General features: G+C 32.3%; 3 protein-coding genes across 3 annotated transcripts; all 3 read right to left on the bottom strand.

Annotated features, from left to right (window-relative positions):
- Positions 1-9,508: 9,508 nt before the first annotated feature.
- On the bottom strand, positions 9,509-21,717 carry LOC143238733 (RNA polymerase II subunit A C-terminal domain phosphatase-like). Its single transcript, XM_076479238.1, has 6 exons — positions 21,474-21,717; positions 20,352-20,435; positions 19,937-20,024; positions 17,631-17,756; positions 16,823-17,067; positions 9,509-13,083 (listed from the first exon to the last, which is right to left on the bottom strand). Exons 1-6 carry the CDS (start codon positions 21,698-21,700, stop codon positions 10,443-10,445), a joined length of 3,411 nt encoding a protein of 1,136 aa, XP_076335353.1. The 5' UTR covers positions 21,701-21,717; the 3' UTR covers positions 9,509-10,442.
- An 8,420-nt stretch (positions 21,718-30,137) lies between these two features.
- LOC143238731 (rap guanine nucleotide exchange factor 1-like) lies at positions 30,138-37,994 on the bottom strand. Its single transcript, XM_076479235.1, has one exon. It carries the CDS (start codon positions 37,271-37,273, stop codon positions 33,920-33,922), a length of 3,354 nt encoding a protein of 1,117 aa, XP_076335350.1. The 5' UTR covers positions 37,274-37,994; the 3' UTR covers positions 30,138-33,919.
- Positions 37,995-44,879: 6,885 nt separating this feature from the next.
- Positions 44,880-67,138, bottom strand: Afg3l2 (AFG3 like matrix AAA peptidase subunit 2). The gene is made up of 17 exons (XM_076479237.1): positions 66,938-67,138; positions 64,738-64,930; positions 62,195-62,306; positions 60,416-60,572; positions 59,955-60,029; positions 57,702-57,826; positions 56,539-56,715; positions 55,480-55,582; positions 55,068-55,205; positions 53,572-53,725; positions 52,868-52,997; positions 50,991-51,088; positions 49,522-49,632; positions 46,845-47,041; positions 46,438-46,557; positions 45,937-46,131; positions 44,880-45,271 (listed from the first exon to the last, which is right to left on the bottom strand). The coding sequence occupies exons 1-17, from the start codon at positions 67,037-67,039 to the stop codon at positions 45,050-45,052; spliced, it is 2,409 nt and encodes an 802-aa protein (XP_076335352.1). The 5' UTR covers positions 67,040-67,138; the 3' UTR covers positions 44,880-45,049.
- Positions 67,139-72,089: the final 4,951 nt, after the last annotated feature.

Raw genomic sequence — 72,089 nt, 5'->3', positions numbered from 1 at the left:
TAATGCTTGAACACAAATGAATAAATTTCGTTACATGTTTACCGATTAACGCTTCGTTTCAGTATGGTCTTAAACTTTTGACCAGCTGGTATTTAGGCTAGTTTCAGAGTGTTCACATTTTCCCTTGACAAATTTTAATTATAAGCTGATCCCACATTAAGGTTAACATAACATTCTTAAACATTATGCATCTGTATTAAACAAAAAGATATAAAGTTTATACCGTCTGGGTAGAAGGAAACTCATATTTTTCAGTATATTAGCAGCCATAACTCAAAACAGAAAATGGACGGAGAAGTATTGTTATTACTAAGTAAATTCAGTGATGTTTGTTTGTTTGTTTTGAATTTCGCACAAAGCTACACGAGGGCCATCTGCGCCAGCTGTTCCTGATTTAGCAGTGTAAGACTAGAGGGAAGGCAGCTAGTCATCATCACCCACTACCAATTATTTTACCAACGAATAGTGAAATTGATCGTAATATTATAACGCCCCCACAGCTAGTTTATTTACCACTCAACAATGTGCGTAAAGTGCTTATAAATTTTTGTTTGCAATGTGTTTGAGATTTTAATTTCTATTGCACATCTAGTCCATTCCTACTGTAAGTACTAACGTACTATAGGATGTGTTATAATACTTCAATTAAACTAAACCTGTCATGTCAAGAAAGAACGAGGCCTTTTGTTAACACCAGGGCTCATCAAACAGGCTGGTATATTACACACATAGTAATGGATGAATTGTTACTTATGTTACTAATTTGTATGGAAACGTAAAACAATTGTTGGAATTAAAATATCGGATTATTTTAATACGTTGTAGTAGATATTCGAAATATGCTGCGACGTCACGAGTCTCAACAATGGTGTATGTTCATGCGCATGCGTCTAAACGAATATTACAAATTGTATAATTGGAAACGTACAGAGAAAAACTTATGGGTTTATTCGTATTTTTTGTCTCCTGCCCATGGAAGCGATGAGATGACGAATCACATCCTGTGGAATGGCTGTCCACTCAGCCTGCAAAGCTACTGCAAGCTGAGGTAGAGTCTGCAGTTGAGGTTGTCGCCGTCGCAGACGTCGGTCCAACTCGTCCCAAAGATGTTTGATGGGGTTTAAATCTGGTGATCTGGAGGGCCAGGGAAGAACGTTGATGTTGTGGTGTCTCAAGAAGACAGTGGTGAGTCGGGCTGTGTGAATACGGGCGTTGTCATGTTGAAAAACGTCGTTGACGTTCACCATGATGGGTTGCACATGAGGCCTAAGAATCTCGTCGACGTATCGTTGAGCCGTAAGATTCCCTCGAATGTGCAAAAGGTCTGTTCTGGCATTGTAGGCGATGGCAGCCCACATCATGACGCTGCCACCACCAAATCTGTCAACTTCCTGCACACAGTTTGCTGCAAAACGTTCACCTCGGCGACGGTAAACACGGATCCTTCCATCCTGCCTACGAAGCATAAAACGTGATTCATCGCTGAACTAAACATGCCACCATCGTCGATGAGGCCATACTCGATGTGCCCGAGTCCACTGCAGCTGTGCTTGACGATGTTGCTGGGTGAGGATGACGCCTCTGACTGGACGTCGAGGTCGGATTCCTGCATCTCGTAGACGGTTGCATAAGGTCTGATCGGAAATCCTACGCAGCCCTGGTATGATTGAGGCAGTAGACGTCGCAGTGGTGGTCCTATCCTGAAGGTGACGTAACCGGATGTAGCGATCTTGTGCGGACGTGGTCACACGAGGTCTGCCAGATCGTGGACGGTCACGAGTTGATCCATGTTGTTGGTGACGATTCCATAGCCTTGTGATGGTGCTTGGGTGGACATTCACAGCTCTAGCAACATCTGATCGAGATTCGCCTGCTTCCAAGCGACCAATGGCGTTGTTGCGTTGTGATTCAGTCAGTCTTGGCGTAACTGTATTGCGTGTCGGTGGCTTAACACTGAGCTATGGAAACCGAGAACCCGTCACTTTTATAGGGATTTTGCACATGTTGCACTTGCAGAACATGCAGATCTCTCAAACAAATTTATTGAACACGAATGCGTTTTGGCGAAAAATCCGATGTTTTCCTCCGTTTTCAAAGTGCACAACTTTTATTGTCATTTTGGTCTGACAATCAGTGCCTTAACACGTGTAACATCACATACTCTGAGCTTGTAACGTTATTACATATATTTCTCTTTAAAATAAAATAAATATCCCTTTTGCGTTTCTTGTTCTGAAGAGTATATATTTGTTCAGTTCACGCATTAGACCTGAAAGTTCCAGCGAGGACTTCCCTCTGTCATGTTAAAGCCAAACGATATACTAAATGGATTGTTTAAAATACACCTTTTCATGATTTAATGTTCGTCTGTCAAATCACACTTCTCGTTCAATGCTAATAAATTTGTATCAGTTTCTCCAAATGATTGATTGTCGCTTATTTCTTTTCTCCATCCTAATTATTTTGCTTATCTCTTACCAGTGTCTTCTAAACGTTTTGTAAAGGTCAGTTAGAGATGTAACTCAACTGAAGGCCAGATAAGTTAGAAATCTAATTACAACGAATGTCAGTATGAATCATGGTTTTTACCCGACGAAAGAACTTCGCTCTAAACATTAACACACGATATATAACACACACAGCTACAGGTTAATATTAGTCCACATAAAACTGTTAAAATATGTAAGCCTCGCTCACGGCAGTGATGACGGTGCCTATCTAAACAGGAAAATTTCTGTTTTCGCTTGTCTTTATTCATTTCTACCCGGTTAGCTCTGGTTGAACTCCTCGTCACTTTTGTACACCACCAGAGGTCACTTGCTTTCTTCTCGGAAAAATCGACTTGGCGGAGATCCCCAAGAAACTTGTCCCTAAATAACGCCAGAAAAGTGTAAAGGTATTGATTGGCTGGTGCGATCAGTTTAACTAACCATAAATAATACGTAACCAGTGGAATACGTGTTTGTGCACAATATCAGACTTTCTTTCTCCCCCTCTTCCTTTATTTGCTTTTTTTTTTGTTTGCTGACGCAGAAAAAAAAAGTGGAATATTTGATTAACCATGTAATCTGGAGATGTCTACTGAAATGAAACACAATAGCCTTGTAATGCTGAGATCTAAACGTACGGGTGTTCAAAGTTTACTTGTCATCTTAATTATCATAAACACAATATCCTTTCATCAGTCACCAACTAACACTGAAAAGAACTGTGCATTAACTTATGATTTAAGCTGGAGGTAATAATGTAATGAGAGGTTGGACATTCAGGTCCTGGGCCCAGAGAACTCAGAGACAATTTTGGCTGGTTGGCCTATGTCATATTCACATGCAAGAAAACGTAACCATTCAGAAAAGTGGGGGGGAATAAAAAAAACAACTTTTCCTTGGACTTATGATTCATGTGGCTAAATGAAACAGTTAGTTGTTTGCAAAGTAAGAGTCGTAAGTGGTTCTTTGTAAACAATTAATTCTAACTGTCGAGTTTTAACAAAATTTGTTATTATTCTATCTACAGACTTGACGAGAGATAGCTGTTTAAAACACTGTAATAGTAAGCTATCTCGACAATTTAAACCAAATTATATTATTGTTATTGTTTTATTAGTGCAAAGCTACACATTTGACTAATTTTACTCTCTCCATCGCATGAGTCGAACACCAAGTTTTAGCGTTGTGACAACGTAAATGCACTGTTATCTTAAACTGGTATTATATTGATGAGTTTAGTTACATCGAGATACAACCTTGAATTACTTGAACTTAGGGAAAAAAGGGATATTTTCTACCTCCTCATTCTCAAAGAAAACAAGTTCAAAGTAATTTTCTTTAAATCACCTCAATCATAATTATATTCAACATATATATATTAAAGTTTGATAATTTGTAAACGAAGTGCTCCAGTATCATCAACCATTCACGAGTGAGACAGAATCTCATACATAGAAAATTTAATGTTATTTAACATTTCTTTTCCCTTCTATCACCCCAGGACTGTAATAACAACTAACCACAATAGGATTTACCAAAAATCACCGTAAGGTCTAACTATTGAGAAAATATTGAGCCGTACAACTGTTCTAACTGGTGGAAGCTATGATAACTTCAATTTTAATAATTAATAAAATAGGTATACCAATTATATTTAATAACACAATAATTAATCATCAGTTAAAATGGTAACATTATATTTTTACTACACTTCCATATTTGAAGCCCACCAAACGATTTCCAACAAGATTTTAGTGTCATCTGTTGGCCAGAAACAAAAACATTTAGCAGCTATCAAAATAATTCATTAAAAAAAAATTTCACTACTTCAGCTCTAGATTGAAAAGTGCCTGTAGACAAACTTATTTAAATTAATGTGCTGGTTCATTCCAAAACATCACCAATTTCGTGATTCATCCACATACAAGTGCCTAAATAAAGAATAATTAGTAGTTTGTACCGTATATTTGATATATTCTTTCAAATTTGACGAAAATCTGTACATACTGACGTTAAAACAACAATTTGAGCTACATCTAGTAATGTTAAAATTCAATCAATCCTAGAGTGGAATATATTTTTCCAGTCTTTTTCATTTATTCTAAACTAATTGTTTATTTATTTTTAAATATGCGCCTTGAGCTACACAAGGAATACTCTTGTCTATTTGTTAACCTTAAGATGACCCAAAAAAGGTAGAAGCATTATTCTATACTTCATTAGTAAAATTGTTAATACCCATGCCAGTCCTCTTAAGATACACAGCCGTACCTAGTTTTGAGTTGATAGTCTAGAGTTGAGAAAGGCAACATCATCCACTCCCGTTTGTGTGAAGTGAGATTTGACTCTTGCTTCTTTTTGTTTATTTTTGCTACAGAAGGATGCACGTATCGTCGTATTTAAAGTTTACTCACGTTAAACAGATGGCCCCACCTGACGATTCTTACTTTAATACTATACAAAATAAGATATTCTGGAGAAATTCAAATTACGTAAAAAACCAAGAAAACTACAAATATACCTACTGATATCTTTACACATCTCTAGATTTCAACCTAGGAAAACATTGTTGTTGTAAATGTCAAAACTCGCGCAAAAATAGTAAACAAAGTTATTCCAAGAGACGTAACTTACAATGTCGCTTAACTGTTTCAAAATAATTTTATTGATGTATTCAAAAGTAGCAATGAACATGAACATGCATAGATCACGCTTTATCGTTAGTATATGTTTGTTTGCTTTTAAATGTTATGCTATAAAATAGCCGATTTATAGTATTGATAAGTGTTCACACTTACCATTTAGTTACAGGGGGCGCAAACGCAAACGAACTTGGCAGGGGTTTAGTTCATAGAGAGAGTCTCTAGTCTCTCTGGTGTTTGAGTGTATTTATGTGTATACACGGGAGGGTCAGGTACACTCGACCTCTTCCTCCTTCCATAAGTTTGTTGGAGTGGCCAGATTAATATATATTTCAATTTAAATACAGAATGGCTGGAGTGATATCATAAATTTAGTCTGGTCCTTTTCAGGGCAATGTCCATTTATATTGTTCTTGATTTTTTTTTAATTTTATTATTATTATTTAATAAGTCTAGAACGTAGGTAGCCTGTTTTATTTTATCTATATTCTAATGCTACTACTATTATTATTATTTTAAATGATTTTGTCTTAATGATCTAATGTATAGATTTAACGGGGAAAGGTGTTTAGGTCGCTCTTCATCATAAATGCAATACCTGTCTAGTTCGCATAGCAACTCATTTTTTTCGTCACTTTTTATCAAAATATTTTATTGTACTATGTAGAAGTCTATCTGGTATTTTGTGTATTTATGCATGAACTTTGATGAAGTTGTTTTAGGTACTCTGTATACTGATGTAATTAGTGTGTTCTGTAATGTTTGAAGTTTGGGTTGAATTTGATTTACACTTACATTGATCCATGCAGGAGCTGCATAGTCTATTATTGGTCTAATGTATGTCTTGTATATTTTAATGACGTTTTCTGGTGTTGTTCTACAGTTTTTACCAGTTAGACTCCTAGCATAGTTTATTCTTCGCCAAATATTAGTTTTTACGTCATTTACATGTTTCATCCATGTAAGCTTCGAATTATATGTTAATCCTAAAAATTTTGCAGATGTAGCAGTCTGGAGGCGTTCCCCATTCATATAGATTTGGGGTTGAACTTTTTGATATTTCGTAGATTTTGAAAATATTACTAGTTGCGTCTTCGCTGTATTTATTTTGATTCTATATTTTTCACAATATTCACATAATCTATTTAGTTGTTGTTGTAAGTTAGCGACTGCTATTTCTGGTGTAGGGGCACTTTTCCAAATTGCTACATCGTCAGCGAACTGAGACGCGTATCCATGATTTGGGTCTTTTAGTGGCATATTACTTACATACATGATGAAGAGAATAGGGCTAACCACTCCTCCTTGAGAGACTCCAGCTTCTGGAGTGAAGAACTCCGAGAAAATTCCCTCTACATTTTCTATTTTCTAAAACGTTTGATAACCAGCAAATAATTCCTCGCGGTAGTCCCATTTCATACATACGGTGTGTGTGTTTTTTTCTTATAGCAAAGCCACATCGGGCTATCTGCGGAGCCCACCGAGAGGAATCGAACCCCTGATTTTAGCGTTGTAAATTCGGAGACACACAGCTGTACTAGCGGGGGACATCATACATACGGAACTGAAGACCATCGTGCCATACAGAGTCGAGGAAGCATGCGATAGTGCATTCTTTATTGTTAAAGCTGTTTATTATTGTTACAGTTAATCTCATTAAATGATCTGTTGTTCGCCTATATTTTCTAAATCCGAGAGAGAAGTTTCAAGAATTCCCTCTCCAATTGTGGTTCCTCCTCATCCCCTCACGTGAGAGATTATTTAACTGTACTTGAAACTTTGCCTGTATTTAATTTTTACTTCTTTAAGGTGATGAAGTGCGATGGGGCATTATAAAATTAACGGGTGAGGAGGAGCGAAACAAAGACGGCACCGAACCAGGCCAAATCCCGACAAGCAGATGTCGACGTAAAACGACAGGCGCGATAGTGTACAACTTCTTTATATAGTAATGTAGCTTTGAATAGTGATTTTTACACTATAATCTGATTAGAGTGGTTCTAACACTTTCACGATATACACACGTTTACTTGAAACGTACCAAATTTATTAGTTTCGGAACTTAGGATAGATGTAAAATATAGTGGTATATTTTTTTAAACACCTTAAATTCGTGTTTTCTGTACAGTTTACAAATAAATTCAACCATAAACATATTTCTGTTTACGTTCAACCAAATCATCTCAATAGGAGGCAAGGTTGCTTGATTCTCTTACACCACATAAAAGGAAAACAAACCTTTAAATTATACTTTATTACGTCTTTCATTTTTCAAGTCATAAATCTTCCATCACTAATACCTAACTCAAAGGTATTTACTATTTATAAGTATCTGGCTAGTTGATGGAAAATGGTCTCCGCTTTTCCAAAAACGGTTTTCGTAACAAATTTTAACCTTTATTTTAAAGCATACAACTTACAATGATTTTCTTTGCCATGAAACCTTGATTCTGATAATGACATTAAAAAAATGTTTTTTGTTTGTTCTTTACACAACAAAATACACTGTTGTTTTGGAAGCCATTGAAGATTTGACGACGTGAAATCAATACCCAACGAAAGTGGCATTTCCACTGGTCGACCATACTCAATAGACTTGAATGAACAATGATGCGCACGCACCATCCCACTTTCCTCAAGTCAGTACTTGGACTGACACGTAACGCAAGGTACATTCGCTACCTAGATCAGTGGTTCTTAACCTATGGGTCGTGACCCCTAGGGAGTCGTTTGAGGTCTCTCGGGGGTCACGGAAGGTTTAAGAATTATTGGGGAAATCATGGACCAGTTTGTAGTTTTTGTGGCAAGTGCCTGTAACTGCCCACCAATGAGAAATACGCTGAAGTGCGAAAGTTGAACTGCGTCGAGATGCTTGTTGCGCAACCATCTGCCTAATTTTGAGTAAAAATTTTTCATATATTACGTTTTGAATTGCCTAAATTTTTAAACTATATAATATTAATACATCGAACTTAAAATTTAAATATCAAAGTTTCCATCGTATTTAGTATATTTTCTCATTATATATCAACCCTCACACTGAGTGAATATGCAGGTTTTGTACGATGTTTAGTAGTTCCATGGATTTTGCATTTGTTTAGCACTTATAGCATTTCTCAAGGTCATTTATTTGTAACATTTTTCAATAAATTAGGATCTTTATACAGTTTTGTTTTATTCTACCGTTACGCAAAGTTCACCATTACAAAAATTATTATAGGGGTCACGGTAATACCCTGGAGAGTCTCAGGGGGTAAGACGATGAAAAAGATTACGAACCACTGACCTAGATGCTTATATTCCTTCCGTTGGCATCAACCATATCTGGTTTTAAGTCGCTCTAGTGAGTTGTTATTCATGACCTTAAGCTACTTACTAGACAGAAAGTCAACAGCATCATATAACTGACTATTAGCTTCGTAATGCACCCACAGCTTAAACATGTTTTCTGTAATTCGATCAAATTCGAAGCTGACATGCTGGTTTTAAATACAGAAGGCCAACCCATGCCAAATAGTCTTAACCCTTAAACAACGGAAATGTTCAAGGCAGCATCATCAATTGATGATTGCCGCCGTTTAAGGGTTAACAAGCGATGTTGAATTCTGTATTTGAATTGCAAACTACAGTTATTCTGCATGCTTTTATCTTCACGCTTTCTCCGGTTTTTTTGTCCATACAGTACAACCAATAACGGATTAAAGGTTTTGCTACCCTTAGGTCCATTTGGAAGTATCTCGCTCGCAATCTGTGGACAGGACACATCTCAACCAAAAACATGTTTTAGGGTAGGAATCAAGAACAGCAACATCAGAGAGCCTACAGGGTGGGCCGAAGTCCCTACCCATCCATATGTTATTATGTTATATTCAGTTATGCATGTATTATAAATTTGTTTCGTCTTTTCAAAACATTTGGAACAATAACCCCTACTATGTTGAGGAAAATGTCTCACAGAACATAGCGTCGCATAATATTATGCAGCGAGAATGAGGGACAGCACACAGATACACTGGATACATAAGATATATGGATGGGTAGGGACTTACGGGCCACCCTGTACAGCGATAAAAATAGGAAGGTTGGAATGTTACTTTTATCAGTTTTATATTTGCTACATATGTCCATCACTTGAGAAGCTTAGGCCCATCGGTAAATATTTCACAGGGTTCATCTCAGAATAATTATACTGTTTCAGTTGTTATATGATAGCTGGTTTATATTAAAGGTATTATTTTCAGTTATTTTTAATAACATTTGTAACAAGACTAGCATTTATATGAAATGATCATGAATGTCTTAATTCTAAATTGTTGGTAACAAAAAGAGGGATAATCCTAAAAACAAAACCCAACTAAATAAATACTTGTTACTTCATTTTATACTAATGTGGTCTAATTATGTCTACTTTTATTTGTTATAGTAAAGTACAATGCTATAAAAATGGGATATTTACGTTCAGGTTACTTCAAGTATTGAAACCCAGTTTTTAACAATTACCTCATTTGCAGACAATTCCTTCTAAACATTGATTTAGTCTTTTATACAAATCATAACCTAAATGGCCCCCTCCAAGTCACACACACAACAAATGGTTCAATTACTTCATGAACAATGATACATGAAATGTTAAAAACTTCAACATTAAATAACTTGTATCCTTTTTTTGAGAATATAAAGGTTAAGGTTTGCGAGTAGTTACACTTGACCAGAAGAAAGGAAAAGCCGTGGATAAAAATTAGAAACACTTTATGATACAAAAGAAAACGTGAATGTGGTTCCATAAATTAAAAAGTGCAATGAATAATAGTCACCGAAAGAATCGAAACTGAAATATTTATAATCTACATTAGAGCTGTTCTGTAACTGTTCTGTTCTGAAATATTTATAATATACATTAAAGCTGTTCTGTAACTGTTTTGTTCTGAAATATTTATAATATACATTAAAGCTGTTCTGTAACTGTTCTGTTCTGAAATATTTATAATATACATTAAAGCTGTTCTGTAACTATTTTGTTCTGAAATATTTATAATATACATTAAAGCTGTTCTGTAACCCACATTTCAGAAGATTAATTCATCGTAGTTTATATACAGTAAGTGAAATATGATAGACAGTAAATAATGATAATTTGTGGGGTGGGAGATATGGTACAAAAAAGGGGGAGGGGCTTATGTTATATAAAACGAGAAATTTGACCTCAGTAAATTTTGAATTAACTCATTAAAAGGTGAACATTTTATATATATGTATAAATCAATGTTGTTGATATTACAAGTAGAAACTGTACACGAAGAGAGAAGAATGTTCAAGAGTTCAAAAACTCCCTCTCTACAGCTGCTGCCATCTCTTCATCTACTGATCCAATTGACTCGTTATACTCCTCACTGTCACTCTTGTCACTTTCGTATGATTCCATACGACGAAATTTTATTAACCTCTCATCGTCATCGCTATCAAATTCTTCATCCTCAAGAGCATCCTGGAAGTCCTGCTTCCACTTTCGTTTCTTCCATTTCCTCGGGCACTCTCCACCAGACAAGCTCTCTATACTGCTGGACTCTGAACTATCCTCTTTACACTTCTTTGGAATAACTTCCAAATCAGTGACATCACTTTCTTCTTCATCATCATCTCTTCCTTCTCCAGAATTCTCACTACAGGCATCTTCGACCTCTTGATCCATGTCTTTTAAATCTTGCTTGGAAAATGCCAGCAGAGGGCTATAACTTTCTGAGAATCTGCACGAGGCTGATGATTTCTCTGATGTAGAAAATACAAGTGCTGACTGCTGGGGAGAGAAAGAAAATAAATCATCAGACTGAAATATTCCCTCATCAGGAACATCTGGTCTAGAAGATAAAGGCAAAGAACTGTTTTGCTGTCGTACACGTTTTCCCGTGACAGGATCATAAACAGGGCAGTCTTCTAAGTCTGGATGAACTATTTTGGTTGCTTTGTTGAAGTACTGAGACTGAACGTCTAGAAAACGCATTTCATTCAAGGTGTTCTGAGAAATGGGATTTATTTTATAGTTTGAGTCCTTTGTCAAAGGGAACAACTTCTCATTAACCTTTTCCCACCTTTCATTACAACACCAGAGCCAAGTTGGAGTGACAATCTCAACTCCTTTCATTCTTTTGGCTCTGTTCACTTTGGCTGTCCCCAGCTTTGCTGCAATTACATGAGTAGTAGCCTTCTTTTTATCGACAGAGGCAGGTATTAGATCTTTAAAAACATTAGCCCCTAGAGACTTGGCAACAATCCAAGGTTTACTCTTTTCTGGAATCATGTTTGTTGGGATGACACCACTAAAAACAATGTTTACTCCTTTCAAAACTTTGCGTCTTACGTAGGGTATCACATACTTCAAGTCGGGAATATCTTGATGCCCTTGAGTCTTCATTTGATTGTAGATATCATAATAAGCTTTGTGAATGGTTTGAAGGATTTCTTCCAGGTATAATAAGTAGTCATCTTCATCCAGCACATCCATCACATCTTCATTTCCCTCTTCCTCCTTGCTGCTGCCTGAAGGTTTATTTTCAACTTTGGCAACATAAGCACCTATCTCATCCGAGCTACTGGTCACGCAACCTTCGCCAATGTCAGAATTATTCTGTACTTTGGAATTTTTGGCTGCAAGATTTCTTACCTTCACCTCAGGATACGTAACTGTTGATGAGCAAACCAAAGATTTAGCTTCACCTTTAGAGGGATGGCTAGAACTTTGGTTCTTTGATTGTCCATTACTTGTGGCTTGTTGCTTTTTTTCAAATTCTAACCTATCTTTGATGTCAGCTCCAGAAGATGTCATCAAAGAGACAATATCTTCATTATACTGTTCACTTCTGTTATTTTCTACTTGATTTTTACTGATGTCCACTGCATGTAAATTAGATTTTACTCTCTGGTATTTATGTTCACTCTCTCTCTCCTCTGCACCAAAACCTTCACTTACCAAAGTGTTTGCTTTACAGCCTTTATCTTTTTCTTGTACTTCAACTGAATTACTATTTGTACTACTGAAGTTATTATCATGTGTGACATCATCGTGGATGTTGGCATGTTTTTGAGTGACTACGTCAGAATCTTCAACTCGATCTTCCATTGTGCTACCAATAACTTCAATGTTCTTATATTTCATGGTAGCTTTATCTTCAACCTTGGAATTACAGTTTCCAGAAAATCGAGGATTTTTGGTAGTTTGTGTTCTGATAATTTTTCCAACTTCAGTTTCAGAATTCTCAACTTTACTAGATTCTTTGACAGACTTCTGTGTTTCTGTAGTTTCTAGTTCTTCAGAATTCTCAACTTTACTAGATTCTTTGACAGACTTCTGTGTTTCTGTAGTTTCTAGTTCTTCAGAATTCTCAACTTTACTAGATTCTTTGACAGACTTCTGTGTTTCTAGTTCTTCAGAATTCTCAACTTTACTAGATTCTTTAACAGACTTCTGTGTTTCTGTAGTTTCTAGTTCTTCAGAATTCTCAACTTTACTAGATTCTTTGACAGACTTCTGTGTTTCTGTAGTTTCTAGTTCTTCAGAATTCTCAACTTTACTAGATTCTTTGACAGATTTCTGTGTTTCTGTAGTTTCTAGTTCTTCAGAATTCTCAACATTATTAGATTCTTTGACAGACTTCTGTGTTTCTGTTCTGACAGTTTCTAGTTCTTCAATTTCAGACATTTTTTCTCTGTTGGTCTCTGTATTAGATTTTAATTCATCATTCTTATTGGGAGACAACTCATCACCAGTGAGAGGTTCAAGTGGCCGAGGAAATGTGAAACTTTCTCCCGTTTTCCCGAGGCCAGGAGGAGCATTAATATCTCCAGTGTTCTTGAAAAAATGGTATGGTTTCACCTGCACCATGTTAGGTGCAAAGTTCCACACATCTTCTCGGTCATCAATGATACACACCATAGAGTCTCCACAGGGAAAAAGTGCCCTGAAATTAAACAATAAACATAAGCCTAAAAATACTCTTTGTCACTTAGTACCACACAGAAAAATGGCCTGAAAAGAAATTAGCTTAAACCTTATGTATTAATGACATACGATATTGAGCCCATTACATATTTTAGACCTGCAAGAATGACCCCTGAAAATCAATAAAATACTAACCTGCACATTTTCTAAGCCTAATATTAGAGATAATAATCATGCTAAACTACAGATGTTTTTTTTTAATGCAAAACATTCTAGTACTGAAGGGAAGTCTGCCTGGGTAGCTACAGGTGATAAAAAAATAGTTTTAAAACACTATTTTTATGTGATCTGATGTAAAATCAACTGTAAGGAACAAACCAAGAAGAAAGTTAAAAATATGATAAATCAGTTAAGTGTGTTTTTTATCACTAATATTCTACCTACTGGTTTCACTGCTTCACTGGCTTTTGGAATTTACAATGATACAGTATGTTGACTTTATATAACATTAAGTTAGCAACAGGGAAGAGTGTCTGAGAAAAATTAAACCACTTCTTCTCATCTAATATCGATGAGAGAGAATACTGGTTAATTCACTGAGGTTCAAGTATACCTGGAAACAAAAACATCACAATGTTATATGAAATTCATTTGGTACCAATGGTGGGCTTTCCTATGCATCATAAAGTCAGGAATTCATACCTAAACAGCCATCAACTCTCAAACCATTATGTTAACAAAGACATTTTTGTTCATGAAACCTCTATGTAGGTTACTGGTAGAATTTGTTGAACTTGGTACTTTAACTTTTAGTTTGGATTAAATTCTACAATATCTGAAAGCAAACAATTACCAGGTTTTTATAACTTGTACTTTACTCTACATTAATCATTAAATACATTTCATTACAGTTATACTTTGGAGATTATTTCAAAGTCCAACAAAATGCAACTGAGTAATTTTAATATAGAAACAGATGTTCTTATAACAGATAATCACTGGGTGATTAGTGGAATTAGGTAATCGAATAATCACTGGGTTCATTAATCATTTACAGTTAATAAATTATTCTTGCATGAGAATTGGATAGTCCAATTAATTAAGAACAGTAATAATTGAAAACACTAATTTTGATAAGCTGATTATTGTCCTAAGTCACAACACTAATCCATTAAGCTACACGACCTTGAATTAACAATAAATATAACAATTTATAATCGCAATGTTTCGATCACTTGAATAAACGAAATAATCAAAAACAGAATTAATCAAAAATACTAATATTAGTTGTTGATTATTCATGACATTAATAAATTATATCATAATTTCAATTTATCCTTTATGTTAAATTATAATCGACCAACATAACTAATGCTCACATGTAATCACTAACAGATTTCACAGCCCTACTTCTTATTAGTTTCACATTTTTACTGGATAACATTTTGGTTTAGAATTCTGAAAAACCAACTGTTAGCAGTGGTATATGGTGTGAAACTTCCATCTTGAAATAGTTTACCTGAATTTTTTTGAATATTGGAACTCACTCTTTACTTATAGCATGAATTCTGTGGACACATTCAAGTGAATTCTGATGAAAAATGAGTTGACAGTCCTTATAAGGTGTATTCAAATCTTGATAAAAAAAAAATCAACTTTTTGTGAATGCAATTATCTGACATGAATAAAGAACTGTGACGATAAACAGTCAGGCACTTAGGTACTGCAGTCCAATGCACACATTTACAAGTGTTAATGATGCAAACTGTAAAACAATTGTAAAATTTTTCCTCCTCCTGGTTTTAACTTTGACATTTTCCTGTGACCTGGGAAGAACAGTTTTTCTTTAGGTTCAAATTTCAGTTTTAAATGTGTGATATGAAACCATCTTGTTGTACAATTCACAAAATCTTATAAATTAATTCAGAAACATTAACTTCTTCCTTGTAGTAGTACAACATAATCTGTCACTTTTAGATGACTTTGACTGATTTGTTGGGTTCTTTGATGGATGATGATGACCTATGGTTATCTAGAAAAACTGATGCTGTCAAAATTTTATTGTGAAAGATATGTTGAATTTTTTCACATGATTTTGGACAACATTTACTGTCAAGTAATACAGCCACTGTCTGCAGGGTCATACCAAAGGTTGTATGCCTGTATTTATATTTCACACAGGGTACCACTAATAATCTGTATGATCCTGTTTGTAAATGTTTTCTGTCCATATAACAAAATACATTTTATTACACCTAAATGAGCTTTTGTCTGATGTCTGTTTGTTTTTTAATTTTGCACAAAGCTACACCAGGGCTATCTGTGCTAGCCGTCCCTAATTTAGCAGTGTAAGACTCTTGGGCTTTTCTTTTACCAATGAATAATGGGATTAACTATCACATTATAATGTCCCCACAGCTGAAAGGGCAAGCAATGGGGATACAAATCCATGACCCTCCTCAGATTATGAGTCAAGTGCCTTAACCACCTGGCCATGCCGGGCCCTGGTCTGATGTCAAGAAGTTAATTTTTCAAGCAAGTTTCATCTCATGTTTTAAAGCAAAACAATTTAACATTAGAATGTCATTAACAAAATGGACATTTAATTTCCAAATACCATCAAACCTGGCAAAGAAGCTGTGAATGAGATTGTCTGTACTAACTTAGAGGTCACAGTCAAGTACTCAAAAGTTTTCAAGTTTGTAAACTTATTCCCTTAAACCAGTTTTCAATTTCATCCCTCGTATTAAGGGAATAATTATTGTAATACAGGGCAAAGTTCACTATGGTAAATTTTCGTTTATTTACTTCACTAAAAGCAGGACAGTATTGGTTGTGTTAAAAATGACCCAAGTGATTTGAAATTGGAGAGATTAATGACAGTAATGTCAGTCTGATGTTGGTGAAACTTAACTTTGAAAAGAAATTACTTCATTCCTTATCTATTGGAGGTAACATTTTCCTCACCTAACAAGTGATGAATTTTATAGAATTTAGTATCTTTTTCTTGGTCAATATACAATTAATATTTATAAACAACAAGTTAGACCTCAATTTCGTTTGGGTGTGCAACTGTGAATCTCTAATTCAGACAGTAGTTTCTGCTGCAAATAGCAATAACACATGCAAGCTTCTCCAAGACCTCAACACAAGTACAATGGGCAGTGAAAATACATCTCTCACTTCCTCATACAACCTAAGGTTTGAGAGATTTCTCATACATTTATTAAGAATATGAAACCTGAAATATAAATAACAGAAATATGGTAACAATAACAAATGAGAATTTTCATAGTTTCAAATTATTTCAAACACTATAACATGTCAGTATTATTGCAAAAATGTTACACTAAAAAAATTAATAATATGGTGTCAAAATGCTTTTCAAGTGAGAAAACATCCTACTTTTGATACCAAAATTCATTGAGCAAAATCAATATATACATATCAACTGTCTTAAAACATACTGAATTTTTCTCTATTCTGTGGTTCAACCAGTTAAGGTTACAGTAAACTTACATGATAAAAATATTCACAAGTCAAAGAAACGTTTGTAAGCATTCAACTAAAATAAAACTGATCTTCTGGGTTGTGAACTTGGGGTTCTCTGTTAGTTTGAGATCTTTCAAAGGTTACTTATGTTTGTTTGTGGATAATATATTTACAATAAAAACCTACTTTATTGTGCTTTAACTAACTTTAAGCTGAAAAGAATGAGAAAAAACACTTAAAGTTACAAAAATGATACTATTGCCTACTTCAGGTTTCCTGTTTTGGATGATGGATTGAAGCACTCATCTCGGGACAAAATCCTGTGTGAGAATAGATTTCCTCCTGGATCAATTAGCTGGGCTATCATGTGTGCATATGCACGGGCTCCAAATGTGCAAATGTGGAGTTCATAAATCAATGACATCTTCTTTAGAAAGTTTCTGGTGCCTGGCCTTAAACGGGTATGGTACCATGGAGATCGTGGTCCATAGAGTTGGAAGTGGTACACATCCTTTGGAAGAAATATTGGTATTATTAAATTATTATTTTTTAAGCCACTTGTAATATTCAATAAATCTTTTTTCCCTTCATTATAACATTTGAACTAAGGAGTTTACTTTGTTACTAACTAGTTTTACAACTGTCAGCAGCATCAAACTGTCGTCTAGAACTTCTACAGAAGATGAAATATTGAAAACTAATGTTGTTCACATGTTTAAGAAACTTCATAATAAAACAAAATATACATTTCAATATGTGTAAAAATATCTCATTTAATAAGATGATAAACTTAAAACTCAGAAATTTTTATTACCTTACTTTTCACTTCCAAAACTGGAACAAAACTTTCTAACAGTGATTTGTTTGAAGCAAAATTGACAAAAATCAGTCACTCTTAAAGTGATTTTATTAAACCCTTTTCTTTACTTCAATACCAGATGTCAAGTGTTATGACAAATTGTCTTGTAGAAAATATTAACTATTCACATTATACATCATTACGTAATAATTCTGACACAGAATAAATAAAACCAATTCTAATTCACAGGTTTTAATTTTTCTCACAAATTTTACCTTCATATTGTTTGGTACATTATCATTTGTTGTATGAATTAATGTTTGGTCCAAGTCTACCAAAAGTGCCAGCTTTCTTGACTTAAGATATCTGTCTTCATCTGCTTGACCCAACTTCTGTGCTTGCTACAAATAAAGACAAAACGCTGAATCTGAAAACAGATGTTCAGCCAAAGCTGCTTAAAATTACAAAAATAAAATAAAAAAGCTGTATCACCTTATAATATTCAAATATTCTACAGAAGCTTAAACAACGCACTTGTTAAATATCATACCATGTCTAAAACATTCAAACAATTAATAAAACAATAATCATACATTTAAATATCCAATTCTAAACTTTAAAGGAAAACTTTACAAGTAATCACAAAGCTACATTACATGTTTTCCTATACTTTTGTACATTACTAGTACTTCATAATAATACAATATGGTAATCTCATGTATCAAATTAATACAATATGGTAATCTCACGTATCAAATTAATACAATATGGTAATCTCACGTATCAAATTAATACAATATGGTAATCTCACGTATCAAATTAATACAATATGGTAATCTCACGTATCAAATTAATACAATATGGTAATCTCACGTATCAAATTAATACAATATGGTAATCTCACGTATCAAATTAATACCTATTTACAATCTAACATGACTTCTGTTTTTTGTTACTTTTACTGAAATGTTTGTCATTTAAAGTTTCAAAATTATCTAACCATTTTTCTGATCAAATCACCAAGTTATCTTAATCTTCTACCTGAAAACTTCAGAGATAGATACAGTGAATTAGAAAAAATATTCATATAAACTTCCATGCTTTAAAGTATTTAATATAAACACACTAGAACAACTAAGTTTGAAGAACATGACAGACTCCAGTTAAGACAATCCTATATTTCTAACAGGGTGATTGGCTTGTGGTAATGGTTGTTGTTTGCAGTAGGAAAGGCTAGCACTTTCAAAGTTTAAAATAGAAAATGATAATTTTCTGAAAAATAAAGGGTAAGTGTAATTTGTTTTGGTTTTTTTAAATCAAAAATGGGTGTGCTGAGGCAGCGTAGAAGGACAAGACGATCTGGTGTCAATGTTTTATTTTAAATCAGAGTATAATTAAAAGTACTCAATATTATCAAATTTCACTAAATTCCAGACTAGTTTATAAAATCAGAATGACTTATATTGTCAATGATAAAGTTATAACCAATAAACTGTTATTGGTAGGAGAGAGCATTCTGAGTACCACATTAAATTTAGGAACAAACATGTAGCTTTAAAAAAGAGAATTTCTAGCTCTTCTTTCAGTATATTCTGCTTTATATAATTAGCAATATAAACTTTGATGGGCCATTTATAAATTTCTAATTTCTTTTTCGCTATTCTGAAGTGAAACTGTCAGTAATACATGTGAACGTGGTACATTGTATCTCTGTAAGTTAGCTGTGCTTAATCCAGAACATCATGGGTGGGTATATTGCTAGTGCATTGATAATATTATATAGTAAGTAGTAGTTAGAAGTTCTTGTGATTACCACTTGGTGTGGATTCCTGTACATGGTAAGAGGACCTCCCAGAGAAGGTTCTGTTCTTTCAGTTTACCTCCTCTGGGATCTAAACATCCACCCACTTGTTTGCTGTGCATGGTGACCTGTGAAGGGGAGGAGGGGATCCTGGTGGTTGAGGGGACCAACCCTAACACACCATTTTAGTCTTGAATTCCCGTAGATTGGTAACCTTGGGGTGGTTCCCCCAGGGTCAAATGGCTGGTCCAGTTGGGTTAAAGTTCAACCAAGTACCAGTGTTGAACATTCTTAACGAGTGTTGTGGATATTGTGTCTGATGCTGGTGTTTGGATATAGTACTCATGAAACCCTGGCATTGCTGCAATTTCCTTCTTTGGCATTTGTATGGCATCCCCTCATAGGGCTCCATGGTGAGTGGGGTCAGTGGGCACCAAAATATTTTTTCTTTTTTCATGAATCCTCCAATTAAAAATGAAAATAAAATAACAATGTTTGCAATAAACTTATCACTTATAAATCTAAAGTTTAAAGTACTCTTGAAAGAACTCTTCCCTTTTCTCTCTTCCTTCATATTCATTGTGAGTTTGTGCTGACAAACTGAAAATGAATAAACATGCATGCATGTATATACGTATGGCATAATAAAAACTTCCTAATTCTATACTTCTAATTTTTCAACTCTTATCTTCCACTTATAACGTTTTTAGGCTGTTATGATTGGGTTCAATCACTGCTGTTTTGTATGAAAAAATCCTCAAATTTTTAAATATAACGTACCTCCTGATTTACTCTCAATTCAGGAACAGTATGAACCATGCTCACTGAGGTGGAGGCTACAACCTGTGCTAAACTGTCTCTACTTAGTCTGAAAAAAATGTAATTTTAGTAACACAAATATAACAGAAACCAACCACTTTCATAACTATATAAGAATTGTGTACCAGAATGCCACTAACATAAAAGAAACGTTTAAAACTTGACATAGCTTCTACTTGTTTTGTTATTACACTGTTTAATTTGCAACTGTCTCGAATTTAGGAAACACAATCAGAACACATTATATGTAACATGGTAACAACATAAACAGAACTTTTAATAAAGATTTATTATAACATTCACAAATAGCTATTATGGCACAATATTTATAATACATAAGTGGTCTTGTAGTACAAAATTGTTAAGTAACACTCACTGCCTTAAGTCGGTTCCACATTCTGCACATAGGTCTTTGATGATTGTAGCATGGGAACAGTCCTGGTATCTGAGGACTGTGCATCTAAATATTGTAAAAATAACAGTATGTATAACACAGAAACTGTCAAGTTTCCTAAGTCTAAAGTCAGTGCGACTAAACAGTGCTACACTTAACACAAGAAAAGTACAGGTAACAAAAGTGTAACAACCAAAATAACGTTCAAATTTAAACTGAAACAATTAAAAAATACGGTAGAGCATAAATAATATGTGGAACAGCCAACTTGCTTACTATAATTATCTGATCATATAAATAAATAACACAAACTATTCTACCTTTCTTTATAGTTCCATTATTTATAACACTACTAAATAAATTTAATGAAACAGAGAAATATAACGATGTTTAACTCTGTCAAAATAAAATTCTTAAAGTATAAAAAGCAGCATATGAATTAATAGACTTTTTAACAAAACATAATATACATATTAGTTAAATCTCATTTGAAAAGTGTAGTACAGCCCCCTGCAAAGTCTCTCAGGTTGAACAAAAACATTAATCTGTATTTTTTATAACTTCATTTAAGTCAGTTCAATAAATAACATTTATATCCCTACAAATGTCTTCCAGGTTGAACAAATACAATTATCCTCATGAAGTTTTTATTTTGATTTTCATTTGCATTAGTAAAGTTTTCTGATATATTAATTACTATACACTTCCTTTAAAAACAATGAAATCAATCTTCACCGGTTCCAGTTTATTTTATTTTTAGAGCACTAAAAAGCAGCAGCAAATTATACCACTTGATATTCAAGTAATTTATTTAAGTATAAACACAATTAATCTACATTCAAAATAAAATACCCAGAATTATGTCTGTCGTAAAAATCTAAATATTATCTTATGTGAGAAAACAGTTACATTTTTTCTTAACTATAAATAAAAATACATCTACCAGAACATAGAAATATTTCACAATTACCTCTTCAAACTCTCGTACTAGTTTTCGATAACTTTCTAAAATTAAAACCAAAAATACATAAAACTTAAAAGTGCACAAATTTTCCGGTAAAGTATAACGCATGAGCAGTAAAACAAAACAATTACGTCACTTACCCCGGATATAGCTTGCTACCTTCACCAACAGTTAGGGATACTGCAATCCCTTCAACAGAAGATTTGAATTTTTCTTCTGAAGTGGCTTCTTCTTTTAATTCATTATCAGTCGAAAACAAGAAAAGTACTCTTCCTTGAGTTAGTCGACTTCCTGGTTGAATTTTCCAATGGCGTAAAATTGCTGATTTTTGCCAAGTGAATATTAGCTCCTTTCCCACAGAAGCCATTTTCCTAGAGGGCGCGTCACAATTTTAAAGAGGACGCTAAAGTATGACGAAAATTAAGTTTAGAGAAAATATATTTATTTTATATTAAATTCAGAAACATTAATATAATTATTCAAAATTTTTAAATAATATATTTTTATATGGCTTACATATTTGTTTTACCAATAAAAACGTATTACTTCGGAGGCAATACTTAAAATATATTATTACATTTTTATATGCTTTTCTTCTTTCTAAAGTTAACTTGTACTGGTGCACAGTTCACTCTAAACAAATACATTAAAAATTTTTATCATTGTTCTCGCACAAAGAATAAACTTGACTATAACAAGAAATATCCGTCAAAGAGCAAGTATTTTTAATTCAAAAATATTATCTGATTTAAAGGACAGACATATTCATTGCAGTATAGCCTACGACAACGTACAGACCGTAATAAATCATGAACGTGCGTCTTTTCTTGTAGCAAAGCCACATTGGGCTATCTGCTGAGTCTACAGAGGGAATGAACCATGAAATTCTATGTCACTATTTTATAATTAAAATTAAATAAATCAGGCCTAATATACTTATATTTATTATGTATTTTGCTATTATTCATTTTCGGATTATCTTTACTTACGAACGCTGTATTTAATATTGACGAGAATAGCTGGACACGTGAACAATAGTACGGTACGGTGGATAATATTTTCCATGAAAACACTCATCCTCCAAATTTGTATGTTTAATTTAATTTTAGTTCTTAGTCTGAAATTACAACGCTAAAATTCAGGGTTCGGTTCCTTACAGTAAACAGAGCGTAAATAACTTATTGTACAAGTTTGCGTTAAAACTCCACTAGCCGTCTCAATATTGTTTATTTTTTGTATTGTGCTTTATTTGATCAACTTGATGTTGTGATTTCTTTATTTTTACTAAAGAAAATGTACAGTATGTTTCGGTGGAGTTAATAGATGTATGTGTGCGAGGGAAATCGAAGTTAATAGATAAGTATGGTGTATACGTTTTCCTTGCATTTATAATTGCTTCGAATGGTTTCGTAAAAGTAGAATTTTATACTGAAATATAGAAAACTCGGTTTAGATTTTATAATAAATTCACAATAAGTCAACACAATATAATATAAATAAATAAGTAAAAATGTCGCTGACTTATCTTACTGGGATGCTAATTTGTTCGATTTTAAACCATAGGCGATGAACGCCAACACTAGAAATGGCATTTGTCATAATGTTTACACGATTTAATGAGTGTAACAATAATTCGGTTATATTGAAATTTGGACAATAAAGCCAGCGTTTTACTTATCACATAAAAGAACTGACAATTGTAATTTTGTCATTGAAACTGTTGTCACAAAATTATGTTTTCTCTGGATTTTGTTCCCTTAGACTAATGACGTAATATGCCAACACGTATTTAATATTCCTTGTTTTGTTCTGTTAATTAGGCTAAAAATTTCATACTCGCCTAGAATTTCCAAATTTTCTCATGTTGGCACGTTTCTAGCCACGTGTAACTTTAAAAGCAGAACGCTAGTAAGGAATATGGCTAGATTTCTTCCATTTTGCTCCATTCACCTATTGTTATAGGCCATTCCCCGATGAATTCCCGTACACTTTCTAGTGGAAAAGAATATTGGTGGGACAGGTGTTTGATACCTTGAGGATACATCAGAGTAAGTGCTCTGCTTTCTTAATCTTAATTTCCACTAAAATTATTATATATCAATCATTAAGTGAATTCATTCTCCTTCAATCATTTTTCTTAATAAATATTACTTTTACTTTGGAATTATATTGCTCTATTTCTTCAAACTCTGTCAGAATATTAAAAAATATATATTCTGATTTAAGTCGTTTATCATTTCCTAGACACTTGCTCCCTACCCTAAAGGTAGACCAGTGTATCTGAAAACAGTACATTGACACAAAAACCAGAGACACGGTATGGAATATTTCTGTTTTTGCCATGCTTCATGAAACGAGGCTAAAACATAGCATTTTATTCCTCCCTAGGTTTATCTAAAATAAAGATCTCTTATAAGTCTGTTTATTTATTTGTACATTTATATTGTCAGAAATGTTTTAATCTGTAAGACTCTGAATGTCCAAGAGCACTCTTATTCATTAAGTTAAAAGAGCTGACAAAATTGTAAATACTCGAAGGTTCACGAAAATGTTTTGATTTTAAGCGGCAAGTCAGCAGGCTTGCAAAACTAAAATTCGGGTTTCGATACACGTGGTAAACAACACATGGGTACCTCATTGTGTAGCTTTATGATTAACAACAAATCTATATTTGATGACAAGTCTTGCTTCGACCTAGTTATATTGATGAACGTTGATATAGCTCGAAACTATAGTTTCCAACTTGTCTACTCGTAATGTGAGGTTTGTTATCTAACGTGGTCTAATAAGTTTTATATTAAAACAAGTGGGCCCGACATGGCTTGGTAGTTCGTGCAATCGACTTGCAATCCGAAAGTCAAAAACTTAAATCTCTATCACCGAATATGCTTTTCATATGCAGTTGATGATTGGGAGCAACCACCAAATGTAAAATGTCTTGGCTCACAAAAATACCAGCCGTTCAAACAAGTTGAGATTAAGGTCGTAAAGGAATAATAAATAAAAAGCAATACCTCAAAGTAGATAAGACAAAAGTGTCTATTAGCAATGACACAAAGTTAGAATTTTCAACTTAAATAGAACCTTAAGTGGACGTGAGTTAAGTCAGAGATACCTAAGTTTCTTCTAATTTTAATTACTAATCGGAGGAAAGGCAGCTATTCAGTTACACCCGCCGCTTTAAGGTCTTTGACAAGCTCTTTGAAATGAATTACGAAATTTATTGTCACTTTTACAATATGCCTAGAGTCAGACTACACATGAAGGTGACAAGTGAGTGCGTTTAGTGTCATCGTGCCACAAGCTCTAGACACTTAGATTCAAAAACTGACACACGTTCAGCTGCAACAAAGATAGACTATTGGCGATATAGAAAAACAAATTAGCTTTTATTTTATACTACAAAATGCAGTTGTCAAGGTAACAGAATCATTCAGCCCTTGTGTCTTCTATATAATACAACCGTCTTAGAAATAATCTCGTATCATAAATGAGATACTTAAATTTTGAATTTTTTTACTGTGAAATCATCATTTCAGAAGGTTTTCAATACATTTTAATTGTCCTGTTTTAATTGGTTTGTTTCAATAACTACAAAACTATGTATAGCATTTTGTTATTAAACAATTGTTTGTTTGTTTTGGAATTTCGCACAATTTGTTTGTTTGTTTGGGAATTTCGCACAAAGCTACTCGAGGGCTATCTGTGCTAGCCGTCCCTAATTTAGCAGTGTAAGACTAGAGGGAAGGCAGCTAGTCATCACCACCCACCGCCAACTCTTGGGCTACTCTTTTACCAACGAAAAGTGGGATTGACCGTCACATTATACACCCCCACGGCTGGGAGGGCGAGCATGTTTAGCGCGACGCGGGCGCGAACCCGCGACCCTCGGATTACGAGTCGCACGCCTTACGCGCTAGGCCATGCCGGGCCCTGAATTTCGCACAAAGCTACTCGAGGGCTATCTGTGCTAGCCGTCCCTAATTTAGTAGTGTAAGACTAGAGGGAAGGCAGCTAGTCATCACCACCCACCGCCAACTCTTGGGCTACTTTTTTACCAACGAATAGTGGGATTGACCGTCACATTATACACCCCCACGGTTGGGAGGGCGAGCATGTTTAGCGCGACCCTCGGATTACGAGTCGCACGCCTTACGCGCTTGGCCTGTTATTAAACAATAGAACACATTTACATTATCGACAGAGACATCGCTAGATGCTTAAAAGATTCGACGCCCGAGTCGATAGGTACGAGAAATTTCGGCATTTCAGTATAATATCGATCATGATTTTTATATTATAATTTTCGAGACACCAATTGCAGATTCTGGGCACAATCGAATTGCATCGCAGCACGGGCCCTGTGTGCCAGTGCTTAGCAGCGTTTTTGACTAAAGGCACTGGCAAGTTATAAAGCTCGAATATTAATCTGCGGCTGTAATTCTCAACTACCTAGTAATAAAATCGATTTACTGTATACTATTAAAATAAAAAAAAGCAAAGACAGGGGATTTCAGACGTCTCAACTTGATGTTTTATCTGCTCATAACTTCGCGTGTCAGTTTTGTACGACTATTTCAGATTTACCGATAGCCTGGCTTGATAAAGCAAGGCTTAGCTACTGTGTTTTTTATTATACTTTAGTTATAAGGAAGTTAATTGAATTTTTCCATTTCTGAGCAAAATACATCATTAAAAAGTTTGATACGCAATATACCTAAAAATAAATTAAAAAGCGAATAAAGAAGCGAAATTCGAAGTTTATTGTACAAAACACAATAGTATAATACATAGAAATGTATCTGGGATCAATAAATAAAACATTTATGTATGAACTGTGTAAAATAAGAATTGTTTTTTGTACACACAAAATCATTAACCTCGATTATAAAATAATGTTCAAGTTCGTTGAACAACTTCCAGGTTAATCTAAACTAATCAAATATGTTTGTTTTGAATTTCGCACAAAGCTACACTAAGGCTATCGATGCTACCCGTCCGTAATTTAGCAGCGTAGGACTAGAGAGAAGACAGCTTGTCATCACCACTCGCCGCCAGCTTTTGGAATACTATTTTACCAATGAATAGTGATATTGACCGTCACTTATAACACCCCCAAAGCTGAAAGACCAAGCATATTTGGCGCAGACGGGAATTCGAGTCTGCGCCCCTTGGATTGGGAGTCGAGCGTCCTTATCACCTGGCCATGGGTATATTAGTTATATTAATGAGTAACAGAATGACCTGGATCAGTTAGCAAGTTACACAGATGTTTGGAACATAGCCTTCAATTAAAGAAAACGCAAGGTAATGCACTTGGGTTAATGTAAATGTAAATCCAACGAAAAGCGAATAGAAGTTTAGGGTGTATTTATTTATATACTTATTACAAGTCAAAACAAGGCAAGTACCTTTCGAAAAGTCTATACAATTACCAATTGGGTTCACTTGGAATGTTGTGTACAGTTTTGGCCTCCTTATATCACAAAGAATGTTGAGCTAACGGAAAGGGTTCAAATGTTACTAGGATTAAATCTGAGGTTTGGAGAAAAAACAGAGTCGGCTCTATTTAAAGTTTATTTTTTAAGAGGATAATTAACTCACAGAATGAGCTCCCATTGGAAATATGGAAAACATATCTTTTACAAGATTACGAGAATTGGAGATATCCTAACAATGAAAGTCGAGTTGTTGCTTTTTAATTATCATAAGAGTGCAAGAACAGATTTAGCAATAAATTTTATTTAACATATGACAACTTATTCCGTAAAATTAATAAGAATTTAAACCCTGTCATCTCTTAGATCAGTTCTTTACTAGTTGTAATGACATATATAGTGACTAACGTTTCTTTATTCATCTTACTTCCTGTTAGTTTGTTTCACATTCTCCAGCCACTTCCTGTACAGTAGCTGATTCATTATTTTCTGAGTCAGTTTTATAATTACTGCTATTTGTGCGAAAAGAATAATCAGTAATATTTAATGTCATCATAATTTTTATAAATCGACTTCTTTATAACATGTTCACTATTTTAAAACAAACAAACTCATGACAATATTTAGGTGAATTATTTACAATTACTAGTCCCTTATCACCTAATATTTACATGAATTCTTTCACTTACCTGTCAATAAAAATGTATTTTGATGCATTTCTTATTAACGCTGTTTAACGATAAACACAGTCTGGGTTCCACAGTATCAACTATTTTCGTTGTTTGTTTTTTTTCAATCTGCTGATCTTGTCACAGTAAAAGAAATTAGTTCACTTGAAATATATGATCCGGTATAAAAGTTTGCGTATTTCTTTAATCTTGTTGAGGTACTAAAAATTAAAGTGGGGCCCGGTATGGTCAAGTGTGTTAAGGCGTTCGACTCGTAATCCGAAGGTCGCGGGTTCGAATCCCCGGTCGCACTAAACATGGTCGCCCTCCCAGCCGTGGGGCGTTATAAAGGTACGGTCAATCCCACTATTCGTTGGTAAAAAAGTAGCCCAAGAGTTGGCGGTGATGACTAACTGCCTTCCCTCTAGTCTTACACAGCTAAATTAGGGACGGCTAGCGCAGATAACCCTCGACTAGCTTTGCGCGAAATTCAAAAAACAAAGATTTTTTAAAATAATTTTTCGTGATATTAGAGAAAACCTGTCTTTAATTAATTCACTCTACTAACCTTAAAATCCACTGTATAAAGTACCTTTAATTATATCAGTAACTTGCGCATGCTCGTATACGTATATCTTTATTTAAATAAGGTTGGGCCCCAACCATCGGCTCTCTTACTGTCAGTATTCTGGATGCGGTACATTCGAAGTTAATAGGTGTTGAGGAGAGTAACCGTTAGGTTTCTAGTCGTATCAACAGAACTTCTGAGAACAGAATAATCTTTTTTTTCTTTGTAAAACTGCCGAAAACAAGTCTTAACCGTATTTCAAATTTACTATGGATTCCAATCTAAAAATCTTGGTATGTAGTTATATATATTGACTACCCACACTGTCTGTTAACTACAATTGCGTATCCCTTTGGAACACCCAGTTTCCAACAAAATACAATTAAAACCTGAAACGCTAACTGTCACACAATCATTATTATTATAAGTTATGAATAATATTAAAGAACATTCCACTGGTATAAGTGTGCATTGGACAATTAAAAAAAAATGTTCCGATTATGCAAAAAGGGATTTGTTTCGAATTAAACGCAAAGCGACACAATAGTCCATCCGTGCTCTGCCCACGACGGTATCGAAACCCGGTTTCTAGCGGTGTGAGTCCGCAGACATATTACTAGAGGGCGCATTAATGGAAAGCAGTTTGTCCGCTCTACTGATTATTCAGATGAGCTGCAAAATCTTAAAAATGTCTTCGTTCAAATATTCATTCAGAATCAAAGTCTGCGACAATAATTTACATAAATACGATACCGCCTTAATTCGTATTATATTTGCTATCAATTTTCTAATATTTTATTTAATTTTTGCATCTGACGGAAATATGTATGTATGCATATCATATAAACTTACTTCCATGTACCATCAGCATATTTAACAGTTTATTTTATGAGATGTAACACCAATTATGTAAGGGAAACTTTAACAATGGTGTTAATGTGAAATTGTTTTTTTTTTTTTTTTTTAATTTTGCGAAAAGCTACACGAGGCTTATCTGCACTAGCTGTTCATAACTTAGCAGTGTAAGACTAGACTTTCGTAAAATTAACCACTAAAACTCTTGCTAAATATGTTGAATTGGTTACAATACTATCACGAGACTACCGTTTGACCTCTTATCTGTGAAGTCATCAAACTTTCACTAGCCAATTATATGCCCAATGATTTTTTACCTGTATTAAATCACACAATTGTCGTGAGCCCGTTGCTTGACCACTGATGCATATTTCTTTGAGGTCACAACACTATCAGCAAGCTACCATTACTACTTGACTACTGTTGGGAAGTGGCATGTTCATTAACAACAGCAATTAGTTTGACAACACATTGGTTCAGGGCCTATATTAGCATGCATTTTGTCACATATCTTATCATTCTCATTGGCTGACGTTCTGCCATTATAGATTACCTAAAGCACAGTTCAAAAAAAAAGTGGGGATTTCAAATAAGTTAAAATTCTGGTTTGCCAGGAGAGACTATTTTCAGTGTTTCTATAGTGTGCAGGGCAGCATAGCTAGTCATTCTGGACATGCAATTGGATGATTATAAGTTTGAAGCTGACCAGCATCATGTTGTTGTGTTCCATCTACTCAGACGTATGATAGGTACCAGCTATTATCTGGTGGTTAACCTGCAATGGAGTGGCATCCTGTTCAGGAAGAATGAGTAACCATTTTCATCTACTCATGCCACCCAGAGCCAGAGTTTAAAAGCATTGGTCCTATGTTCCTTACAATGGTAAGGATTTAAGTCAACTAGTTCTACAGTAACCCATCTTGACTGTGTGTGTGCGTGGAGACAACTGATTTAAACACTGTTTCTCACAGTTGTTAGAACCAATCAGAACAGATGATACAGGTCATGGTAGGAACCATGCAGACACATTGGAATGGACCTGCTTTAATTTCTATCGAGTGACTACATGATACATATAAAATAAACATTAGCTGATTGTGCAGTTCTGGATTATCCTTAATGTGTTTCATAGAAGCATAAAGAAGCTCTACCTACACAAGTAAATTTGATGTGTCATAAAAACAAAAGTTAAATGTTTTTCACCACTTGGATGGCACGTAATTCATGCTTGGTAAGTGTTCCAGAAATGACTTATGTATTTCACAACAAACACAGTTACACATATAATCATATGTTTTATTGAAGCAGTATTTGATGCATAAATAGACAAAATAAAAAAAGATCAGATTTCATTTAATCATATAACATGGACGAACTTTGAAACAATACCACAATGTATTAAGTTTATTTAAATGCTAGAGCAACAAGAAGTCATAAGCACCATGAATGCTAGTAATGGGTTCCAGTCCCTCACTCAGTTTAGATACAAAACAGGTACAGTATTATTCAGAATTCTACAAACTTCTTGTCCCCATACAGTCATTTTTTGACCACCACAAGTAATATATTAACCATGTGCTTATTATAAATAGTTGCCTGTACAACACATTAAAAACTGGAACTAATCCAGCTCCCCACACCTGTCAACCAATCTATGATGTCAGTGTTTAAGTGAGACAAACAGTCAGCACATAGCAGCAAAAATCACATCTTATTTCAAAAAGTGCTTCCCACTGCTTTAGCAGACAATCTTTTCACAACACAAATGAAAGTAACAAATAAAAGTATACAGTGAAGTTTTAAGAATATTTCTTCATATAACTTCACTGAACAACACAGTTGTCCAGTACAGTCTAACCTGTATTTAATTCATTCACTAATAACACAATTCTAAAATACATTATAATAAAAAATTATTTAAGCTTAAAAAAACAACAGATAGCTGCTTATGTTAGTTAAATATTTCTGTACATAATATGACTATATTTCTTATAAGAATTTGTTTTTAATATTTCACCATAGCTTTCTACTGTATGGCATAAAATAACATAAAAAATTTAGCTTTGTTGAACTGAAATGTTATTGAGAAAAAAACAAAACTATATACACACATAAAAATTATATACAAATTATGTAGAAACAAAAATGACAACTTTAAGTTACTTTAATCACAGAAGTGGCCATGGGTGAGCATGTAGGCACAACTGTACTAATGAACTCATCTCTTATCATAAGATGAGGCAAAAAAACTGTTTAAAGGAATAATAATAAGAAATTATCAGTATTATTTTGGCTTCTTTTGTATACATTAAGAGCAATGTTGCTGCTAGATTAACAGTGTTCAACCAATATATTTCCAACATGAAAGAAGGAGGGAAAACACTTAAATAAAGCTTTCAGAAACTGAGTTAAGACAATGGTATAAACCCTGCAATAACTTTTCATTATACTTAGATAAACTCACCCTAAGTGATAAAAAGAGTGATAAAAAAAAAGATTTTAACCACAAGTATATCTGAAGGAATATCATAGTAGTGTATATCCTTAGGAAATAAAAGTATATGCGGGTATTAAAAAGTGTACCAATGGAATATATCAATATATTCCAAGAAATATCACAGGAATGTATGTATGTTACCTAAGGAATATAAAGGAAATACATCAGTATACACCAAGGAATATAAAAGGAATACATCCATTAGAGGTATAAGTTTGCTCCTGAAACTGAAGGTGTGTGTGTGTTGGGGGACAAGAGGGTCTGTCAAACTTAAGAATTACCAACTAGAGAGGACACCTACAACTTAATTTGTTTGAACAAAAGGGAGGTTGTAATATCATGTTAAGTAAATGACAGCATTTAGTCATTACCATAACAACAATTATAAATATAAGGGCTTATTCACTTTTTAAGCAAGTAGGGGAGCATAATTTCTAGTTATACCACTGACATTTGTATATCCCAAGGAACATAATAGAAGTACATCCAAAAATGCCCATGGAATATAAAGAGATATGTCTATACATCCCAAATAAGAGTACATCTAGATATCAAAGAAATGTAAAAAAGAGCACATTTATATATCTCACATATATAATAGTACCCCATATAATTCTGTGGAATATACAAGATGTACATATACACATCCTAGTAATATAAAAGATGTACATTCATATATCCTATGGAATGTAAAAGACATAAATCTATATATTCCACAAATACAAAAGACGTACATCTGTATACCCCAAGGAATAGAAAAGTACATCCACATATTCTAAGGAACATGAAAGGTATACACCTGTGAGATATTTGTATTTATTATCAGCATTTGTGAAATATTCAATCTTTTTGTTGTCAACAATTTTGTGTCCATAGGGTACACTGTGAACAGTTTTGAGTCTACAGAGAACACTGTGAACAGTTTTAGGTGTATGGAGTATGCAGTGAGCAGTTTTAGGTTTTGAAGTTCACACTGGTAATTTGAGGCAAAAATCTTTAAGGTTAAAATTATTTTATACTATATTTGTTCACTTATCAGCTACAAGTTTCTTTTAGCTGATAATAAATAATAATCAATAATCAGTGAAAATTATATTATATATATACAGTAGAAAATTACATTCAGTTTTACATACATGGTAACACTACTTTTAAAAGAAACATTCTATATTTATCACTATCTGTTTATTACATGTTAAATTTGTGCATTATCAGATAGACATTTGCAGCAGTCCTACCATTCATCCTTGTATTAGTTTACTTTAGTACACTTACTGCATTAAGTATAAAAAAACACTACAATTGTATCCAGTGAGCATCAGTGGGCCAGTGTTACATAATGTATAATACATGTATCAATATAATTTCAAGCAGGTATTACTTTTGTACCCAGGCAGAATGTACAAAAAATTAACTCAGGTCAACATCTATTTTCAGTCCTGAAAAAAAAGTCTGACAGATGTACGACCAGAAAAACTACAGGCACTGAATCAATGTCCTCTCTCCTCCATCACGTGACATCTACAAAATTATCAATGATTCCAAAATGATGTCTGATGTCATAAAGGAAATCTAAAGAATTTTTTTCCCATAATCCCCCTATTGATATTTTTGCCAGCCTCACTTACATCCTTTTAAAACAGCCCTATAAGGGTAACCAAAAATATTAATTAGCTTTGAACTGGAAGTACCAAACATACAAAACTCTAACTTTCTGTTTTGGTGTACTAAGAACATTTGGAAGTGTCATCTAATTTGAAGTATCAACAACTTTTGGCAGAATTACAATGTGTTGAGAGGATCTTAATGAAGTAAAAGTTGCAGTATGCCAACTATTTAAGAGCTTTCGAAAATCTCTTATAGCTAAAAGTTGCAGTAAATAATAATTCCTTAAAAAAAACCAAAAAAACTTTGCAACTAAGTAAACACTACATAAAACTAAATTTCAATTATTGATAAATTTGACACTTTGAACAAAAATTACATTTTTTTTCCAAGTAAAATAATAAAAAAAAATGAATAAAATGCACTGTTTGACCAACACATTTTAAGGAAACTGGCAAGTTGTTAAACCTAGATCAGTTGTGAATATTTATAACCAAACTTTATTTTCTCTAGCAAAGAAAAATCAGTCACAAAGACATGTACCTTATCACATAATCACTGAGAATAAAAATTTGCTACCACACAAAAAAATTCTGAAACATTCAGGTATATCAAGATATAGTGAAAAATAAATTATGCACACACATTTAGCTGTTTATTATACACTAAATGTATTATAATTCATTAACTCAAGTATGAAAAATGATGTGTGTGTATATATATACACACATACACACACACAGTCATATTAACACACAAAATAACAGATGCTTTGCCTAAGCATATAGTACACAAATTCACTGGAATTTCAGCAACTGTACACCAGTGATCATGGTTTACACTTCAATACTTCTTAACAAAAGCTACATAATGAGGTACTGATGCCTGAGAATATAGAGTAAAATATAAGTTAGGGTTAAAACTTTGAATATACTTTTTACTTGTTTTAATTCATTCAACACTTTTTACCACCACGTGGTTTGATCGTTTCTGAGATTTGCCACATTGACTCTTCACACAAATAGTCATCAAACCTGTTGAAAAAGGCAATGACTTGTTCGTTCCTCTTGAAAGGGTAGTGTGCTTTCCTAAATCGTCTCATGTTCTCCAGGATGTTGAATTGCTGCCAGCGCTTTGAGAAGTTGACATTACCATCGGGAAGAAAATCATTGTTTCCTATGTGGACAAAGGTTAAGTCCTGTAAAATCAGGCCAATGTAAGGTATGCAGGGAGGCTCTGTCTCTGCTAGAGCTTGGCGATAAGCTCGGAAGGAAGAAGAGCTGTCAATCAAAGCACAGTACTCTTTCAGGCCCTCTGTGATATTTTTCTGCCATTCTAAACGGCGTATTGGCGCAGAGTCAAGCGCAGAAAGTACTGCAAGATAAGAATTAAAGTTGTTCAGTTTACGAAGATGTTTGAGTATTTTAATGAAACGAGTGACGTATTTTTCTCTGTCTCGAGCATCATTCTGTTCCAGGATGCGGGACCTCACCCAATAGGACATTTTGTTAAAATGTTCAGTGAAGGAAGTTAAATTTGGACTTAAGTCTTCTTTCTGTTCCTTGACCCATAATAGCACTTCAGGAATTTCAATCTTTTGAAAAAGTTCAGCATCCAGCAATGTCATCTGTTCTGCTAAGACTTCTGACTTGAAGTCAAGTAATGATGCCTGACAAGTATTCACATTTAAGGAAGTCAGAAGGATCTGTAAACTCTGTTGAGAGAAACGATGAGCCTCACATTTCTCGACTACCGTTTTTCGAAGAACTCTGGCAAATGTTAATTCTCCACTACTCACCAACTGATAAATAAATTCTAAAAGATGCTGAAAAACACCACAATCGATGTCACTCACACATAAGTCATCAGCAACACGCACCAACAGAGAAAACACATTTCTAGCAGCTCGCTGCTTGGAATCATTCAGGCGAATAAATTTATTAAATCTGTATAGAAGCTTACTGATGAGCTCCATGGGGGAAAGAATTGTGCGGTATGTTGTAAGGAAAGCTTCCTGATAAAGGAAGTCCTTTTTACCTGCTTTTGTAGCCTGAACAATGATAGCATCCACTGGACCACCCCGGACCTCTGGACCTTCTTCGTTAGGCTTCTTCCATATTAAATACTGGGTAACCTCCTGTTCATCTAGTGGGCTGTTTTCTATTTCTTTCACACTTGTTGTTGGTGATTTTATCTGTTCACTCTCTTTTTCTGTTGAGGTTGCAATTTCATCTTCATCTTTATTTGAGGCATTTTCAGTGTCCAGTATGGAAAGCTGTGTCTGGGAATTTTCTTTCTGTATTGGTACTTGTGTTTTGCCCCGCTTAGGAGGCAAAGCTGGTGGCGTAGTAGCAGGAGAAGTTGGCCGTTCTTCATCTCCAAAGCTTCTTTCCAAACTACTCAGACTGCTCTGACCATCTGAGATCACAGAGTCCTCAGAACTGGACACCCTAACAGTTATTGAAGACTGTGGTTGGGTCAGAATAAAGTTTTGTTGTTGTAATCTGGTCTCCATTGCATGAAAGGTAAACTGAGAGTGACATAAAATATCTCCTTCATCTGGTTGGTAGGATAGTGTTTGCATATATGCCATTATATTTTTCTTTTTAATAGGTAATGGAGGTGGATCTCCAACTTCTGGGGTATATCTGGTACTATGAATAGGACATGTCAGATCATGACTACCATCCATCCAATTCTGATGTTCTAAAACTGGTTGAGGACTGTGACCTCGAGAACATGCTGATGTACTTATCATTCCAAAGCCATTTGTTTCAGCCAATAAAAAAGTACAGGTTGGAACATTATCATATTGAGAAGGTCTCCGAGTTCTTGGTGCCATTCTCTGTTTGATTGGGAGGGCAGGAGGATGTTCAGGACTCATGTTTTCTGATCCAGTTTCTGAGGTAATTATCAGATTTGTCTGTTTACTTTCCTTTGAGAAGTGGCTAATGCATGATTCTACCATCTTTCCCAAATCAGTTGATACTGGGGACCTAACACTTGTTGAAAGATTTCTGTAGCTTTCAGTATGAGAAAATCCTAACTGATGAACACTCACTTCTTGGTTTTTCTGGTTGAAGAGAAAACCTTTTGGTGTGCTCAATGTTTGTAAATCATCAGTTGAATAGTCCAAATTTGAATCAATGCTGCTACCAAGAGATTTACTAACAGGTGTTGAGGAAAAGAAATCATAAGGGCTATTCCAATGAGGAAAGCTTACTGATGTGGCATCAGTCCTAACTACTGAAGAAGCTATATAGTTTGAAAAGTTACCAGAGGTATAACTCCAGATATTCTGCACATCATGAGGACTTCTGGAAGAGTCTCCACTATCTACCTGTGAACATGTCACTGGACCATTTACATTACGTTTCTTCGGAGGAATTGGAGGTGCTGGTTCTGAAAATCCCACTTTGAACAAATAATGTAAATTCAACTCTTTCTTTGAAGGAAGAGGTGGTTTAGGAGGTGGGATGTCTTCTTTTACTTTAGGACTATCAGAATTAAGTATACTATCAGAAGATGTTGAATGAAGGAGTCGTTTACATTCTAGAGACTGACTATTTTGATGCAATTCTGCAAACTTAGTTTTCTCTAAAATCTCTCGCTCACGAGGCGTCAATGGAATATCTGGTAAAGAATTTCTCTGAGGGCTATCTGGTTTTACTGTAACTGGCTCTTGCACAGAACTTGTCAAGCCAGGGTTGAACTTGTCTTTATTTTTTACTCTGTTTATAAAAAGTTGTACCAGAGCTTCTACCGATTCTTGCAGTTGCTGAACAATTTCATTAACATTACTCACAATAGTTGTAGTAGAATTATTAGTAAAGTGCAGAGCATTATCAGACCACTTGATTAAATTGGCAAGGGTTTGATAAACCTGACTGAATGAAGATAACAGTGATGAACTATGATCATTACTTAGCACCCTTTTTAATGAAGATTGAATATTAAAAACAGTTTCTAAAACCAAATTGGCACAACCTGGCAAAACTTCTACAGTTTTTTCTTTTTCAACAACTTCCTGAATGAATCGTAAAGCAGTTCGTAAGTCCTGAACATCAGAGTGCAAGTCTTCAATTTCATTTCCTGTTCTACTTTTATCAACTTCTTCACTTTCTGAATCTCCTTCAATATATTTACCCTTTAATCTGGAAGTTTTCCCTGGTGACAGGGGACCTCGCTTTTGAGCAATTTTACCAATTATATCCTCCTTAAATGACCGAGCTCGTTTGGCTAGCTTTCCACCTCGAGGACGAGAAAAATCTGTCTTCTCTCCTTTGGCTGACATTATTTTGTTATACATCCAAATAAGCTATTTTGTATTATAACAAATCATGACAGATGGGAAATAAAAATAACATATTCTTCTACTTTTATTTAAAATGTTCACTGGGAATATCACTTCCAAAAAGATTTTATCACTAGATCATATGTGTGTCATGTGTGAATGTTTTTTGCTAAAACTTAGTTTTCAGCTTCATATGTGTCATTGCCGAGTTGTAACTGAAGGTTGTTTACTCAATATTACTATAAGCATTTCTTAAATTAAAAAAAAAAAAAACAATCAAAAATATTTATCTTTGCAATGAAAATTTGGTTTTTTCGTCTTACCTAAACCGATTCATTCACGGGAGTCTTAATTTCAACCTTGTTAATATTATTATGCAAAGCTCGGTATAACCATATAAGTAGCTCTTGGAGCAGTAATGCAAATACACGTTCACACACAAGAGCAGTCAATACAGATGAAGCAATAGGATTAGGACTCTAAATAATAGGAATCGAGTAACTCAGCGAGACAGCTGCACGTTCACAGAGTTAATGAAATAATACTACCACGAGTAGTTGTTTTTGCACGAAGTTTTCATGGCACTATGAGCATTATAGAATTCAAATTTAACCCCAATTATAAGATTATTCAACTTTAAATCAGTTAATCACTATCTTCACGTACTTAATTGCTAAACCAAAGCCTTACCCTAAACTTAAGCTAAACTCAACTTTTCTCAGCCAAGACTACCCGCACGCCCTCTATGGCAATATAGTATACTATATTATTAGCCATATTTCCCGTGGTACACTTCCGCGTTCGTCTGCCTAATTTTACGTGTGTATGATGATTATAACTATGCTTAAGTCTAAATAAACTTTTTTGCATAGGTTTCCTGTTAGTAAAAGTATGTTCAAGATCATTAATATATCCCAATAAAAACATATAATAAAAGTTATTTCATTAAGTACCGTATTTTGCTTATTCTTGCTAAAATAAAAAAATATGTCAAACCAAGTTTTGAAGATGTTGAAAGAGGAAAAAGACCTTTTCTTAATGATGGACTCGGATGATGGCACTTTGTAATTCAAAAGACTGCAGGTGGGAATAGAAAGAAGCGAGAGACAGAAGTTCTCTGACAAATCTGAATTGATATTAAAAACGATATTTGTTAAACAAGCTTACGTAGTTCATTGTACTTTTAAAGATAAATATTAATTGTATTAATTTATAATGTATATTGTATGCATTTTAGGTTTTACTCAAATAAGTGATATTCAAAGTGATGTCAGAATCTAACAGACATCAATGTTTAAAAGTTGAAATCTGTAAGGCAGAGCACCAGAAGAGTCCAGAGAGAGAAGATGAACATTCTTTGATGATAAGCATTTTGAGACAAAAAAGAATGGCTTTCCTTGAAACTAAAGATAATGTTGTTTATTTAGTCAGAACTTTTGAAATATTTTAAAAGATGAAATGCAGGTAAAGAATTTTTATACATTTCCAGAATTATGTTAACATATACTAATTTACTTATTGAACTGTGCAAACTGTGAATCAAAGAACAGTAAAACTTACAGCATTCATTAATATTTATTCTGCCACACATAAGATGTCTGGATAATCAAGACTATATTTGACCCTTTTAAAAATAATATATCCTGAAAACAACTATGTGCCAAAGTAGTTCATTTTCTGTGATCTTAGATCACTATTTAGTGAAGCTGACATAAAATGTATGAAAATTACATACAGTGTTGTATAATACACATATATATATTTTCTATAAATATTTATATATTAAAGGGATACATGATAAAAACTCAATACATGAAATATGCAAATTCAAAAATTTTGAGAGCTGTATCAAGGAGCAAAGTTACTAACATTTGGTTATGATATTCTGAAGTATAGTACAGACCTACCAAATCTGATAGAAGTTTTGTCACAGATATTAAAATTCCCACTCACAAGGTCCACTTTCCAAACTGTAACTTGGAAACCATAATTTTAGTTATGAATTCGGTAAAATGTCCATTGTTGATAAATACTGTGATAGATATCCTGTAATTAAAATATGAAGAAATCAAAATATATTTTAAAAATTTTTCTCAAAAGATTTTAAGAAGTGTAATTTTGGTAAAAGTAATTTAAATGGTGAAAGAAAATAGATTTAGACCATTGATTGTATAAATCACAAATGTTAATTATTAAGACTTATTAAGGAGTTATTGTTAACAAAGGAAAGAGATGAAATAGTGTTGTTAAAGTTAATACATCATTTGACTTTAGGAAATAAAATTGCAATGAATTTTATTGAAACCCATAATTTATATCAAAAACTGTGTTAATCTACATGCATCTAAGTTTTTAAAATATTTTTCTACCTTTTGCATTCTTAGAATGGCTGGTATGGATATTAGCACTTGAATTAAAATAAAGAACAGAACATTTCGACCTTTTTTTGGTCATCTTTAGATTAACAAAGGTCATTGCAAATTTTCTGCTTTCTGTTAAAAGTTAAGATAAAAAAAGCTTTTATGATTCTAACTGTACAATAATTCTGTTTTTATCAACTTTTATCTAACCATCAACAAAAGAACATGATATCCCACTGATAAAAATCTTTTATTATTATTATTACCACATTAGTCATAAGTTGTTTCACCACAACCTTCTTTAAAAAACATACAGCAGTTACAAAGTATACCTTCAGCATTTTCGAATTTATTTTTATAATTTATTTGTGAATTATTTTTCAAATAATTATTTTAAAATCACCAGTGTTAAAAAGATAACTTACAAAATTATGGGTTATTATATCTAATATTCTTATTAAACATTTAGCTAAGCCTAATATTTAGTAGCAGTATGAGGTTTAGCTTTAAAAATTTTAGTAAATAACTTACCTTCATACAAAACATTATTGAAATTAAAATGTTATGTAGGAAAGGTATAATTAAATGAATGTAGAGAGAGTATATAAAGAATCATTAATAGAACTTATAATCACTGAGTTGTAGTGATGTAGATTAATGCTTATGGATAATTCTGAGGTAAAATTTAATGAGTTATTAACACATAAATAAACCTTACTTTATAAAACAAAATTATAGATTTAAGGTAGATTTACTATAGTGTAATTAGCATATGTGTCATACATTAAACTAGGAGATATTTGTTTTACAAAACCTTGGTATGAGATCCTAACACAACATAACTGAACCATTAACGTTGTATTAGTTAAGAAGTGCTGTTTTAGACTATCTAATATTATATCAAGCTTATATCTTATATTTTACACAGACACTATTATTATGGTTAAATCTTTTTTGTAATTGCTGTTTGTACACAAAAATAATGCCCAACTAAAAGCCTATAGTGTTTTTAATAATGTAGAAATTCTAGGGAATACATTGAATTCATTCATTTTCATCTCAATATATTTTGGATTGTTAGTGTTTGTTGCTAGATTTAAAGTATAATATATTTTGCATTGTTAGTGTTTGTTGCTAGATTTAAAGTATAATAGCTGAAAAAAATTCAAACTGTTTTAATTCAGTTCTGTGTTTAGAAAGTTGCTTTGCTTTTCACCTGAAGTTTTCAAAAGTTTTGAAGACCGTTTGTGATTTATTAGAAACAGGAAAGTCTAACTAATTTACTAAAATTTTATCTTCAGGAACTAAGCCAAATACATGTCTTTAGAATTGATGTATAGCCTCCAAAGGATGTATTCACAATGTACACAAAATTTTCTAGGTAAACATATTAACTTTATATGAACTGAAGGGTCAGAAAGTGAATTTCATGATCTTTTACAGAGTATTTTCAAAGTCTGATTAAACAGCTTTATTATCAAAGTGTATTAGTAAATTTAACATCAAAAACTTATGTTCATGATTTAAATTTTAATATTACCTAAGTTTTGATATCTTAATTTTGAAAGGAACTATTAAATAAATCTGGCTAATTCTTCATGTTAGGTTACATTTCTATTGTTATATGCTTATCTGTGTTGTATTAATTACAAAAACATAATGTATCTATATGCACACACGTATATATAAATATATTAACAAGCTATAAAGCCTCTGATATTTTTACTTTACTGAGATATAAAAAAGAAATATCAATCCTACATCGTATACCCCCTCATATGCCAGTATTTGTTTCCAAAATTGCCACTGGATTATTTATAACCAAGATTAATTACATTGTTATTTTGTATTGGTGCCAATAAATATGTATTTAGCCTCAGTTTCAATGTTGTGATGATTTGTTTTTATGCAATAAGAAACAAATGGAATTTTTTAAACTTTTTTAATTTACACCTTAGTTAAAAAGTGAGATAAATTTTTGTTTCAGGTCATATTCTAGTGTCTGATATATTTGTGTGTTTTGAAATGCATTTGAAAATAACATGAATTATTTTGTGAAGAACCAAAGTAATATGAAAAACACTAACTGTACAAAGAAATTCATTCTGAGGTACTAATTACTGAAATAGAATTCAACTCTTAAGTCCAAAATTTCTCATTTTTTATGCATATTTTTAAATAAAATTTCAGAACACCAGCTTGAGCTAATTGCTTCATATTATTAAAACTTTATCAGTTGTTTCATTAAATTATCCTGTTGCTATTTAAATAAGGCCTAAAGAGCTTTATAAAATTAGTTTGAAATGGTTGAATGGTCAAGTCTGATTTTATTTTGTTTTGTTTTTCTTCTCCCATGATATGTTTTGTTAGGTTGGAGAAATTAATAATTAACTTATAAAGTTTTACCAAAAAATGTTAGATATTTATTTAGAAAGTCCAAGGGGTTATGCAAATGAAATACAAAAACATTTCACTCAGACTGATTCTGTTGCAAACTTACAAACAAATTTTTATTAGAAATCCTTTTATTAACAAATCTGATTTGTTTATTTATACAAGACTTATAATATGTAGAGTCATAGTTAACATTGCTAGGTTCATTTCACAAAATTTATATATTTACTCAATCGTAATCTGTAGTTTATAAATTTAATCACATTTATGAATTGGCTAAAACTTTTATCTAACTAGTGAAATTTTAATAAATAGTAACAATGGTTCTCTAAAATTATTTACTAAAGCTTTACTTACAAGCTTATACTTTCAGTAAAAATACAAATAACATTTAAAGTTAATTGTTGTATTTATTAATTTATATTAAAGCAGTGAATGTTACTTCGTGTTTTATCAGTTGAAACTCATGTAATTGTTTTTGTAAGTCACCAGAAGGTGATAGTCAAGAAACTGATTCGTGTGATTTAAGATATAATGTGATGTCATTTCTTAATGTTGGAAGAGGTTTGGTGAGCAACATTCCAAATAAATGCAAAGAACATAGTGATAATGAACCAGATGAGTGACATTAGCTACCAGTCTTGTGTTAAAGGTTTGTCATCTGCATTGACACACAAGACAGAATAGTTGTTATAATGTACCTTAAAATATTTGTTCTCATAACTTGTTCACTGAAAAAATCTAGAAACAGCATGTATTATAACAAACAAGAATAACCAGCAATAGAAATTGTCTTCTACTTTGGTAACATGCTAAGTTGTAGAATAGTGACGTGCTTTTCTCCTTGACATTGTTATTTATATCTGACTACCCAATGCTCTGCTAGTTTAAAGTAATGTTAATTCTAGTGAGTTTGTGTTTTATTTCTTCTCTAACTAAAGTGCACTATTAACTGGTAAGAAAAGAGTAATTAAAACAACTCCATTGTTCACTTTTTCTCAGTATAGTTAATGTAACTAAATAAACAGTTGTAGAAGTGAGAAAATTGGTGATTTAAGTTATGTATTACTGAGATAATACTGCTACTATTCCTCATGAGTTACTCTTGTCAGAAACAGACTTAAAATGTAAACCCTATACGATAATTGTAAGAAGTATGTGACCTTCATACAATGAAGTAAAACTTGTATATTTTTATTGATTATGAAATATTCACTTTCGTGCATTTGTGTATTGGATATTTGGTTCAAATGTCTTCATTGTTATCAGTAGTGTATTTAAAAGTAACCTGCAAGTTTTTGGTGTACACGTACATGATCTTCATGCAATGATGTGTTTTGTACATGCTTGGACATGAATCTTACTCTAATTTCCCAACTATTTTCAATTAATGTGCCAGAGAAGTTTTTCTTATGTTAAAGGAACCTTGAAGAGATTAGTGAAGTAGAAATTAAGTTTTAGTATTTCAACAATGTTACTGTGAAGTTGTAGACCATGAGAGATTCAATATGAAATAATACAGCTTAAGCTTTAACAATTTGTAGTTTCACTGACTTTCTACCAATAGCTTTTGTACATTTTAAAATGTTTTATCTATTTTGAACTATTAATAGAAATACTGTTTGTAAAAAATTCAAACCTCTCTATGTCAAAAACAACATTATGGTTTGGTAGAAACAGTCAACCAACAATACAAGTTCTCACTTCAAGGGGAAGAATTTGTGGGTTTTTTTTTCTCTTTTTTCAATTTCAGCACACGAATATTTCTAGTTTAGAGTATTAAAACACTAGGTTTGCTTAAGGCTGAAATGTAAGCTTACAAAACGTAGTTCTTAAGGAGAGTCTTTAGTAAAATAAACTTGGTTCTAAGTAAAATCATATAGATTGGTCACTAAATTAATTATCACCCACACGTTCTGAATGTATTTATCTTTTCAAACCACGGTATTTTTGTAAGGGTTTACAAGTTTCACACTGCTTGATAGTATTTCTGTTCTGTAATAGCATATGCATTTATATTTTTGTTTCAAAAATAACAGAAGCAAAATTGGAGTAAAATATTTTATGTACAGTTCTGACATTTTGTGCACAATGATGAAATGAGAGCCCTTTATAGTGGTTATCTTACTCTAATACTTGTAACATGAGCTGTTCTTGCATATAGTAGTGAGATAAGTTGCTATAATTTCTTTAAACAGATGTATTTTAGAAATATTGTTTGTGAACGTAATGTGAATTACACTTCACCAAGGATTTTGTCTCATTAAATTTATCAAAATGATTGCTGTACAAGTAACGTATAAGGTCTCTAGAACACAAACGTCTAGTAGCAAACTTAAAACATCTTCATACATGTGTATATGTGAAAAAAAAGGTGTTAAATAGTTTAATTTAGCTACAATATTAAAAATGTGCAGGGTGTGAATGTCTGGTGAGCTACACAACCAACAACTGAAATTACAAACTTATTTGTCATTATTTTAAAACTTGGTGTTTGTTGAGAAGGAAATATCTTGTATCAAGAAACAGACTCACTTTCATCTCCAGTAATCCACCTGATGTCACAAGATGTAGGTAAAATCTAGTATCTTTAACAATAAAAGTTAAAACTTTTACTCTTTTTTTATTGTTATCTAAAGTTTTTTTATTACTATAACAGTACACATCATTATGAAATAAGGTGAAATGTTGGCCAAAATAAAGCTTTTTTTTAATTATCTGAAGTGTAACAGCAGTTCTCTTCTAATTTTGTTACCAAGATGTCTAAAATCTTCCAGTGCACACCAAAAATTTGATAAATATACCACTAGACAAGTACTAATTAGAAAGAAAACATACCCATGATGCAGTACTCAGAGAAACAGTCATAAATAGATAACTTTGTTGTATTTATTTCTGTACAGTATGACTCATTCTACAAAACTAGTAAACAAAACTGGCCATCTGTTAACCAGAAAGTGCAGTCTGTTTTATACACACGCCACACCAAGCTAAGTAAGTATATTCTGTAGCAAAATAAACATATCCTAACTATTTATCATGTTCCAGCTGTATTTTTCTCTTTTTCTTCTCTTCCATTATCTTCTAAGCTTTTGTTCCATCCCTCTAACCCTTTTGGTAATGAAGTGTCTTCATCTAATGACCCAGTTCCTTCCACAAATTCTTCGTAGGAAGACTTTTCTTTAAACGGCCTTTGCCCAAGCAGTTCAATCATGTCTTCTCTACTTATAATTTCCTTTTCAAGTAATCGTTGTGCCACCTATATATAGGAAAAACATTTATAAATAACTTTCAAGTAAGCAGACTATAGAAACAATAATTGATGACTGTACATGGATAACATCTTCAAGTAGGGATGAGACAATGAAGAGAACAACAGTAAAATAAATATATTCGTAAGAATGCTACAAAACGACTGAAACACATTAGAACATTTACCACCCCAAATTAACATGAGTTGGGAAACTTTGAAAACACCCATCTGAAACATTTTAAGGTAAAGCTGCATTTAAAGTTTATTGTAGGTCGTGCTACAACAATAAGGAGTTAGCTAAGCTTTGCATGATTATTCTAAATAAGTAAAGTATTAAATGGAAAATACTGGAACCAGAAAAATATCTTCCTTTTCAGTTTTCATATATCATGTCACATCCCCTTCAAGGTTACTTGTATAAAATTTTATTGAATAGTTAAAAATAAGGAATCAAACAGCAGCCAGTTTCAGTATAGAAAGTGTGCTACAAAGAAGCATATTTTGAGAAAATTACCCAATCCTTTCCACCAATGAATATTCAACAATTTTAAATATTATAAATTTCTACGAAGTAACTTCTATATTATTTTTTTGACATATAATCACATTGGTTTTAGTATAATTTAGCAAAAGAAAACTTTAACTTCATAATTTAGAAGTGTTACCATTACCTTTTCAATATCCAATTTGTGTTTTGTCAACAGCTGCACAGTACAATCATAAGCCTTTTGCACCAATGTTCTTACTTCTTGGTCAATTATTTGAGCTGTTTCTTCACTGTAAGGTTTATCAAGAACCAGTTCACCAGACTGAGGTAAATCAAAGGACAAGTTCCCCACTTTCTCACTCATTCCAAACTGAACAACCTAAAAAATACAGAACAATGAGATGTGAAATATGAAGTTGTATAAAAGCAGAGAAACTCCTGGCCAGAAGTTACAATGTTAAAACAGATTATTCACTTGATAACACAAAATATACTCTCACTAACAAATCTCATAGATTTGTTTTTTGTGCAGAAGAAATACATCAATATAACTTAGAGAGTTACAAGATTACAGAAGTTAGTGTTAACAAACCACTCAATAACATCACGGTCAAACATAACTAAGTTTCTAACCAAAGACAGTTACATTTTGTTACGGTTATCATATGGATAAAATGCAACTTACCTGAGCATAGGCACTTTGTGTAACTTTCTTCAGGTCATCCTGAGCTCCCGTAGTGATCCGTCCGAAAAATAAGATCTCTGAAACTCTACCCCCAAGGGTCATACACATTCTGTCAAACAACTGAAAGTAAACTTGCAGATTTAGAGCAAATCCAACACACACAACCTGAAAACACTCACAAAACAAGAAAAATCATTTTATATATTAGTATGTTGATTATTGACATCTTTAAATTGAAACAAGTCATAATTCAAATACAAAAATATTAGGAATCTTTACACACCTGGTACTTATACAACAGATTTAACTAAACTTTACACAACTGCTGTGTATGCAACATAAATTTCTATGAAATGTGATGTAAAACCAAACACAACATAAAGGCAAGATAAATTAAAATGGGTAACCTGTTCTGTGCTGTAAAGGTACTGTTCCTTTGGAAGATACTGTGCATACCCCAAACCTTTACCTCTTGGGATGATGGATACTTTCAACAGAGGATCTGCATGTTCCAGAAACCACCCAGCTACAGCATGGCCTGCCTCATGGTAGGCAACTGTCTTCTTCTCATCTGGCTGGAGGACATTGGTTTTCTTCTCCATCCCTAGAAGAGTTGAGCTTTGTTTTACACTTTAAATAATACATTATATTCTGTGTAACTTAATTATTTCAATAATGCTGTGATTCATGAAATTCAAGTGTCTCAGCAGCTGACCTGGGAATTATCTACAACTCATGTATAACAACAACCACAGTATGAACCAGATATCCAAAACAACTTGTGTGAAAGACGTACCTGAACAGTCTCAGTGAGGAATCTCAGTAGCTTAATGACACAAGTATTTAAAACAACATTATTTGTACTGATCTTACATGTATAAAGTGGGTTCAAAGTGCACATGCCATGACCTTCTACAGAGTTCAACATGGTATTGTGTATGTGATTTCAGACTTAAGTTATTCATTTTATTCTACTTTGCTGATTTAGCAACAGTTTGTGGTACATAAGAATAAATACCAGATGCAATATATAAGGATATTGAAAAACACTGTAGACATTACAGAGGTTATGCAACTGCCATATGCAAAGTGTACAACAAACAAAAGTGTTTTCATCATCTTTCGCTCAGATATGTCCGAGTCAGATTAACACTGGTAATCCATTTGTAACACATCTGATTTCTTTACATGGGTGTGTACAACTGCCTTGTATATCTGACTAAAAGCTTGCCAAATTTCATATACATATACAGAGTAAAATTAGGATTGTATTCTCTCTTTGGTCAGGATCAGTCAAACAGAATGACCTTGTGTACCTTCAAATAAATTTATCTAATATTTAAAATTCAGGTTTTTTTACAAATAGTTTTCTATAACCCTCTTTGTGAGCATCCTTTACTGCATGTGTCACAAGGTTTTTAATGATTTACATTCAAAATTTAATTACACTACTTTTGGTTTATGCTATACCAATCAGCATAATAAATTTGTAGCTAATAATCAAAGTGCTTAGAGTATGTAAGGTTTAAGGCAATATTAAAAAATCCTAAGTTTCTTAAAGTGTGAGAAATATGACGTTTTTTCTCTAGGCATCCCCTCTCCTCTAATTTATTCAACACCCCTTCAATAAGTATGAAATTTAATGTATATTACTCACTATAAAATCATCATTGTTCAGACAAACCATAAATTTTATAGCCTTTTATCTTGTTTGGTTAACGAGTCATCAAATAGAAAATTAGACTCCTCCTGTCACATACTCTCTTCCAGGATTTGTTAATAGTTCTCTCCTACATTTTATTATATATTATCTATAACCAAGAGAAAAATCAAGATTGTCATCCATCAAATGATGAATTATATTAGGATGTTTTCTGAACAAAGAACTATTAGTTTCTTTTTCAGTACAAGCTTTATTTCTAATGGGAACATAATGACTAGTTTGGATGAATTTGTAATGGCGCTTGCTACATAGTTAGAAAGCCAGAAAATTGTGATTGTTATAGGACATTGTCTGCTTTTTACATATTATTATGCTATATTATATAATTAAATAAAAATTTCCTGGTGCATTAATACCTTCAGTATAAAAAAGTAGGGTTATGAGTTATCGATAGTTGACAACAAAAAGATGACAACCCAGGTATTATTATAAGTGTAAGTAAAATATAAAAACAGGGATCTCTTTATATTTGTTTGTTTCTTTGAAGTTAAGCACAAAGCAACACAATGGACAATCTGTGCTCAGCCTACCATGGGGTATTAAAATAAATAATAGTAATATAATAAAAATATTTCATGAGACATGCATGCAAGCAGTTTGGATTAGCTTATGGGTAATGTAATTTGATATCATAATGTGAGTTTTACATTCCCAAGGTGATTTAAAGCTTATAATGGCACAAATAATAGTAAGACATGGTTCACTGAGCACTAAAACAATACAATTTAAGTATAAATAAATGTATATTGTTATGAATTTAGAGCTACTTAAAAGTAGTTTCACATTACAATTAGAAGTCACTTAAAGGAAAAGCAATTTTGTTTTACTTTGATCTGTTTTTGGTGGTCATAAAGTTCATTAAATTGACCAACCTTGATAACAGTTAGGTTATAAAATAGCAGATAAGATAGTTTTACTGAAAAAAGTTTGAAATGTATTTTGGAGGTTTTAGGGATAACACAAAGGAGATACGAGATTTCTGAGATCAGGATAGGTATTTCAATCATAACATTAAAATCACTTTGCACTCAGACTAGTCAAAAATAGACTTGATATATTTGCAGCCACATTTTATTTTATTAAAAATACTTCATTAAAAGATCTGATGTTTTGTATGTGAAAGACTTGTAATGTTTTCAGAAATTTCTACGAAATTTTATGAAGATATACACACTGTATTAAAATTTAGTAGTAATAAAAGTATAAAAACTTTAAACTAGTGCATAGTGATCACATGGTTGGTCAATTCAACCGAGCCTCTATCAAAAGAGTTAAAAATAATCATTTGATGCAAATTTAACACTTATATTTTACACTAAAATTGCAATCAACACTCATGAATATAAAAATTCAGATATTACCAGCCACAACTCTCTCAATTGCTTGTTCAAAATGCTTCATTACAATGTGATCATTCAAGTCTCGAGCAGCTATCAGGGCAGCTTCATTACACACATTGGCAATATCAGCCCCTGAAGTATAAGTGACAAATGCTAAGTCTGAGGAACAGGATGGGCATTATGTATAATGCTGAACTATTACATTTGAAGGAGAAAGGTAAAATAACCCTGAAGTATATAAGTAAACATTAGTACCTCAATTTACCTACTGGGTAAATATAAAACAAACTGTAAGTTTCAGGGTAATACAGACAAAGTTAAATCATTTCAAATAAATGATACTTTAAAAGCATTATAAACATTTAATGATTTATAAAATGTTTAACTTTTTTTTACATTATGAGGTAATAACTATACATAACGTATTTATTAGAGGCTGTTGGTTTCTTAGTGTCATACTTGGACAATATTACTAGCTTTGGCAATTCTTATTACACTTTACTAAAACTATTTTATATTAATTGAAAAAATATATATAATAATGTTTATCATTATCACAAGCAAAAATCCTTTATTTGACATTCAGAAACTATGACATATAGATCTATGATAATGACACTCGTATATCCCTCTTCAAATACACTTTCTCCTTTGTTACAAAGTTATATCTTTTAAAACATCAAAATAATTATGGTATTTTCAACTAAAATGTAATTGTTGCTTTCAATTTTCAAGCAATACAATAAACCAAAAGTTTGCTAACATTAAGTAAACTTAAGACTTAAATAATGCATGTATAAAAGTTATACTATACATTTAAATCTAGAGTAATAGTAACAATATTAATCTTTTTGTAGAGTAACATATTACATTACTGATATTAATATTACAGTAATGAATTACTAAGTATTGTTGCATGCTACACTTTGGCAGCAATATTCAATTTAAGTTGAAATAGTTATTGCTAAGTAGATTGTATTCTCAAAGTGGCTGCTTTGGATGTTAAAACTTTAATGAACATAAAGTACAGAACAACGTTGCAAACTCTCTTTGTTAACCTGAAAATGACCTAAGATGAGGCTGAGATATTATTATACAGACCTACTTACATCAACTCAGAATTAGTAATTACCACATGACTGTAGATTCAACATAAAGAGCTCTGCTGTACTTTATTTTAAAGTTTTAATATCCATACTAGCTATCTTATGAATACATTTTTACTTCAAGAGGGTTTCTTGTCGTCATGAACTGCCAAGTAGATTGCTGTTATAAGTAGTGCATGAACCATTACTGTGTGTTTTGTAACCAAGTAGCCTAAAGTACCCTGACATTGGATGAAAGGCCTTGTTGGGACTAAACCTAGTATATATGATGAGGCTGAGATATTATTATACAGACCTACTTACATCAACTCAGAATTAATAATTACTATATGACTGTATGATTAAAAATGTATATAATGAGGTTTTCTACACTCAGTAACAAACCAGTAAACCCTGGTGTCAGTGCAGCCATTTTGCGAGCTAACTCCAGTTTATCAATTTGAGTCTTCAGATTCTTCAAGTGAACTTTGAAAATGGATGCTCTGCAAGTTAAAAAAGACATTACAAGAAATTACAATGTATTAACATTCAGTTAAAAACTACTACAAATATAAAGTTAAGACATTTTAAAACAGTAGATATGATCATGAGAATAATGAGATGTTTAAAAACAATGCTTAGTGTATGTACATCTTTACAAAGTGGCAAAATTAAAATGATCAAACTGTGTCCTTAATGTTTTAACAAGTGGTTAAGAAAAATAATTATTTCAAAACCAACATGTTAAAACGTTAACAAAAAACAGTTATTTGACTATATGATGAAACATAACATATAAAGTATTATTATTATTTATTTATTACTATTCATTTTATATAATATATAGATATTATAGATTTTTTTTGTAATATCTTAAGAACAATTTTATTAAAGACTCCTATTTGTAGGGAAATCAAAACACTGAATTATACACAAACTGTTTCCAAATCAAAACACTTACTTGTGAGTTTTTGGCTTTCTTACTGGAGCCATCAGTGGGCAACAGGATACTGAGCCATATTTATGTGTATAATGTTGCCCAGTAAATACTCCAGTAAGAAGGTTGAAAGCTCACAAATGAAAATATTTTAGCCTAGAGAACAGTTTGTGTATAATACCATAAGACACAGTTAAGGTTAAATATGTTAAGCCCTTCCAGTCTGTAGTTTCCACAATTTAAGAATGATGTTAAGTTTGCCCCTGAAAAAGAAAAGTCTACCTTTCAAAAGTGCTTGGGTTATAGGGTTTTTCTCACTTTATGTTAAGAATTCCTGAACCTACATGTTTTCCTGACATTAAGATCTAAAAATCTATGCCTGATCTCTCTCCTCAAGGTATGTACAAAATAAAACTAACTTAAGTAATAAAAAAATTATTGAACCCACTAACCCTGTTTTTGTTTTTTGTCCTCCACTGTAATTTTTTATTTGATGAAAAGAAATATTTAAGCTCTTCACTTGCACGGATGTAAATTTACATTATTTTAACATAGTTTGAAGACACAGATGTTTGATGATGGTGGTCAAAAAATGAAATTCAGTTGAATGCATTATGTTTTAACTTCAAACTTAACAAAATATCTTAAAACCAACTATTTTCTTTCTCATAAACTATTTGTCCAGGTATTCTTCCATATATCATGTACAGAGCACAGTTATTAAACTTTTAGTTATTATAATCAGAGATATACCTTTCACGTAACATAACTATATCATTGTCTTACATTTTTTTAGGGAACTTAAAAGTAATAAATTGATTTTGTTGGTTCCTTGTTAAGTTTTAATTTACTAAAGTAATTACTTTACAAACACTGCTACCTGTAATTCGAAACAATAGAGTCTCACAGTACAGTCTGTACTCTGTATAAGCTAAGGGACTTAATAATTCTACACAGGTTCTAAGAAGATATAGATAATTATTATATTTAATCTAACAAATTGAGATTATTACTACATACTTATATAATGTCAAAAATGTATTTTACGAGGTTTCTTTAAAAAACATGGGCAAGCACAACATCATTAAGGCTTTGTTTTAATGCTAATAAACATGGCTTCCAGTTCAATTACATGTTACATAAGAACATGGCATATGCTTATGTCACATGGTAGTTTACATTTGATTTTGAATTGCAAATTTACCAAAAAATACCTAATTTCACTTCAATGGCTTTCAAAGGTTATGGAGTTTTATATTGAAAGTATTCGTGTCTCAGTCATAATTCTACTTACAGTTACTAACTTTTATGAAGGTAACTGTAAAGTAGCATTTATAAGACATACCTGCCCTTGATATCTGGAGCAGGGACATAGATCTGTCGATCAAATCTTCCTGGTCGAAGTAAGGCCTGATCAAGTATGTCTATACGATTGGTTGCTGCCAGAACAACAACATTTGTTGTGGTATTAAAACCTAGAAATAAACGACAACTTTTGTTTTATAATCAAAACATAGAAATAAATGACAACTTTCGTTTTGTAATCAAAACCTAGAAATAAATGACAACATTCATTTTGTAATCAAAACCTAGAAATAAATGACAACATTCATATTGTATCAAAACCTTGAAATAAACTACAACATTCGTTGTGGAATGAAAACCTAGAAATAAGCAAACTCAAAAATCCACTTGATCGGTTAATGCCATGAGAATCAAAATATTTATAATATTAATAAGTTTAAAAGAGCAACTCAAGAAGTAAAATGAATGGTATTTCAAGACAAACAATATTAATAAATAAAATAATAATGTAACTATTAGATTTTTAATAAAATAGATCAATCTGGTGTTTTTTACACCATGGACTAACTTTCCACTATAAATAAAATATACAAAATGGAATACAAGTCAACAAAAACAATTTCCTATACACATTTTAAAGCAAAACTAAATTTAAAGACTAATTATAGTCACTTTCACAATAATAGTTGTTTTTAAGTTCTAAATCTAGAAGAAAACTGGTATAAAAATAATAAGACAAATTACCATCCATTTCTACTAGAAGTTGATTAAGTGTGTTTTCTTGCTCACTGTGGCCTCCAAGGCTTCGGCCACCTCTCTTCCGTCCAACAGCATCAATCTCATCAATAAATAAAATACATGGGGCATTCTTCCTTGCCATAGCAAACATATCTCTCACCTGCACGCATAATGAACACTTCATTTGTCTTTATACAAAACTTACAACAGAACTACTTTCCTAAAGTACAGAATAATATTTAGGCTGTTTACCTTAATAACATTTAAATAAATTACAAAAAGTGATATGAATAAATATTATTATTGCAAAATAACTATAATGTTTGGAAAGTATTTAAACTTAGTTGTATGCCACTCTTATAAAACATGGTTCAAACCCAACAAACATTCACAACTCTAAGCCAAAACCACACATTTTAGAAGTTACAACACAGGACTCTAACAAATGTATATCAATAAATTTAGTATCAAATTTTAGATTATAATTCAAAGTTTAATATTACACATTAATTAATTTCTTAATTTCATTGTAATTATTTTTTAAAATCATAAATATTAATTATTGTAAGTCACATAGTATGTTGAATGTAGCATTGGTTGAAATGAAATATTTATGATGTCCAAATACAAAGTGTATAGTTTCTTTATAAATATAAAATAAGAATTTCCTACATTTTTTTTTTCTGAGGTATCACTGCAGTTAATAAAGTAAACAGACACATGTAATGTATTATAAGCAAAATGTGACTATATTTTACAAAATACTGGTTTATTAGAACACAACCAAGCCTTTGCAAAGGCCAGTTGTATACTACTGGATACATGAAGGTTCATGCAAGTGAACTGTATCATTGCAACTTCTTTCATGTTAACCAGACATGGCTGAAAGGTCAGTAAAGTAGAAATAGATGTATCATTTCATAAGATTTAATCTATTTACATTAAATATTTTCGTTTTCACATCATATGCTGCAGTCATTCCAGAACAAAAAAAGCATAATCTACATATATCTATTCCTAATTTTTAGGGTGGTTACAAGGTGGGTCAAATCAACCACACCCATACAGATAAAATGTAGTTACTTTTCTAAACAAAAACATTTGATAATTATTTGGAGGTTATGACGATTTCACAAATAAAAAGATTCTGATGCATCAGTATATTTTTAATCTTAAAATAAAAATAACTGCATGCTTGACAGTCAACATTAAAAAAATGCACAAACAAATTATTACTTAAATAAACTTAAACTTTAATTTAAAAATCTGATATTTTATGTATGAAAACTTATTAATGTTTACTGATAATTTGTAAAATTTAATGAAGCTTACTGTATCAAACATTATATTGTGAAAAATATACAAGCACAATATAGTTAAGAGGTCAGCCCATCAGACTGAGCCTGTAGTGAGAGTTAAAGTGACATGAAAATGGTTCAGTATGGAAAAATATTTTAGACAATTCAAACCTGCAACTGCATAGTTTATGAAGAATTACATACACGAGAAGGTCCAACACCAACAAACATCTCAAGGAACTCTGAGCCTGACACTGTGATGAAGGGAACATTAGCCTCTCCTGCTGTAGCTTTGGCTAGCAATGTTTTACCTGTTCCAGGTGGGCCTGTGAGCATTGCTCCCTAATGTAGAAAAAAAACTGTTTTAGTAGTAAAACAGAAACAATTTAAAAGCCTTGAGTTTATAAACTACCAATATCCTCATATAAACAATCTTTTGTTGTTTGTCTTAATTCACAAAGTTTGAAATAGTTTCATTACATTACAGTACATTTACTTGTATATACTTTATACACAATCCCAAACATCTTATAATATTTAGTGAATGGTTTCCACTTTTATGAGTTATCATTTCACAAGTACTTCTAATACATTATTTTACAATAATGTCACCTACCTTAGGAATCTTAGCTCCTAGGTCAATATACTGTTGAGGATTCTTTAGAAAATTCACAAACTCCATGATTTCTAACTTAGCTTCCTCACAGCCAGCTACATCCCTGGAAAATAACTTCCTGATTAAACAAAGTATTTCTTGTTTATTAACAATCATAGTTGGTGTAAAACTTACATTATTTTTAATTCATTGGCACTTAATAACCAAAAAACTGTTTTATATTTCTAATGCTGTAGCTCTTAACGAAACAAATCTAAATCAATAATTTTATTTATGAAATGCCAATAACTTTTGAAATATAAAATTGTAAAATAGTTTTCTGATAAAGATGTCTTTGTAACCTAAGTCTGATACTGGACAATAGCAACTTCATAATTTATTAAATCCAGTTCAAAAAATAGCTAAAAATGAGAACTCTTTTTTTCAAGTAATTTCTAGTTCATTTTCTGAAGGCAGTATCAGAGTTTAGGTTTCTTTTCTTTCGAAAAGTTCTCATAAAAGCCATCATCTGAACTGAAATCTAATAACAGAAATAGATGTAAAAATGGTCTTATGAAAAGAAGATTGAACCTGAATTCCAAAGAAGTATTATATGAAAATCTAGTAAGAGCATATTCAATATGTAATAATATTTAATTATGAAACTGAAATTATTAAGATACAAGTCTGGCAAAGTTGTAAGCATAAGATAATTCATTGTCTCATTAAATCATCAACAAAATGAAAAGTAAAAACAATTTTGTTAACTTAAACCATCAAAATTTATCTTCCTGTCCTTACTACATGTTACTAGATTACCGTACATATTTTGTACACATTAAACAAGAACATCAAAAAAGTTTTAAGTCACTTATAAAATAAAAATAATTTACCAGTATTTATACAACATAACATTGAAACCAAATTCACTTAACTTATTGTTTACACAAAGAAAATATAAATTTCCAGAAAAAACTAATTATTTTTGAAATATGCCTTTGGAAAATAGCTTCAATACATCCTAAACCATAATCAGCAAACCGACATTTAGACCATTAGGGTGGTTCATAACATTTTAACCGAAACTTGACTTCTATTTCTGTAGGATTAATTAACTTGGCAGTGGTTTCACCCATTCCAAAGATTCCACCACCACGTCTTGCCCCTCCTCCTCCCATCAGACCAGATGTCCTTCGCATGGTCCAGAAGAGAAACCCAAACAAAAGAATTGTAGGCAAAAGACTAACCAAGCTGGAACTATAAGATAAAAGAAAAGTTCTTACAAAGTAAAACACTGTAAATAATGGTGAAAAAATTTCCATAAAAAGTTAAGCCTGAATTACCCAAGTGTTATTTATGGATGATCCAATAGATTTAGTGCACTATGGCAATAATAAAAAAAAAATCAAATAAACTAAGCGATAAATTGGGATTCAATAATAAGAAAGATACCACATGTAAAACACTAATAGTATCTCAATAAAAAAATTTAGACATTTAAAGTTAACTAAATTATTTGTAGATTGTTCAAACTACCTCTCTTCTCTGCACTATATAAACAATATTAAAACTCAGCTTGCCCATCCACTTCACTCCTCTACACTACAGAAACAATATTAAAACTTGTGTAACCCATCCACTTCACCTCTTTACACTACAGAAACAATATTAAAACTTATGTGACCCATCCACTTCACCCCTTTACACTACAGAAACAATATTAAAACTTATCTCACCCATCACCTTCACTACACTACAGAAACAATATTAAAACTTAGCTCACCTATCCACTTCACCTCTCTACACCCTAAAGAAACAATATTAAAACTTAGCTCACCTATCCACTTCACCTCTCTACACCCTAAAGAAACAATATTAAAACTTAGCTCACCTATCCACTCCTCTACACTACAGAAACAATATTAAAACTTGTGTAACCCATCCACTTCACCTCTTTACACTACAGAAACAATATTAAAACTTATGTGACCCATCCACTTCACCCTTTACACTACAGAAACAATATTAAAACTTATCTCACCCATCACCTTCACTACACTACAGAAACAATATTAAAACTTAGCTCACCTATCCACTTCACCTCTCTACACCCTAAAGAAACAATATTAAAACTTAGCTCACCTATCCACTTCACCTCTCTACACCCTAAAGAAACAATATTAAAACTTAGCTCACCTATCCACTTCTCTACACTACAGAAACAATATTAAAACTTAGCTTACCCATCCATTTCTGTTTTGTAAACCACAGGTACAAAATTTGAGGGTTCAATGTTCATTTCAAGTTGGACATTTTCTAAATTCCTTTCAAATGTGTCAACGCTCCCTATGTTGTACCACAATACATTCTATAAAAAATAATAAGATACTTTTCACTAGCAATATAGCACACAACTCATAAAACAGTAAACCTAATATTTTATCTAACAGAGACACATGTATCTTTGTTCCTGTCTTGCATCGTATTGTAAGCATCTTTAAAAATCCTGAGTGAAGCATTACTAGTTTTATACATTGACTAAAATAAAAAAGGAAGAATAACTTTCAAGTTCATCACATACCCTTAATAAAAATGACCTCCATGCAATGCTGAATCAAGATGACCATAGGGTCAGGGCACCTTCTGTTCATAGGTCTTACCAGTCATACAAGTTAAACCAAAGGTTAGATAAGTTATAAATTCTTGTTTGAAATTTAAGTATTTATATGTGTATAATGTGTACTTGCTATTTATATGTGTTATTACACTGTGGTTAAATATCACTTGTATATTTATGTGATAACACAAACTAACTTGTATATACATAAATACATCGTATAACTTAAATATGTAACAAGGTTTTTACAGTAAAATGTGTACTTTGTGTTTATTATTTTTCGACCCTCTAAGATTACCTTTAAAGAAAAATTTTCATGGATCCATAGTTTTTGTAGGCCTTAGGCACTGTGCCAAATAAATAATCCAGCCCTGCCTTCATGACGAACAAAACAATACTAGAGTATATCGTATGTGTAATGTTAAATAATAATAATAAAAAAAGGAAAAACATCGTCCTGTGATCTTAGAGTTTTTTACTTTTTATAAAACAAAAACAAAAAGACAGCTAATTCTGAATTTATATATTTTCTTTCTGACCAATTTTAAGAGCTGTGATAATTAGTATTAATTCAGAAGACCTAGATTGGTAGGCCTAGAAAAGATACAATCTTTTAAAATCTTTACTGACAGAAAACATTGGTTTTAGAGTACATGCTCAAGATGTTCAAAGCTCATTAAACAATAACATAGATAAAATAATAAGTAGTAACATAATCTCAGCTTAATGGGCCATGTCCTTGTTTATTTTCTAAGGTTATTTGTATAAGTTGTAGTAACTTCAAGCCCAAAGTAATCAACAACTGAACTAATTTGACAGCTACTGTTACTGATATAGTAGAATTTGGGGTCTCTGGAAAACTGTATGGTACTTAGTTACACAAATAAAGTCAACTATTTTATATAAAGCTTGACCAATGTTTTAATCTTTAGCTGATTGGTTATAATTAATGTTCTAAAATAAATCAAATAAAGTATATTATAAACGTTCACATACTTAGCCTCCATACAAGTTTAGTAAAGTGGCTACAGCCGAACAACCAAGTACAATGGTAGAGTATTAGCTAAATTTTGATAATCAACTAGAAAATTAAAACAATAGCCAGTCAAACAAACACTCAGAAGATATGAGAAAAAGCAAAGATGGAAAGTTTGTCAGAAAAGTATAATATTAACTAACTAGAAAAATATGATAGCAACTAGGCCTATAAAGAAACTTAAAATCAATTAAAACATTTTCATAAAATTAAAATGAACTAAATAACTGACACCTACTTGGAATTAAACGTTAGAAAATGTGACAAAGATATAGAAATATTCAAAACTAAAAAATAGAGACATTATAGGGAATATATTGTATCATTTTCTAGAAGCCATGTCTGCATGAATTTGTTCTACATTCAGTGGGTTAATTTGTGATGTATTGTGTAAATGACTAATAAAAATGCAATCCCCTTTGTACAACACACACCTGTAGAAGATACAATTTACTCTAATTACTCAATATAATTGGATATTTAACTATTTAAAGGTCTGTTTGTGGGCTTTAACCAAAAATGTTTGATTTCTGAATAGAAACAATTATTAATTTCATAATTTTGAAAATGATTTCTTCACATTATTTATAGTAACCAGAAATGGTTAACTTATCAGAAGTAACAAAACTGTAAAACTAGGTAGGAAGTTACGGTTAAATAATAAAAAAAAAGGTAAAAAAGCAGCCAAAGCTGAATAACCATTGGAATGGTACAAACATTAGACAAATTTAAACAAACAATTAGAAAGACAAGCCACAAGTCAAAATTGAACTACTAATTAAAACAATAAATCAGCAGCCAAAACTGGCAGACCAATTAAATCCTGAGAAAGAAAACACTTACATTCCCATCTATCACATTGCCAGGTAGCAGCTTCACTTTTACCCATTTCTTGTTTATAACTTCAAGCTTCTCCACCTAAAATGAACATGTCACATTATGACAGATGTATCATAAAAAACTATAGACACAAATCTTCCATAAAGATAACTTCATTCCTCAATATTAGTTTAGTAATTACAATTATTGTTTTATTTAAATTTACAAGGTCAAGGTTCTTTAGTGGTTTTAAATTTGTTGCTTTAAAATGAGTTGCATGCAGAATATTTTAATGGCAATTTTTTCCCTTCCAGATGTTATTGTTTTCTTCCCAGAATTCAGTTGAGCTTATTTTTATGTAATTGGTGATATTTTAACAGTGGTTTTCCTGAAACATTTCTCTTTTTAGAAATTTTTATTTCATAAGTAACAGAATTGTTCTTAAACTTCACAAGATCAAACTCTTTACATAAGGTTTAGCTTACCCCTCCTCTGGCAAGGTAAGTGTTAACAAACTCCTTCCAGGTAATTTCTTTGTACCTCATCTCATTGAAAGCCAGTAGGCCTAATACACCCATTGTTGTGACAAGGGCAATGGTCATTAAACGGTTTTGGTCATCTGGACTGAAAGGATTTCTTCCTCTGCAATAAAAGTAATAACTTCTTTCAGTATACGAAATTAATTGGAATAAAAAATTCTGATTGACTCTTATATAAAACCAAGTATCCATTCTACATCAATACAAATTCATTGCTAAAGAATCACACAGTAAACACTAGATACACAAACATTTGATTACCACCTCAACGGACCTTACAGAAATGTCACCAGTTCTTAATGGATAAAAAACTTGTGTAGTAACTGAAAATCACCAGCTTAACTCTGAAACTTCAACTTCTAAACCAATCATATCTCTTGGATCTTGTAACTGCAATGTAAGCAAACTTTTACAATTTTGAAAATGTATTAATTTATTTGTTGGACTATAGATAACTCGTTGGTTTTTTTTTCTAAAACCCATAACTTTATAAAAAGTATACTCAGAGTTTACAATGATAAACTACCATCTAAGTCTACTCAGAGTTTACAGTGATGAACCACCAAGTCTACTCAGAGCTTACAGTGATGAACCACCAACTAAGTCTAGTCAGAGTTTACAGTGATGAACCAGAAAGTCTACTCAGAGTTTACAGTGATGAACCAGAAAGTCTACTCAGAGTTTACAGTGATGAACCAGAAAGTCTACTCAGAGTTTACAGTGATGAACCAGAAAGTCTACTCAGAGTTTACAGTGATGAACCACCAACTAAGCCTACCCAACATTTACAATTATGAACCACTAATTATTAAGTAAATACAGGGATTACAGTGAAAAGCTACTGAAAATTATGTCTGAAAAGCATACAAACAAAGTAAAGACCAGGAAACCTACACATCTACCAACTACTGCTTAACATATGAAGTTAATACTAACATATTAGTACCACATATAAAAATGATTCAGTAAGAAATACACGCAGAATCATGTTGAAAAATAACATTCAAAGACAACAAGAGACCCGTTGGTCCAACTAGGCTGTCCCATCCATTAAACTGAATTTTAAAATGAAAATATTATTAAGCTTTCTCTTGAGCCCATCTATATTTACTGCTTCCACCTCACCTGAAGACAACCCATTCCAAAGGTCAACCACCCTGTTATAAATATAAAACTTTATTAGTTGAAGATGACTCCTACCTGTAAAGATTTTTATCATCACTGTTAAATGTGAAAAATAAATGATGGATCAATTCCCTTTAATTAGATCACACCTAATTCTTGTTTTGCATGAGAAAACAATATGAGAGATTTCAACTTCTTCTTGTACAACAACCTTGGTATTAGATATCACCTTACCCTTCTTCAATAATTTAATGTATTTTGTTATATATATATATAAAAACAAAGACTGAACATAATACACCAAGTGTGGCCTAACCAGTGAACTATACTATAAAATAACTTCTTTAGACTTGTATTCAATATTTCTCTCAATACAAGTAAAACATTTATTTGCTATGCCCTTAGCAGCAGCACACTGTTTGGATGGCTCAAGAGACTGGTTAACTATTTCACCAAGATCCTTGTCTTCTATAAAACGGCTGATATGTTTATGATTCAAATAATAACTTATTACATAGGGTTTCAACATATGAATTAATATGCGACTAGATAACTTCTGCTAAGAAGTAAATAACAAGTGTGTAAACATACAAAACCTACTTATTTGAACCTCCAGAGAAGCTGCTACCGATGTTAAACGGCCACTGTGAGTCCTGCTTACCACTACTTGGCTTCTGAGGGCTACTCTTAGATGGAGCATCCTTAGGCTGCTCTGTAAGAAAACAAAACAATAACACATTACAATGAAACAAATGGGAATGAATTCATTCCATGGGATATGACCTGATCATAAACAAACCAAATGATTTTGTCACAAGAACTTAATAACAAACCATACCATAACTAATAACAAGATTTAACTATGAAGAAGAAAAACTGAACAAAAACATAGAAAATGGAATCTACATATTTTTTTCCAGTGTAAAAAATAACAAATATATTAAACAACTTAAATGAGAAAGATGTCTTAAAAACCTTTAGTAAAGAACACTTAGTAATCCTTAGAGTGGGTTTTCTTGTCTTGTTAATTTATTCAAGCTATATAACTACTTTTTTGTACAAAGACAACACTAGATGTTGTTGAAAAATTAACACATTCAGTAAATCAATAAGACCCAAAGTAAACTTTGTTGTTTTGTTATTTGTAACTGGAATAGATAGTAGAACCTCCGACCAGTGTAAGGAAAACCAGTTACCTTGTACATGTGGCACCAAAGTATCTGGATGACTAATGCTGATTGTCCAAAACAAACTACGTTCTGATATAACCATGATGACCACTCTGTACATCAATAATTTTGAAAATACATACAGGAATGTACTCCAATATTATCTTGATTTTTTATTTCTCCATGTGCAAATAATCAGGAAGAGACTTGTGCTAACCATCAGAAGCTATATGCATCACACATTTTCATCAAAATTTATTTATTTTTTTAAATTATATGAGGATTTAGTTCATTATACAAATCAAGGGAAATTAATCCTTTAGTTAGCAGGCAGTGCTCCCACCCATAATTTCAATTTGAAATAATATAAAATTACACTAAGAATCTTTCTAAAAGAGACTGAAAAACATGTAACCACCAATCAAATTAACCAAGACACATGACCTTATGTATCATTACCAATCAAATTAACTGAGACATTATTACCTTACATATCACTACCAATTAAATTAACTAAGACAGAATAACCTCACAATCCATAGATATCTTAAGAATAAAAGTGTCACCCTTGCATGACATCAATAACGATTAGAAATGAAGATGTTACATGACCAGTTTTTTTTTCAATGTCTCTACAAGCCCAATCAATACCACATGATTAATATGAAATGTTTGTTGGTTTATGTTTGTCACAAATGGGACATTTTAAGGAAAGACAGGTACATAAGTGTGACTTATGAAGATGAGCATGTCTGAGTCAGATTATTGTTGGTAGATCTTTCAAGAAAAACTGTACTGGTTCATCAGTTCAACAGCATAAGATAAACTGGTTGGCCATCATTGTGTCTACTAATTACATATTTACCTGAACATCATTCATTACCAAGTCAATGCATACAAACCAGCTCTGTACTAATCACCTTGACTTCATGAAACGTTTATAATATGTAGTCAGGTCAATATCTCAGACTATTTTCTCCTGAGAAAAGATGCACGATTGTTGATCTAAGTGACCTTTACAAGAGATCAACAGGATAAAGGCTTCTAATTTCTTTATGCAATATTTTGAAGACAATACAATGATAAAATGTGAGTTTTAAGATCTGGGAAAGACAGGACAGACTCCAGTTAAAGTGTTTTATTTTTCTAACAGGGTGATTGACTTACAGAATATTTTTGCTGTCGACTGTAACAGAAGTCAGCACTTTACAGGAGTTTGGAGAGGATATGATGATATTCTGAAAGGATGAGTTTAAATTTTTAATTTTCTCAAGGAAAAATGTGCACAGACAGTCTTGAAGGACTAACTGTTATCTACTTGTCTATAGGTTACCTTATGTTACTTATTATACTTTCTATTTAAAAGTATTTTTCAATATATAATATATATATATATATATATATATATATATAATGATGAAGTGTAGAGTTGTTTGTCACTAACTCTTCCAAGCTTATGGGTCAATCTCAACCAAAATTTGTACATAAATACTGAAAACCATGGGGAATGTCTCACGGGGATCACAATTGAACTATTTCTGTTTTGTAAAGCCTGTTGGTTAATTAGTCCCAGCCTAATGAGTGAATCTCAAACAATCTTGTCAGGTTGGTACTTTAGAGAATGTTGAATATTATAAAGGGATTCAAGGTCAAAGTATGAAAGTTGCTGGATTGTTCCTCAAACAATCATGTTTCTCTCATGGTCAGTGAGATGTATGGTGTTCAAGGGTGGGACCACCTTAAAATCTTTATTTGTTGGTAGATGAAAACCAAACTGTAAATGTTGTTTACAAAGAAACTTTATTATAATTTTAAAACTTTGAGATAAGAAAAATTTATGCTTGAGTTATTACTTTAAAATATATGATTGATGTTAAACTTACATTGTTTTAATTACTTTTATACATTTCACAGCAAATAATGGATATTTTAATTTGTATACACATACACACAAATATATATATCTATATTTACTATCTTTCGGTTCTACTCTTGAATTATGAGATTTTTCTCCTGAATTGACATTTGATGATGGTTTCTTTCCACCAGGGAAATATTTCTCAAATCCTTTTGGTGGACGTTCACAGAGATGACGCCACTCACGTAGCAGATTTCGAAAACTAAGTGCTTCAGGTGTTTTATGCAGAAATTCAAGGTTCTGGCATATCTAATAAAAAATATTGGAGCGTCAGTAAATGTTAAAACCTTGTTAAACTTAACAAAATGAAACCACTAATACTTCAGTGAATACCTTCTCAGTGCTTTCACAATTCAATAAATAATTCTACAACAAGAATGAATTTCACTTCTCCATGTCAGTCATCATAAGTTACAAATATTATTTCTTACAGCCTATACAGTGCCTTTGGTTGCTTTGTTTACTCATCAAATTGAATCTATATTTGTACAGAGTTTGAAGAATGTGCTGAATGATGACGTTTGTTTGTTCTTCTGAATTATTCACCAAATAAGCTGAGTAAAATGTGAAAATGAATAAGGAACCCAAGTTTTATAAATATAGGTTCATTGTGGTGGGTAAAACAATCACAAATATTCAAGCTCTACCAACATAAGAAACCTTTTTCTTTCAATTTCTCCTCCAGGATTAATCATGACAAACTGGATTCTCCAAACTAGTATGCCTGAGTGACATCTGGTGAACTGAATGCTATGTTGTTTAGAGAAATATATGTATCTTACTAATGACACATTTATTAGTATTAAAAATTGCACAGAAAGTGTTTTTTTTCTTCTTTCCATTACCTCATTCTTTTATAAGTGGAGTGGTGTCATGGCATACCAATTTTATCATGTAGGGTTAAACCATACGCTAATATCTATACAGTTAAATACTAATTTTTCACAAGAAATCAAAACATTCTCTTAGCATTTCTAACACCATTCAGAATGTAGTGAGAGAGAGTTGTCCTTACACTGAATGTTTAAATCATATAAACAGCAATAAACAAGTGTACAGGTATGTTAATGATATGCTGTATTCACACACCAAGTTTTTCTTTGATTGGTGGAAAAACATTTTATGTAAGTGAAACAGCTGTGCTATAGGTGTACTAAAGAAAAATAAAACACACATTTAGTAAACCAAAAAGTTAATTCCTGCTTAATTCATTCACACATATATAGATTTCTATGACACACCTTTTCATCTATATATGTTAAGTATTAAAAGTTTGGAGGTTCTCCACAACTTATTTCTCTCTAAACTTCAAAATAATTTTCAAATACTTAAAAAAAAAAACAGAAAACTCTCTGATAGTAGAGTCACATACTATTAACAGTGTCAAAGTTATTAACTGAAAATTTTGACATTATGGCACAAACTAGTAAAATGAGCATGCAACTATGCACAACAAGCTTAGTAGTTTAATATTGTATAGGTAGTCAATTTTTATAAAAATTGTACAATCAAAGTAGCATTTCATTATTGTTACATAAACAATTTTATTCAAATTAGTGCCTTACAGAACACAAAATACGTGTATATTAGTCTAATATATAAGAACTTGTGGAGTCACCAACACATTACCAAATTACTTGTCCATACAAAATACATGTGTACTTGTGTGTTAAGAAAATTGTATTAAAATGAATAATGTGAATACCTGAATTATTTCCAATTACGAAAATTAGCCTATATGAATAACTTTGTCTGCTAATTTCTGGTATAACGAAAATTCAATTATCTACTGTCTTTTTTACTATCAAAATGTTTGCTTTGGGCATTACAACTTCCATTATGAATTATTGGTGTACTTGATACAGATAAATATGATTACGATAAAACTTTAAAAAATCGTGAATGTACTTTTATACTAACATCAATTTGTTTCGCTAATATTTCAAACTAAAATAAAATCAACATTAAAACAAAACGAATACACTGAATTTGAATATATGTTTAAACTTACTGGAAACTTACTACCTACAAATAAACACGAGATAATGAAAAGTGAATTCTGAAAATGTATAGTCTAATATAAAAATACAATACCACAGTAAATTATTTTATCATTAACTGAATAAGAAAATTATAAGTTTTAAGATGTCAATTACATCACCCGTAATGAAAAAAGGTTATATAACGAGCAAAAGTAATACTAGTGAAAGTAGTGACAGTGGGGCAAAAAAAAAAGAAAAACTTCAAAAAGCTCACCTGCAGTTTTGTTAAAGCTATTTTCTTATTTAATACTGTTCGTGCAATAATATTCTCAAGTCTTTTAGAAAGTGAAACTGTCATGAAACGATGCGCCATCATATTATTTTTTTGTTTTTAAACTTAAGATAGAGTTTACCAATTACGTTCATAGATTTATGCTTTATCACAGCACCCCTATCGCACTTGCACAGTAACATTAAAATATATATCAATAGATGACGCTAGTTATATACTCTTTTTATGATATAAAAATCAAAATCATATCTGTGGAATAACATTTCGCTTAACGATTTTAGTTTGCGATGTTCTAAATTAGAATTTCATTGGTTCTTAAAGAATTTCAGTAAATAAGTGTAAGTCTACGAGGTCTGTTCAAAAAATACGCGGACTGACGTCATAAAACAAAATGTATTTTATTTAGAAGTTACAGGTCTGGGACCCCTTCAAAGTACTCTCCTTCCCAACGCACACACTTATCCCAACGGTGTTTCCACTTGTTGAAACAGTCCTGGTACGCTTCTTTTGTAATGTCCTCCAGCTCCTTCGTCACATTTGCCTTAATCTCGGGAATCGACCCCAATCTTCTTCCTTTCAAGGGTCTTTTGAGTTTGGGGAACAAGAAAAAATCGCAAGGAGCAAGGTCAGGTGAGTAGGGGTGGGGTGGGGAAGAACAGTGATCGAGTGTTTGGCCAAAAACTCACGAGTTCTGAGGGCTGAATTTCGCAGCAACGCGGTGCATCTTCAATTTTTCGGTCAAAATCTCGTAACAAGATCCAACTGATATCCCACACTCTTCAGCAAGCTCCCTGACAGTCAGACGTCGATTTGCCCGCACCAGGGTGTTGATTTTGTCGACGTGTGAGTCGTCAGTTGACGTGGAAGGACGTCTAGGACGCTCATCATCTTCAATGGACTGTCGACCATCCTTAAACGTTCATGCCACTTGAAACATGCCGTACGCTTCATAGCAACATCACCGTAAGCCGTGTTAAGCATAGCAATAGTTTCAGTCGCAGATTTTCCAAGTTTAACACAAAATTTCACAGCAAGTCGTTGCTCCTTCAGGTCATTCATTCTGAAATCCGCCAAACGAAAAAATCGCACTTCACTTAAAACCGCGTAGCTAATACACAAATGAAGATATCTGCAATCGGGAAATGGCGTCGTAATCAGCTGATTTGTGCAAACCTAGCGACACCAAGCGGATTTCCCTGGAATTAACTGGAGCCGCGCAATTCAAACAGTCCGCGTATTTTTTGAACAGCCCTCGTATGTTATATTTGGATAATTTGATTTTTTTTATCTATCATAACCTAATATGGCGTACACACACGCAATAAGAGGTCTGATAAGTAAATGAGCAAATAATTAAAAGGAGATACTACATCAATGGTAATATATGACAAATATGCAATTACTGTACTAGAGATGAGCATAAGTAATTATTAACACAAGCGTTCGCTAGTTAGAAAAATTATTCGGGGCTTTGGCCCCAAAATCAGCTCTTACTCAAGATAATTAGAAAATAATTCCAATGTAATATATTATAATTAATGTAAGATAAAGTAATATATGAGAAAATGAAAATAATTTATTCACTGACACAACGCCTCTTGTAACTTTTATTTAATATTTCTTTTAAACAGATCCAGGAACAACAACGATTTCATCATCAATTATCACACGTTAATAACACAGATATTATTAAAACTCAGCCTCTACACTTCAATAATTTAATTAACCATTTCTCAAACAAGCTCACACTCATTGAAAATTTAATGATGAAAAAATTAAATATCTACTGAATAGCGATTTAGAAAGAAAATGTGATTTTCTTTCTGTTCACTTTGGTTTTTTTATTAAAGGTGTATCTTACACTTACTTTACTGTTTTTTGGTTTTTTTTTAATATATATATATGTATGTTTTCTGGAATCTTAAAATAACTTCAGAGCACTGAAATACGTCCCTTTGTTATCATACTTTTTAACGTATGTTATTAAAGAATGTTAACCAAAACAAAACAGAAACAACTAAAAAAAAAGTACACAACAAAACAACAACAACAACATACCAAGCTTACTTAGTTCATGTTTATAATAAAGCTGACATATTGTCCAAAGAGGCAAATTTTTAATATTTTTTCAGTATTTATTTTATCCTTCCAAACTTTTAATGTTATTAAACAAGTTCTCAACAGTGTTATTCCTTTAAAGTATAATTTGTGCAAATAAATCGTGTTACAATTTTATAAATGTAACGTTTGAAATTTATTAATTATTTTTTCTGAATTTAAGAAATCTATTAAATTAGATTTTAATTCAATATTTCGATTATAATCCACTGGACGGATTATTTAATTCATTTCCGTCACTCAGTTTTCTCTTCATTGGTCAATACAGACGACACTTTACTGTGTAATATTTTAAGGTATATTTAAAAATTAGAGCATAAATTCATTACGATTACAACAGAATGTTGTAATTTGCTTAGAAAACATCATCAATGGTCTCAGTAGATAGTGGCTTTGCTATAAAAAAACATCCACACGTTTAGAAAAATGTAAATAAGTCTGGTTCGACTAGAAATGAGAACAAACGACAAAAAGTTATTTTTCTGTATATTAACATTTTTATTTGCACAAATATTTGATTTGTTTTGAATTTTGCGCAAAGCTACACAAGGCTTATCTGCACTAGCCATTCCTAACACAGAAATGATAGATTAGAGGGAAGACAGCTAGTCAACAACACCCGCCGCTTAGGCTATTCCTTTACCAAAGAATAGTGCGATTGACCATAGTAAAAAATGTACAGACTGCTGAAAATACGAGTGTGTTCTGTGACGTAAATTTGGACCCCATAACCTTCAAGACACACCAGGCCTCACACAAATATAAGTTTACAATACAAAACAATAATCTTTACTATTGACGACACTCTACATTTAATAAAAGGTTACTGGGTAGCACACAAAACACATTCAACTATGCTTAATTTAAAACGACTGTTTTAAACAACATTATATTAAATCCTAAATCTGTCAGAAATTCCTACAATGCTATTTTATTAACTCGCATTAGTAGGAAAGTATCGTTTGCAACTATACCTTATCATTTGTCTAACGTAACAGTCATCCTACTAAGGCCTGCTCTGTGAATTATCTCTCAAACAGTTCAGGAACCAGAACTGATAAGTTCCAAACTCAAATCTATTACTAATTGTTGTTTTTAATATTTAATGTAGATAGTTACTAGAGGAAGTTTCTCTTTATAATAATGTTATCGGTAGAAAGCTCATTATGATGTAGTAATCGAAAAATTTTGTGAAATATCTATAAATAATTGGTGATGATTAAGCTAGTGAAATATTCATTTAGTAATGACTGAGCGATCAAAAATTATTCGTTTTTAGTACTAATAGCAGCGTACGTTCAGATTGATTAGTCGTGAAATTGTACGTTTAAGTTAGCAATGGTATAGTTAGTGAATATCTTCTGTTGATACATTATTTGCGACTTTAGGGCAAAAATTAACAATTGTGTCTATTTAAACACAGTTCGTACAAAAGTCATAAAAGAAATAAGCTACTTCGCTACCGTTGCACAAGCTGGACTTGACATTAATTTCATCAAATAATCCAAACGAACCTGCCCAGTGAAATAATGCATTACAAAACTACAAGTATGTAACTGTATACAAAACCTTTTATTAAAGTTTTTAAAAATTACATTAATAAAGATATATTAAGTTACAAAAATGTTTGATTATTAGAAGGGTATAGCCTTAAAATGGATTTTGAATTAATCCCTACTGGAGAACATAAAAAAAAGTTATGTTTCAAAGACCATAAAATATAAACCTCGTGAATAATTTTTATAAAACAAAAAAATAATATTGTCTCGTACTTCAACAACCTTGCGTTCCACAAAGTTACACCTATATTTATGCAGTTTAATCGGAATACGGCCCCCCTTTCGAATAAAAAGCAGATCGTTTTAAATAAACCTTACACATGTAAAAAGTATTCCATAATATATAAAACTCCCTTTAGGGTTCTTCTATTTTTGTTAATATTAATAACAAAGAAGTTATGAATGAATGTAATTTACATTAGTGTCTACAAATCTATAACTAAAATGTTGATAATGTGTTTTTAAACAAATTAATAAGGTTTATATTAAATAGCACAACATGTAAACGATCGCGGCAAAATAATATTCACAAAAGATTTTCGTTATACATTACCAATTTTTCGAACAAACCCCTCCCTGCATCTTATCAGCCTACACGTCTGCATAACGTGCATATTAGCTATGCTTCACAGCTTCGAAAATTAAGAATGCACACGAACAGAAAAGTTTAAAGTTGCACACAAACTTGCACAGTTCGGCTTTATATGAGAAAATGGTTCTTATGAATGAAACTTGGCGATAGGTGTATAACACAGGTTATTAAGGTTTTTTATAATTCCTTAGTTAATATGTAATTTCTTTCGAAAATATCCTCATTACTACAGCTAAATTTGGGTCTAAAAACGTTATAAAACTTTACTCATTGGCTGTGTTCTCTTTTTTCGCTAATTACCAATAAACTGAATTTCTTGCAAGAAGATATCAAGTGACATTCACGATTAGAAAGTTGTATTTTCTGTCAGTAAATATTTGGTAATGGCTTCGGGTTTCGCCCATTTCAGTACAATGTCATTTGAACAATAGCCTTTAGCATGTAAGCTCAAACCATTTTCATACTAAAAATAAGGTTCAATTTTTTTCTTAACTTTTAAATTTAGGCTTTTCCTATAATTTTGAAGTTACACATACATTCCAACAGAACTGAAATGGTAGTAAGATTTTCTTCGTGTAGAATTTTAAATTTATTTTAATAGGTTGTGAAAGGCGATTTTTTAAGATTTTAACTTCACAGTTTAAATCACAGGGAGCATATTTAACGTTTGTTGAATTTTATGTAAAGCTAATCGATCACGTCTCCGTTAACCTCGCGCTGTTTAAACGTAACGTAAACACAAACCGTTAACAACGGTTTTATCATGTGTCTTCAGTTAGTGAAGATTGTTCCATGACTGAACCCCTTCCAAACGAATTCTTGAAAGCAAAGAAATAAAAATCCGTTTACGTCTTAACTTCCAAAG

Source organism: Tachypleus tridentatus, chromosome 13 (assembly GCF_004210375.1).
Source record: "Tachypleus tridentatus isolate NWPU-2018 chromosome 13, ASM421037v1, whole genome shotgun sequence".
NCBI classification, from domain to species: domain Eukaryota; kingdom Metazoa; phylum Arthropoda; class Merostomata; order Xiphosura; family Limulidae; genus Tachypleus; species Tachypleus tridentatus.
Note: the sequence above shows the minus strand (reverse complement) of the source record. Positions and strands in the feature narration are given on the sequence as shown.

What these genes read in the sequence shown, in the direction of transcription:
- LOC143238733 (XM_076479238.1), bottom strand. Translation starts at nt 21,700, where the DNA reads ATGGCTTCTGTGGGAAAGGAGCTAATATTCACTTGGCAAAAATCAGCA. An exon ending in GGTAGCAAGCTATATCCGGG is followed by an intron (nt 20,436 to 21,473) that starts GTAAGTGACGTA and finishes TACAATATTTAG; the next exon opens with ATGCACAGTCCTCAGATACC. An exon ending in TCCAAAACAGGAAACCTGAA is followed by an intron (nt 13,084 to 16,822) that starts GTAGGCAATAGT and finishes GTTTAATTTCAG; the next exon opens with GGCACTTTTTCCCTGTGGAG.
- Afg3l2 (XM_076479237.1), bottom strand. Translation starts at nt 67,039, where the DNA reads ATGATGGCGCATCGTTTCATGACAGTTTCACTTTCTAAAAGACTTGAG. An exon ending in TAGCTTTAACAAAACTGCAG is followed by an intron (nt 64,931 to 66,937) that starts GTGAGCTTTTTG and finishes ATTTTTTATTAG; the next exon opens with ATATGCCAGAACCTTGAATT. An exon ending in TACAAAACAGAAATGGATGG is followed by an intron (nt 56,716 to 57,701) that starts GTAAGCTAAGTT and finishes TTTATCTTATAG; the next exon opens with TTCCAGCTTGGTTAGTCTTT.
- LOC143238731 (XM_076479235.1), bottom strand. Translation starts at nt 37,273, where the DNA reads ATGTATAACAAAATAATGTCAGCCAAAGGAGAGAAGACAGATTTTTCT.